Genomic DNA, 72,089 nt, shown 5'->3' on the forward strand with positions numbered 1-72,089 from the left:
TAATGGTGGATACGTAGTGAGGGCCGCTTTTAGGAACTGAAATAAAAGATCAAAAGCCTAATTTTTGTGGTGCTAGTTTGTAATATATGCTCATTCCAACTTGCTCAGTCGGGAATGTCGGGCACATATCCCACTTGCCCGAATGCATGTTTCACTTGCCCAGGGCGATCGGGCAATCCTTAATGTTGAGCCCTGTAGACTGTCTTTTTGTTGTGCATTTCAGTACAATAAAATCATCTGACACCTGGATGAAAATTTTCTACCTTCAGTGTGTAACATATTGCAGAATTCGATATATCCACCATTTTTAATTAATAAGTTACAAAAAACACAAAATAAATTATGTGGGATTGAGCTGAAGAGTTTATGGTGATATAAAATTCGGTCCTACCTAATAGCGGAGCTTCCATTCAAATGAAAACAAACATGCAACAGATGATGTACTTTGATGTGTTTCAATTTCAATTTTATCATGAGAAGATAAATTTCTCCAAACTCACATGTATATTATTCTTTGTATTACTATAAACTACAGTGTGCGTTAGGGATTTATAGCAAAATGTTTTGAAAACAAAAGATACACGATTCATGAAAACACTGAGTGGATTCAGGTCAACTTGTCAGATCCCGAAGGATTTCACAGTGATTTCAAAATCAACATCACTATTTAGAATTAAATTCCTACAACTCATCATTTCTATTCACGGGCGCAGATAGAGGGGGGGACGGGGGAGATTCGTCCCACCCAGATTTAAATTCACCTCGTTCGGTCCCCCCCACTTATAGGGAGGAAAAAACGTCTATGCTGTCTTTCTTTGCATAACGCAAACCTCACGGAAAAATCAAAAGACTAATTACCATTCGGTTTATTGAGGTGCACAGCAGTATATACATAGTTGCAACTGCGCAGACTGCACAGGTTGCGAGCTCGAGCTTGGTTGCTATGGTTACCCACAAGTTTGACAGGCATATCGGGGACAGCTCCTCCTAGTTCAGGACCCCAACACGGCATGATGAAGGGTGCCAAAAGGCAGAAAACGATTGCATCGTTAAAAAAAAAAAAAAACGACTGTAAGTAAACTGTGCCTTACTTTATCATATCACCTTGCAATTTTTTGATAGTCTGTTCAAAGTAATGTCGTAGTGAAAGTAAAATCGTACGGAGTAGAGATGCCTTTCTGGTAGCCTCCTTCTTTCGGTGGCAGCCTGTAGATACAGTGCTCAGAAGGCAGTTTTAATGTTTAATCTGGCGTTCCCTGCCATAATTTCAGCGAGCATATTGTTTCATAAGGAAACTTTGCGAAGAGTTGTTGACTGACTGCCGCTCACGCAACACACAGGCATAGTTAGAAAGCCAGGATGCGCTGGTTTACATTTTACACACACACACGCAGCCCAGCCTCTCGCTATGTTTAACAGTTGGAACTTAGCGGTTTTAAAACTAGTTTTGCAGTTTTGCAATTTCTGTGCGTGATGATAATGTGTAAACTTTGGATTTCCATAGGCTATGTTAAAATGTTATCATTGTCCTGGCCTGCAGGTAGTTCCTGGTGATGGCAGTGAGGGAGGTGAAATAACATGTACACTACCGTTCAAAAGTTTGGGGTCACCCAGACAATTTTGTGTTTTCCATGAAAAGTCACACTTTTATTTACCACCATAAGTTGTAAAATGAATAGAAAATATAGTCAAGACATTTTTCTGGCCATTTTGAGCATTTAATCGACCCCACAAATGTGATGCTCCAGAAACTCAATCTGCTCAAAGGAAGGTCAGTTTTATAGCTTCTCTAAAGAGCTCAACTGTTTTCAGCTGTGCTAACATGATTGTACAAGGGTTTTCTAATCCTCCATTAGCCTTCTGAGGCAATGAGCAAACACATTGTACCATTAGAACACTGGAGTGAGAGTTGCTGGAAATGGGCCTCTATACACCTATGGAGATATTGCACCAAAAACCAGACATTTGCAGCTAGAATAGTCATTTACCACATTAGCAATGTATAGAGTGGATTTCTGATTAGTTTAAAGTTATCTTCATTGAAAAGAACAGTGCTTTTCTTTCAAAAATAAGGACATTTCAAAGTGACCCCAAACTTTTCAACGGTTGTGTGTGTGTGTGTGTGTGTGTGTGTGTGTGTGTGTGTGTATATATATATATATATATATATATATATATATATATATATATATATATATATATATACACACAAAATGGAATCATTTGCTGACAGCTCAGTCCCCCCCAGTTCAAAAATCCTATCTGCGCCCCTGTTTCTATTAATTCATTTTTTACGTTTTCTTTCTCTTTCAGCTTGTCGCTTTTCTTGTGAAAGATTTCTTCACCTTTCTCAAGCTCTTTCACTTCTTCTTTCCTTTTCTTCCTCTGTCAAAACTCTCTTTCTCTTCCCGGGTTTGACTTCATCTTTCTCTCCTTGGTTAACTTGTTCTGACATCTTTTTAAAGTTTGTATTAAAGTTTGTAAAAATGATTATTATTTTGTTGCACTGTTTGAGTTGTTCTCAGTGGAAAAACCCGATAAATATGAAATTATCTGTAGACAAAAATAAGTTATGTAGGCGTGCTCGCTCTTCTAGTTCCAGCCAAAATCAAACAGCCAATCAGAATTGCGAGGGGTGGGGACAGACGGACGTACATGGCTGGGATCCCTGTGTGTCCATGAAAAATCAACTCGATGGGTTTCGATATTTTCTTAAGTATGGAGCTCCGCTCGCGTGGGCCGAAGCTCCGCTATAAATTTATATTTAATAGTAGGTCCTAGCTAAGGTTTTTTTTTTTCACTCGTGACATGAATGCAGTGAAAAGCAAGCTGGGTGAGTCCTGTTGGATTTTAACAAGGTCCTTATGACTACCAACTGTACTGAACAAGTGTATGATTGTGTTATTGTATTCTTAATAATTTTTTCATGATATAGACAATCTGTAAGGGTAGTGGGGTTTTATGGTATTTAATTGTTTTCCAGTGTTCTGGCCATGAGGCTGATGAAGATCTGTTGAAGACTGACTGATGAAGAGATAGTTTTATGACCTCTGAAGTAACTGATTGTAAATATTGCATAGATTTATTCTAGTTGATGGTAAATGATGTTTTGGGAAAGGTGCCCTTTGGTGCCCACTCTGTATATATCCCCCTTTTTTTTTTTTTTGTATGACACACCACACCCCCCTCCCTTTCCAGGTATTTATACCACACCCTCTACACCTGTTCTTTGTTGCACTTGATGAAGGACTAAGCGTCCGAAACGTCGTGCTATTAAAAATAAAAATGGGAGCATATAACAGTGTTGCGAACCTTTATTTTCTTTTAGTTATCTTCTGTTTGGTCCAGCACCTGTGCTACTGATGTGCGCGCATTCTCTGCTTTTTTGGATTTTAACAAGGTGCCAGAACTTTATGCATCTACAGTGGTGCTTGAAAGTTTGTGAACCCTTTAGAATTTTCGATATTTCTGCATAAATATGAGCTAAAACATCATCAGATTTTCACACAAGTCCTAAAAGTAGATAAAGAGAACCCAGTTAAACAAATGAGACAAAAATATTATACTTGGTCATTTATTTATTGAGGAAAATGATCCAATATTACATATCTGTGAGTGGCAAAAGTATGTGAACCTCTCGGATTAGCAGTTAATTTGAAGGTGAAATTAGAGTCAGGTGTTTTCAATCAATTGGTATGACAATCAGGTGTGAGTGGGCACCCTGTTTTATTTAAAGAACAGGGATCAATCAAAGTCTGATCTTCACAATACATGTTTGTGGAAGTGCATCATGGCACGAACAAAGGAGGTTTCTGAGGACCTCAGAAAAAGTGTTGTTGATGCTCATCAGGCTGGAAAAGGTTACAAAACCATCTCTAAAGAGTTTGGACTCCACCAATCCACAGTCAGACAGATTGTGTACAAATGGAAGAAATTCAAGACCATTGTTACCCTCCCCAGGAGTGGTCGACCAACAAAGATCACTCCAAGAGCAAGGCGTGTAATAGTCAGCAAGGTGACAAAGGACCCCAGGGTAACTTCTAAGCAACTGAAGGCCTCTCTCACATTGGCTAATGTTAATATTTATGAGTCCACCATCAGGAGAACACTGAACAACAATGGTGTGCATGGCAGGGTTGCAAGGAGAAAGCCACTGCTCTCCAAAAAGAACATTGCTGCTCGTCTGCAGTTTGCTAAAGATCACATGGACAAGCCAGTCCATGGCTTGGCCATTCCAAAACATGGACTTTATTCTTCTTTAGCCATTCTTGGAAGGCTATTGGAAAAATGTTTTGTGGATGGATGAGACCAAAATAGAACTTTTTGGTTTAAATGAGAAGTGTTATGTTTGGAGAAAGGAAAACACTGTATTCCAGAATAAGAACCTTTTGGAAAAATGTTTTGTGGATGGATGAGACCAAAATAGAACTTTTTGGTTTAAATGAGAAGTGTTATGTTAAGGCTATTGGAAAAATGTTTTGTGGATGGATGAGACCAAAATAGAACTTTTTGGTTTAAATGAGAAGTGTTATGTTAAGGCTATTGGAAAAATGTTTTGTGGATGGATGAGACCAAAATAGAACTTTTTGGTTTAAATGAGAAGTGTTATGTTTGGAGAAAGGAAAACACTGTATTCCAGAATAAGAACCTTATCCCATCTGTGAAACATGGTGGTGGTAGTATCATGGTTTGAGCCTGTTTGGCTGCATCTGGGCCAGGACGGCTTGCCATCATTGATGGAACAATGGATTCTGAATTATACCAGAGAATTCTAAAGGAAAATGTCAGGACATCTGTCCATGAACTGAATCTCAAGAGACACTGGGTCATGCAGCAAGACAACGACCCTAAACACACAAGTCGTTCTACCAAAGAATGGCTAAAGAAGAATAAAGTTCATGTTTTGGAATGGCCAAGTCAAAGTCCTGACCTTAATCCAATCAAAATGTTGTGAAAGGACCTGAAGTGAGCAGTTCATGTGAAGAAACCCACCAACATCCCAGAGTTGAAGCTGTTCTGTACGGAGGAACGGGCTAAAATTCCTCCAAGCCGGTGTGCAGGACTGATCAACAGTTACCGGAAACGTTTAGTTGCAGTTATTGCTTCACAAGGGGGTCACACCAGATACTGAAAGCAAAGGTTCACATACTTTTGCCACTCACAGATATGTAATATTGGATCATTTTCCTCAATAAATAAATGACCAAGTATAATATTTTTGTCTCATTTGTTTAACTGGGTTCTCTTTATCTACTTTTAGGACTTGTGTGAAAATCTGATGATGTTTTAGCTCATATTTATGCAGAAATATCGAAAATTCTAAAGGGTTCACAAACTTTCAAGCACCACTGTACATAATAACAGACTGTATTCCCGGACTGCACTATAGACTACATGTACAGGGTGTGTGCCATCCTTTTATGTTTATGGTATTGTTAACACATATGTTCACAAGCCAAAATGATAAGATTCTGCAGTAGGCTGTCCGGCTACTGCTCGTATTCATTAGTAGGGTATCCCTGTACTCACTATACCCTGTGTATGTACATGTGCTGTTTGGGGTGAGCCTCACTTTGATTTTTATGACAGTGGCTGGATAGGCCTGTGAGAGATGTTTTTGTTGATTTTTGGAATGGCTCTAAAGAAAATCTGTTTGAAATTCTGAGTCTTGGGAACTAAGACTTCTTATCAGACTTGTTCACATGAACTCACACAATCATTGTACAGTTATTTCAGTCTGTTAGACTCAGGAGCTCAGACTGCAGTGGCTGACTTTGTATTATAGACATGCAACTCTTGCAGTCTTTGTTTATAGTTATCTCGGTATTAAGCTCTGTCTTAAGTGGCCATTGACATTCCCCCAGTTTACCTGGGTATATTCACTGTCTTATATGTACATTGAATGTCCTGAAATAGCTGTTCCAAGAAACCTGTATGTTCTGCTTTCTCATGGAAATAAAATTGAGAACTGTATAAATACAAAATGCAGAATGTTTGTTCTTTCTCTTTCTGGTGCCACTTTTTTCAAGATAAAAAATGAGAAAATCATGTTCCACTATAACAGAGAGAGTAGGGATGTAAAAGTTGAGCAGGTTTGATATTTGGACAGGATTTAGTAATTCACATGAGGTGCCGTTGATGGTCCACAATATTGCACTGGTGCCCCAGACTCTAAGGGGATATTAATCTGTTCCTCTGTATCTGAACTGCAGGTGAACATTAGACTGTGGGCAGCAAATTATAAACATAACTGCTGGAAAAACTCACAGGCAGCACAACACTGACTAATTTATTTGTTTATGTGCAGATCACAAAACTACATTTTTTAAAAGAAGAAAATATTATTCAGAAAAACATAAGTTGAAATATATGTTTAATTCTAATCATTTAGTAAGACCACAAATATAGATTATTGAAAGAAAATTAAGAAAGAATTGACATTTTTCTTACATTTAAATTTACCCCATGCAGTATGTGTGCATGCTTACACCATTAGAAGGACAGAATTGTTTCACATATTTCATATCCATAGTTGTATTTTTCCAGCTGACTGGGTTGCTATGATTACAAATAATGAAGCTGTTACTGACATACAGTGAGAGGGAATGGAACCCATCTACAGCCTTTTCATTTTCCTTCATATCACATCTGTCACTGTAGCAGTGAGCGGTGACTGAGAGTTTCTGAGCTTCACAGCTGAGAGTCACATTACAGATGCCATTGCTTTGCTGGGGAGAGACATTAAGGACCGGTTTCTCCACTGGATCTGGAACGAACACACACACACACACACACACACACACACACACACACACACACACACACACACACACACACAGAATACTGTACTGCTAGGCAATGCACACAATTGCTGGTTTCTCCATGCAGCAGTGCATTTATCTTAGTAAAGACAAAACTAACTGACCTCAAACATGACAACAAAGATATTGCTTCATTAAATCATCAGATTTTACAGAACAAAATGCAGAATTGAACAAAAGAAGGGCTTCTTATCTCAGACTGACAAGATTACTTTATCAGTACTGCAATTTTAATAAGACTTACCCAACACAGTTAATCGGTACTCGGCCACAATTCGTTCTTGTTCACCAGATGCCTCTGCTTCATAGAGTCCACTATCAGTCTTCTGCAAGTTCTTCAGTGTCAGACTTTGGGTTTTCTCATTCACCTCCACTCTGTTTTTATACTCTTGGTATACTTTACTTGGATAATTTTTATAGTATCTCACAATGTTTTTTCTTTTGTTAAATACCCATGTGAAGTCATCAAACTCATAATCTTTTGTCTGTGCATCCAGTTGAACAGAACTGTTAACCAGTTTAAAAATCCCATCAGACACTGTAGGGAAAAAGCAAAAATAAACAATTTAGTTATGTTTTAATTACTTGCATTATGTTGTGTATTTTATGTCACAATTTGTTTATAAACAAACAAAATAAATACAGAATCCAAGGCAGAACAAACTGTGCATTGGCAACTCCATTTAGTTGTACATTATTTTAACATGACATGTCTCAGCATTGACAACATAAAGATGCTTCTGGTGAAATTATAGACAAACTTAATTTTCTTTGGCTGCATTCAGTAGAACTACAGGGCCGTATCCCTAACTGTATACTGTACACTAAGTAGTTTGACCAAAATGTAAAAGACACCAACTCTTTGTAAGAGTGTGTGAAAGCAGGGGTGCAGGAAATGGATTATTATTATTATTATTATTATTATTATTATTATTATTATTATTATTATTTATTTTTATTTATTTATTTTTTTTTGTCCTTTCAATCCAAGATTTAACGTTAAACCTTAATGCATTAGCAACCATGGTCATCAGTATGATCGGGGAAAAAAAGGAAAAGATTAAAACAAATAAAATCTATAATGTCTTCACCATTAATCAGGGAGGTTACAGTGCATCTTTAGTACATCTTAAGCGTGGAAATTAATGGCTGCATGTCTTTTCTATCAAAATGCTACCACATTTACAGACTACAGCAGCTGCTATACAACAGGCTTCCTTCCCTTCCAATTTTTTTTATGAAACCAGCCTTTAATTTAGTGATTGTTTTATGTGCACTTCTCCACATCTGTAATAGACATCCAAAGATTTATTGTCACTTCTCATGTCATAATTTATATCACAGACTAATGAATGTGTGACTTTTTTCCTGGTGTACAAGTTTTTGAGTGGCGCTACAACTGACACACACAATGTGACAATTCAACCAATTTACTGCTATAGTATAGTAATAACAGGGGTGGCACAGTGGGGCAGTGGTTAGCACTGTCACCTCACAGCAAGAAGGTTCTGCGTTCCAGCCTAGTGACTGTTGGGGGCCTTTCTGTGTGGAGTTTGCATGTTCTCCCTGTGCGGGTTTCCTCCGGGTGCTCTGGTTTCCCCCAAAGTCCAAAGACATGCAGTTAGGTTAACTGGCTACTCTAAATTATCCATCGATCAAGCTTGGAAAGGGATGGGCTCCACCAAGTATAAATGCCCAAGACACACCATTAATGGACCGTTAAATTGTCATCAGTGGTGCCGCTACAGCCCTTACTGGCTATGGGATGAAGAAGAAGATAATAATAACACTAGACTGCTTCGGTTTCAAGGCAAATGGACTATCGTGGTATTTTTCTTGTGTAATTTGCACTTAAATTACATGAATTTCTCAAAATTAAAAAAAAAAGATCCACAAATACACAAAGTCTGATCCACAAATAAATAAAAGGAGATGCATGGATATTTTTGCAATTAATTAAAAAAATAGCTCAGAAATAATTTGAAATGCACAACCATGCACACATTGTCATTTATTTGTGGATTTACCTCCAATCGTGGAATTACCATTCACCTCCACTCTGTTTTTTTAAACAGTGAATGCTATACTTGGAGAATTTTTCATGTATTTCACAATGTTTTTACTTTTGTTAAATGACCATGTGAAGTCAAAGAACTGATAATCTTTTGTCTGTACATCCAGTTGAACAAAACTGTTAACCATCTTAAAAATCCCATCAGATACTGTAGGGAAAGAGCAAAGATCAGCTACTTAGTTATGTTGTGAGGACTTGTTTTATACCACAGGAATTGAAAGTGACCAAAATAAATATCCATCCAACAGGCCGAATGCATCATACATTGGCAAGTCAATGTAGCACTGTGTTATTGTTAACATGGCGTGTCTCAGCATTAACATCAATGACACTGTTGATGAAATTATAGATGAGTGAATATTTCTTTTGCTAAATCCAGGGTTGGACACTAAATTGTATGTCAAAAGAGTAACGACACCAAGAATGTTCGTTCAGTGCATATATTACTGTGAAAAAGCATGGGCATGACCCGCATTACACATATAGCATCTGTTATAATGGTGTAACATCCTGCTTCAGAAGTGTATCAGACTATTAAGAGTAATGAAGCTGGTAGCACTGAGACAGAAAGAATGAAAGATTAAAGGCGATTACTGGAGATATGAAATATATTATGCTTTTTTTTTCAAAACTACAGTGACCATTGTTATTATGGCTACTATGATTTAATCATAGTTTTACCATGGTTACAATGATAAGAAAAAGATAAAGATCAGGATAACATGTTCATAACCTCTGCATCATCACTCAATTAAGCTACACTAAATCTTTATGGGTATGGAGTGCACTCATAGCTACAGGGATAGAAGACACATTAATGAATGTATGATGGATTAACATTGATGGTTTTCCAAAAGGACAAAATTGCACTTTTTGAGTGGTGTTATAGTTTTCCCATGCTGGCGTAAAAGGACTCAGGGTGCAGTGAAAAATTAAATATTGACTTACTAACTCCCTATTGTAAGATACTGTGTGAAATTATATCCCTATTTCAGCAACCATAAAACCTAAATACTGTATAAACAACTATAAACTGCTGAGAATTTTTCAAAGACTTATTCATGACAGTCATCTGACAGTCTATAGATCCTGTAGTTTGTTGACTATTGAGTTTTTCAAGTGAATGATACAAATAAAGTGTCACTGAAACTATTATAAGGTTTCCACTCAGAAATTTTATGACAAATTTACCAACATTACCAGTCTATCTGAAAGAATTTGCTGAGGAATATCAGAACACAGGAATATTTTTTTTCAATAATTATTTAATATTGATTGCATCATCAGTGGACTGAAGTAACCTCTAATCCTTCCGTAATCAGAAGGACACTGTATCGTATATCACTATAACCTCTTCAGTCAGAACGTTTTAATTCAGAGGATTACTTACCTGTAATGGAGACAAAGAGGGAGAGAAAGGAGACGAGCTGCATCACCACCGCCATCCTGTATGGTCTGCCTCCTCTTTAGATTCAGGAAGTTATGCTTGTTTTCACACTGAACTGAAAAAGAAAACTGTCATATTTTTTAAAGTGCATTTAGTATCACAAGTTCAGCATTTTGGGGCGGCACGGTGGTGTTGTGGTTAGCACTGTTGCCTCACAGCAAGTGGATCCTGGGTTTGAGCCCAGTGGCCGGCGAGGGCCTTTCTGTGTGGAGTTTGCATGTTCTCCCCGTGTCTGCGTGGGTTTCCTACGGGTGCTCCGGTTTCCCCCACAGTCCAAAGACAAGCAGGTTATGCTAATTGGTGGCTCTAAATTGACCTTAGATGTGAATGTGAATGGTTGTCTGTGTCTATGTGTCAGCCCTGCGATGGCCTGGTGACTTGTCCAGGGTGTACCCTGCCTCTTGCCCATAGTCAGCAGGGATAGGCTCCAGCTTGTCTGCGACCCTGTAGAACAGGAAGAATGGCTACAGATAATGGATGGATGGATGGATGGATGGAAGGTCAGCATTTCAAAGAAATACAGTAACAAAACAAAACTACATGTGGTAGAAATGGCACACAGCTGATTAAAATATAATACAACACACACATATTACTGTTGTACATTTGGTTTATTGTTACACTTTCTGCAATTTCAGTAGATCGGTCTCTGTAGTGGACCACCTGAGAAAAAACAACTGTCAATAAGCTGTAGAAGTGCATATCCAATTGGTTTCCATATTTTCATGTTTTTCTAATTGTTCTAGAAATATAAAATCAGGCCTATGTGCTCAGACATTTTGTTTGGGTCCTTCTGAAATAATCTGGAGTGAAGCCAAAATGTCTCTGAGGCCATCTAGTGGCTGGATGCAGTATAATTTTTAATAACCACACCCATTCCATGTTAGTTTAGGGAAACATCGCAAACTTCCATTTGAAGTAACAGTACATCTCCACAAGATTATTTTCAGAAATGCCATTTTTACAAGTTCAGTTGACCTTAATGTCACCCCAATATTTTTCCTTATGATAAATGTTTTTAATAGAAGTTATTTGGTGCTAAATAAAAATGGCCTGGTTGATAGGGCCTGGGTGCTCCGGTTTTCTCCAACAGTCCAAAGACATGCGGATTCGGTCAACTGGCAACACTAAATTGTCCATAGGTGTGAATGTGAGTGTGAATGGTTGTTCGTTTCTGTGTTTGCCCTGCAATAGATTGACGACCTGCTCAGGGTGTACACTGCCTCTCGCCCAAAGTCAGCTGGGATTGGCTCCTGCTTCCCTGTGACCCTGACGGATAATATATAGTGGATGTTTGGATGGATGGATGGATGGATGGATTGACTGTTTGACCTTAGGAAACACCTGTTGTGATTTGATAACAATAACCAGTCAGTCATTCTTTTGAAATGAACTCTCCCTAAAGAATAAACAGAGGATAAGAAAGCACTTCTCCATTCAGATGGATCAATTACTGCAGGTATCAGAGCTAGATGAAAATCAAGGAGCACTGCAATTTTCTTTCAAAAATTAGGCTGTTTAATAAATATTAATGCTGACTGCTGTTTACCATTATGTTTTCATTAGGTACCTTAAATTAATTACTGATACTTTCATGACTTTGATTAAAATAATGGATAATCTCAGCTAGCTAATAAATGGTAACTCAGTCAGTCATGACTCAAAGCGCAAATCTTTACCTGGCAACAGTAAAATCATATCTGTGCAAATTGTACAACTCCACTTCAATATATTATATTAATTAATAACTCTGTACTTTCTACTCTGAATTAGTCAATGGACCATCTTAAGTTGCACCTCATGTGATGTCTAACAGCATGCGTGTTCCTGTACAGTGTCCATCACTGATATGGGCAGGTGAGAGGTGAACCCATCTACTGTGTGTGCTCTCGCTTGAAGGTCTCTACTGCACAGACTCTGGCTCCAGTTTTCACAGGCTGGTGACTCCTATTTTTATGAAAAGAAAGAAAGAAGCTTCAAAATTGTACAGTAAGAATAAATGGCACCATGTTATCCACTCATATACAGTAGAGAGTCATTGGTTGTTTATTCGTGTATTTGTTTTTAATGTAAACACACAGCAACACTATTTGCATTGAGAAATCTATTGCAAACTATTTTAGAGAAGTTACATTTCTGGGAGCTACAACAAGGGAGGCTTTAGCAGAATGTCTGTTTGTCTTCACCAGATCTCAACCCAGCTGAACACCAATGACAGTTTTTGGACAGATGTGTTAAACAGAGCTCTCGCAAACAAACCCTAAGATTCTACACACCCTAGAGATGTGTAGAATCTATACCGTGGTCCGACATAGGCCAGCACATTACAAAGACAATTTATGTTTTTCTTTTATTATTTTTCATTCATTTGTCACCCAGCTGTATACAGTGTATCTAGTGAGATACCACAGTCTCATGCAGCAGACCCTTATTCTAATAGAAACAAGCATTTGTAGAGTGGCACAGTGGTGTGGTGGTTAGCGCGGTTGCCTCACAGCAAGAAGGTCCGGGTTCGAGCCCTGTGGCCGGCGAGGGCCTTTCTGTGCGGAGTTTGCATGTTCTCCCCGTGTCCGCATGGGTTTCCTCCAGGTGCTCCGATTTCCCCCACAGTCCAAAGACATGCAGGTTAGGTTAACTGGTGACTCTAAATTGATGGTGAGTGTGAATGGTTGTCTGTGTCTATGGGGCAGCCCTGTGATGACCTGACGACTTGTCCAGGGTGTACCCCGCTGTACTCCAGCTTGCCTGCGACCCTGTAGAACAGGATAAAGTGGTGAGAGACAAGCATTTGTGATATTTGACTCCTTATCTATGACGATACAAGGATACACTTGATTTTCTGTTTTACAGCAAAATCAACAGCTAGATCAAACAAATATAAATCACCTGTCAGGGAAAAAAATCACAGAAGGGAAAAGGTCACAAATTCCATCACATGGATCAACGTATATGCAAGCTTTATTTATCATCACCTTCAGGCAGAATAAGGTCATAAGACAGATAGTATAAAGCAAAACAGAATCATAAACCAGGAAATGAACATGGTCAAACAAAAGCCAGAAAAAACCCCTGAAAAACTCTCAGAAATGAATTTGCAAAGAAAACAAATCATAGCAAAGAGTAAGTGAAAAGGCGCATCTTCAATAGCTACTCTGTATCATGACTGAAATCAGGAAACAGGTGGGTTCGTGTTGAGGTGAATTAGTTCATTATAAAGTCTGTGCTGGATGCAGAGCGGATTGGAGAGCAGTAGCTTCTGGATCAGTGGTGGAGCTGGATGTGAATTTTATTTGTGTATACATATAAACAAGGAAAATATGAGTAAAAACAAACAAACAAACAAACAAAAAACTATGTAATGTTACTCCTCCATTCTTTCCTGAAACGCAGATAAAGTAAGCTAGTAACACACAACAGCCAGTTGTTTAGAAATACAAATAGTTTTTTTTGTTTTGTTTTGTCTGTCCCCACCCCTGATTTTCTTCCTTAAGTCATGGCCATTCTTCCCCCACTAGACAGCTCTCCCCCATCACATGACAGCTACCATGAAGCTAGTGGGCCACATCTTTTCGAAACGCTTTCTCATGCAGGGGCGGCGTAACACACTCGGTGGAAAGTGCTATCCGTGGGGGTGGGGGGAGTGAGGGGGGAGGTTTACTTAACATTCCCTTACATGCGTAATATATCATTTAAGGTTTTTTTTTTAATGTTTCAGAAAAGCCTAAAAAATTTAATGAAACTGTTCAAAGACATGTTTGATCTCGTCTGTGTCTAGCTGTGCAGTTTTTACAATAAATCCAGCTTTACATTTGGTTTGTAAGTCTAACAGTTTTATTTTGTGCAGGACAGAATGAAAAACTGTGCTGTTGTATGTGTGGCAAGCAACACCATGCAGCACTGAGGTCTGAAAGGAAAGATGCGGTTGAGTTGGGACATGTGGTTTCTGTGACTTTTCCACTTGCATGTAGCTTGTTTTTTGTCTTTGACAGCTGAGAGAGAAAAAAAAAACCCACGTATATACTGAACCTTCTAAAACAACACAAGTTACATTAAATTGTCCTGTGCAAATGGCAAATTTGCTCAGTCAGATACAAGCTGTTAAAAAATCTAAGAAGTAAAACACAGTTTTAAAAAAACAGCTACAAAACACGGCACTGTGTTCAGTGGACAGACAGCAGCACTGTACCTCAAACACATTACAGTTGTTATTTATAATCTCTACACATTTTAATCTATTACTTTGAAGATAAAAACAAGAAACAGAAATAGGCCAATTTCATCAGTTTCATTTGGTAGCTTTCAAGATCTCATAGTAACGAGTGCAACTGTGATCCTCAGTCACTGCTGCTCCCTTGGTTTCAGGTTCCATATAAAGGGGCAGTTGAGTGGGTCGTCTTATTATTATGAGACTATGTTTTAAAAGTCTGATGTGGAATGTAGCCCATGAATAAGAGTTCTTCAAATTATGACATGAAATCACCTTTCTGACATTTCCTTTTCTTGGCATAACATGGAACCAACCAACCAACCAACCAACCAACCAAACAAACAAACAAACTCTAAGCTGAGAATAGATTTGTAGGTGGAATTGGGATTAATTAAATTATAAATTATGTAATAATTGATAATTGAATTACTCAATTTACAATTAAAGATCAGTCTCATAAAATCTTTTTTTTTTTTCCCAAATATTTTTATTAAGTTTTAACATTGGTATACTTACATTTGAACAAAGACAATATATAAGACAATACAAAAAAAACCTTTAAAGTTTAACATAAACCAAATTCAAATGACAGAAAGAACTAAACCGAAAACAAATAATAACTAATTAAAAACCTCGTTAATACATACATTATTAAAAATAAATACAAAAATATATAATAATAATAAAATAAATTAAAATTAAAATTAAAAATTAAAAAAAAAATTAAAAAAGCTTCTCAATTGGTGTCTGTATTATTCACATCTGGTGTTCCATTGCCTCCATCTTCTTCCAGAAAGGCTAAAAATGGGTACCATATCTCCTCAAATTTACTGCCTTTACCTTTCACTATATATGTTATTTTCTCCATGACCATATTATTTGCCATTTCTTTCAACCAATCATTCACATTTGGTGCTTGAATTCTTTTCCAGAATAAAGCAATTAAACGTTTTGCTTGTAACAAACACATGTCAAGAAAAATATATTCCCTTCTTCCCAATGTCACTTCGAGAGGATATAAGTGCATGACAAACACTTTTGCTGATAATGTTAAATTTATACCTGTTATCTTATTTATCATATCTCTCAGCCCCTCCCAGAATGACATTATGTGTTCACATTCCCATATACAATGATAGAAATCACCTTTAAATTTGTTGCATTTTGTACAAGTATCAGGTATATTGTCATTGTACTTGTGTAGGATAGATGGAGTTATGTAAGTCCGCATCAACCACTTATATTGTAGTAGTTTCAATCTTACACTTATTGTTTGAGTTTGAGCTTCCTTACATGCCTCTGTCCAGTCTGCTGTGCACAAATCTTCTTTTAGGTCCTTTTTCCAGGCTTCTAATTTAGTAATTGACGATTCTTGTGACCCTGCTATCATAATTCTGTATAAATGTGAAATTAAGCCTCTCGCATAACAATCACTTAACATTTCTTTCTCTAGGTTGTTTATTGTTGGCATGTCTAAAGTATTATTTTGAGCTACAAATATAAAATTTCTTATTTGTAAGTATTTAAAGAAGTGATTTTTAGGTATATTAAATTTATTAACAATTTCTTCAAAGGACATGAGTTTGTTTGAAGAGTACAAATTATGTATGGCCCTTATCCCTTTATCAGCCCAGCTTTTAAAGCCTGCGTCCAATCTTCCTGGTTTGAAATCTGTATTGCCCCAAATGGGGCTAAAGCAAGAGAGATCATTAGAAATACCAAGATATTTCTTCACCATGTACCATACATTAATCATATTAAGCAAAATAGGGTTAGAGCAGTGTTTCCTATGATATTTGAGATTGGCTGAATATATGTACATATTTAGAGGTAGACCATGTGTGACTTCAGCTGATTCCATATTGACCCATGACGGGGTGCCTTCTGAAGAAAAGTAAAACATCATAGTTCTAAGCTGGGCAGCCCAATAATACCATAGCACATTGGGGCACATGAGCCCCCCTCTATCAAAAGGCAAGTATAAGAGTGAAAGGCGGAGTCTTGGACGCCTGCTGTTCCAGATGAAGTTAGTGAACAGCTTATTTAGTCTCATAAAAAGGTGTTTTGGGGGTGGTAGTGGAATATTTTGAAATATGTATAGTAGTTTGGGCAAGATGTTCATTTTTAGAACATTTATGCGACCAATTAAGGTTATGGGTAGTAACGTCCATCTATCAATGGAATTAGAAATATTTTCAAACAGTGGTTCATAATTTACAGTGATTATATCCTCTAGTTTTGGTACAATTCGTATTCCCAGATATGTAAAGCTATCAGTTAACTGAAAAGTCATTGGATTATTCTGAAATTGCATTCTATCTTCATCATCCAGTACCATTAACATACTTTTTGAATGATTTACTTTGTATCCTGAGATCTTCCCAAAAGTTCCTATAAGTTCTACAAGAGCTGGTATAGAATGGCTAAGATTTGTAAGAAAAAGGAGGACATCATCGGCAAACAGGGCAATTTTATGTTCCATCTGATCAACGTTAATTCCAGAAATGCCTGCATGCTTTCTGACTGCAATTGCAAAGGGCTCTATTGAAATGACAAAAAGGAGCGGAGAGAGAGGTGATCCCTGCTGACAACCCCTCAATATATTGAACGGATTTGATACTACATTGTTCGTCAGTACCTCAGCTACAAGATCATTACAAAGAATTTTAACCCATTTACAAAAATTTTCTCCAAAACCAAATTTAACCAATGTTTCAAATAAATAGGGCCACAGTACGCAGTCAAAGGCCTTTTCTGCATCCAGTGACAAGACAGCTGTGTCTTGCGCATTCCGCTGGTTATGGAGAATGTTAAGAAGCCTTCTTACATTATGAAACCCTTGTCTGCGTTGAATAAAGCCATTTTGATCCTCTCCTATTAGATTAGGTAATATTGTCTCCAGCCTTCTTGCTAACACTTTGCATATTATCTTAGTGTCTGAATTAAGAAGGCTTATTGGGCGCATGTTTTCACATTTTGTATTACTTTTACCTGGTTTTGGTAATAGCGTGATTAATGCCCTTCTCATTGATGCAGGAAGAATGCCCAATTCAAAGGCCTCTACTACCATATCTAGAAAAGGATTTATCAATTTTTCTTTAAATATTTTATAAATGTCTATGGGAAGGCCATCTGGGCCTGGCGTTTTTCCTGTAGTCATTGCATCAATAGCTAATGATATCTCTTCTATTGTAATCTGTTCTTCAAGATTCATCTGGTCTTCCTCTAATATCTGAGGCAATTCAAGATCTTCTAAAAATTGCGTTTGTAAGTCATTATTTGGAGAAATATCTGGACTGTACAAGTTTTTATAATAGTCTCTAAAAGCTTCATTTATCTTTAATGGATCTGTGATATTTTCTGAAGGAGTTTCAATTTTAATGATAGCCCTTTGCTCTTGCATTTTTTTTATTTGCCAAGCAAGTAATTTTCCTGCTTTATCTCCTTGTTCGTAGTAATTCTGTTTTAATTTCATGATTTTTGCTGCCGCTTTTGCTGCTGACTTTTCATTATATTGTGCTCTTAAAAGGAGTAATTTATTGTGTTCATCTTTATTTGCTACCCTGTTTTGATATATTGTTTTTTCTAATTCACTGATACGCTTCTCCAACTGTTTAATGTCTTGTCTAGATTGTTTGGATTTATGGCTACAAAATCCAATAATTTGACCCCTAATAAAAGCTTTGAATGCTTCCCATCTCACACAAGCAGATGTTTCAGAAGTATTGGTCTCAAAATAAAAGTCTATTTGTTTACCCAAGAATTCCTTAAATGAAGGGTCTTGTAGCCACCCTGCTTGCAATCTCCATTTAGGAGGAGTGTTGGTCATCTTTTTATTTGTATAGGTTAGAGATACAGCAGCATGGTCAGAGATTACCACCGTATGGTACTTGCAATCTGTAATATTGGGGAGCAGTGATGCTGATATCAGAAAGTAATCAATGCGTGAATATGTTTTGTGTGTCCCAGAATAACATGAGTAAACTAAAAGGCTAGGGTTGAAATATCGCCACACATCCAACATGTTCAAATCTTTCATAAACTGAGTTATAAGTTTCCTAGACTTAACATGTGTTGTATCCAAGCCAGTTGAGCGATCTTTCCCTGGATCTAGTGTGCAGTTTATGTCTCCTGCCATAATATGCTGTCCTCTTAAAGCCGCTATTGAGAGGAATAAGTTGCTGAAAAAAGAAGGACTATCATCATTTGGGCCATACACGTTAATAAGATTGATTTTATCTCCAAATAAATATCCCTCAACTATAATAAACCTACCTGCTGAATCTTTTGTTATTTTTTCAACTTGAAAAGGGACGGTCTTATGAACCAGTATCATTACCCCTCTAGCATTGGAGGCGTAACAACATGAAAACACCTGACCCTGCCATCTCCTCTGTATTTTAATTATTTCCCCAGTTGTCATATGCGTTTCTTGCAAATATATTACAGTTGCCTGCAGAAGTTTGATTCTGTCCATTACTTGTTTTATTTTTTTAAGGCTACCCATTCCCCTACAATTCCAAGTTATGAATTTGACCTTTTCCTTTTCATACATTACTTTTTATCTGTCATCATCACTCACCCTAAACACTCCTTTAGTATGAGATAGATATACCAATGAGAAGCCAAACATAAAAACAAAAAACATGCACAATAATAAAATAAAAGTAACAATCACACAAACTAACATTCTGAACCTGAACCTTACAAATAACCTCTCCCAAATCCTTCCACAATATATCCCCCCTCCCCCCTTCATGTTCGCTTCCTGTATGGGTTTATTAGATCCACACATCCGTGAGGAGCTAATTACTGATTGGCTCTCTCTACTTAGATCTACTACTTATAACACAACCCTTGAAATTATTAGTTTTCCACTCATATTTCAGATAGAAATGAACTTTTCAGATTTCCCAGCTTATTTAGATTTTTTGATAGTTTGGCTCAAGCTGAGAATACCCCCATAGCTTTGTTCAGAACAAAGTCCTTTCTGTAAAGAAAAAAGTCAGCTTTTCAGCCCCCCTTAAAAACACCAGAAAAAGGGGCCAAATAGGTTGGCTCAAGCTGAGAATACCCCATATCCCTGTTCAGAACAAAGTCCACTTTGTAAAAAGAAAAAAAAAGTCCGCTTTTCAGCCCCCTTTAAACACAACAGAAAAATTAAGGGGCTATCCTTCAGGTGCAGTTAGGAAAAAAAGAAAAGAAAAGGAAGGCAGGTTAAAATAAGGAATCTACTTACTGCCTAACAACTGTTATGGATCAAAGTATAGTCTCTCTATTAAATTATATTACAGGCTATCTGTAGCCGACCTGCCTTAAACTCCATCTGCTGATTTAAAAGAGAAGAAAATGGTATTAAATTGCAAAGGACCACTTATCATCAGATACCCACGCTTTCCATGTAGCGCTCCACCTCTGCCGGAGTATTATACAGTTCAGTTTTTCCTTCGTGGGTGAGAAGCAGTCTCGCTGGGAAGACGACACGGTGCGTCTTGATTCCTTTCTGTCGTAATCTCTGTCTCACTCCATCGTAAGCCCTCTGTTTCTTGTGTGTTTCCGCGGTGACGTCAGGGTAGAATCTGATTGTGTGCTCTTTATATTTTAGTGTCCCTTTATCCCTCGCTGCTCTCAACACCTCTTCTTTCTGTCGATAGCTGAGGAACTTCATGATCAGAGTTCTCGGTCGAGGTGGAGTGGCTGTAGGCGGAGTAGCGTTGGTGTCATTCTCCGCCTGAGGTTGTGGGCCAATTCGGTGTGCTCGTTCCAGTGTTAGCGTGGTATCCTTCATCTCTAAGATTGAAGGGATCCAGCTTTCTAAAAATTTAAGCGCATCCCTTCCTTCTTCCTTTTCTGGAAAGCCTACAAGTCTCAGGTTGTTTCTACGACTGTAGTTGTTCATCCCATCAATTTTCTCAAGCAGTAATGCCACCTGCGATTCCAATGTGTTAATGCGAGTTTTGAGTTTGCTCACCTCGTCTTCCGTACCCGAAATACGTTCCTCAGCTTCTTCAACTCTTTCGGTTATTTCTTTCACTCTTTCCAACACTCCATCTATCTTATCTGCAATTCGCTTTTCCATCCCTTTAATTGCATTCATGACATCCGACGTGCTGGGGTTTGTTGCGGAGTTATCACTGGGTTCAGACTCACACTCTTCATCCCCCATCTCCTCGTGTTCAGATTCTGAAAGTCTTTCGGTATCTTTTTCATGTTTCTGCTGCTTTTGAGCAGTTTTTTTCCTCCTCGTCTGTGACATGGCCCAAAATCTGTCAAAATCACCGCTGAAAGTTCGGTTTAGAGTAAAAAATATAATTTTTCAAGGATTTTCTATCAGGAGGGTTGGTGTTACGCAGCCTCTCAGCACCCCGCCATTACCGGAAGTCAGTCTCATAAAATCTTAAATTATTAATCTTAATATTCACCGTGAATGGTTACATTCAAGATTAATGGTAGCTCTGCATTAGATGGGAAACCCAGTTGTATACAAAAGCTAAATTTGAAGGAAAAAGGAGTTCTAAACAGTTGACCTTGTGAATAAAGAACAGGAACAAGTAGAATGTAATTCAATTTGATTAGCTTTTATTTGTCTACTACTCACTAATAATAATCTCACAAAATACATTCAATGTCGGGCAAAGGTAATAACAAGACAAAACAATGGAACAATTACACCTGGACCATAGATTTGGGGCCGGAGAGAGGAAGAGAGAGAGAGAAAGAGAGAGATAGGGAAAGAGAGTCCCTTGTGTGTGACTAGGGAAAGTCGATGCGTGCGTGTGTGTGTGTGTGTGTGTGTATCTGTGGGCAGATGCTAACGACTAGCCACTCTAGCAATGCTTAAACAAAATGGCAGTCAATGCCTAGATGTCGTAAACCAGGTGACGTATCACAAGTAACTCAGGGACGGAGGTACCAAAATGGCGTCGGGGAATATGGCGCCTGCAGGCCTAGTCGAGAACACAAGCCTACCAGCTAGAGTATCACTCTGAGGTAGCTAGCAATGAGTTGCTAATGAGAATCTGGCCACGTTACAGCTGGATCCAAACACTGTACTTAACAACAATTTCCAACAGACTATCTAGGCAAAGAACTCAATGTGAGAGAGAGAGAGAGAGACAGAGAGAGAGAGAGTGTGTAATAGGTGTTGGATGGAGAGGACTAGGCCTTGTAGCGGTCCAGCCTCGGAGCTTAAAATAACAAACTTGTCACTGCGCTGCTAATCAGATAGGGAAGCTAGCAATGGAGTTAAGGAAAGACATCATGCAAGATACCCTGTCTAACAAGTTCAAAGAAAAACAAAACAGAACCAAAACAAACAATAAAAAAAAACAGAAACACCTTCCGTGTCTGAGCGGGTATGCTAAACAGCTCAAAGCTTAAACATGACCCTAACAACCATCTGAATAAGCTACAAATTATTAAAATTTGCCCAAGTGCCTACTTAATGCAATGGAAGTTCGTTCTCCGATGTCCGCGCTGAGGGTCGCGGTCCGAGGAGAGGAGGTTAGCGGCGAGTTGCGTCCAACCGCGGCTAAACGAAGCAGGGAGATGGAGGCCTAGCTGGCCCACGGTGCTTTGGGAGAAACCTCCGGTGATGCGTCGACAAGAAAAAGGCTGAGAGGAGCAAAGCTGTCCGCAAATGCCTCTTAGTGTGGAAAACTACTTAACTGTAGTTAAACTTTGCAAAGGTTTAGAATCAAAACCACTATATCACTGAAACTTAGCGGATCGTTCAAAAGTTCAGCCGAAACTAATTTGAACAGGCTGTTCTCAGACAATAGCGGTTAGTCTCAACACTGTAGGTGAGCGTGCCAACAGTCTGTCCGACCACTCCAGTAGCCAGAACATGAGAGGACGAATCGAGGCACTCTCGATACAGTTAAAGCAGTTCCACTTTACGTCACATCCGGGTGGAGCGCGCAAGGAATTGTGGGATCGTTATAGGGGGCGCTGGCAAGTTACCAACAGATTGCTATCATGTCTTATTTGCTGTGTATCATTACACCCCATCACTATTCAATTCAATTGAAGCTACTACTTTAACAATTTCATTTTATTCGATTCTCAGAAAATTTGAACACAATTTCAATGAAGAAAAATCTTCATTGAAAAGATGAGGATAATCAGTTTATCTTTGTTCCCAAATGCATAAATGGTGAAAGTTTGGTGAAATTCCTTTCATCTGTCTTGGAGATATTGTGTTCTCAAGGTTTTCGGACAGACATTTGACCTCACAATGACCTTGACCTTAGACCTTTTGATCTCAAAATTTAATCAGTTCATGTTTGTCCCAAATCGCACAAATGGTGAAAGTTTGGTGAAATTCCTTTCATTAGCCTTTGAGATATCGCGTTCACAAGGTTTCGGGATGGACGCACGCATGGATGGACGGACGGACAACCCGAAAACATAATGCCTCCTGCACCTTATGGTGGCGGAGGCATAAAAATTTCTGTTTAATAAACAATGCAAAACTATGTGCATTTTTGTTTGTATGAAACTAAAGATTTTCAAATTTGCTACAAAGAAGTTTAATATTGTACACAAAATGTCCAACAGGTTAACCATATCTTAAAAATAAATAAATAAATTGATAAGTTCTCCCTAAATTTTTGACTGAATAAAGAAAGTATCTGACCTGGGAACTTTAAAAATAATCACTTGAAACATAACAAGCTTGGGAGCAGAAACAGAGCTCCAAAGGCAGCTAAAATGCGTCTTTCTGAGGAACCGTAGCTCACAGATATGGATGGTGGTGTTTGAAAGCTACTGAAGTCCTCTTTTTAACTACTTTAATGGGGTTGTGTAACTGTGTAACATATAATGTGTGCTGGTCATTGCAAACCAGAGTTTTGAGGCTGGGGGCGGCACGGTGGTGTAGTGGTTAGCGCTGTCGCCTCACAGCAAGAAGGTCCGGGTTCGAGCCCCGGGGCCGGCGAGGGCCCTTCTGTGTGGAGTTTGCATGTTCTCCCCATGTCCGTGTGGGTTTCCTCCGGGTGCTCCGGTTTCCCCCACAGTCCAAAGACATGCAGGTTAGGTTAACTGGTGACTCTAAATTGACCGTAGGTGTGAATGTGAGTGTGAATGGTTGTCTGTGTCTATGTGTCAGCCCTGTGATGACCTGGTGACTTGTCCAGGGTGTACCCCGCCTTTTGCCCGTAGTCAGCTGGGATAGGCTCCAGCTTGCCTGCGACCCTGTAGAACAGGATAAAGCGGCTAGAGATGATGAGATGAGATATTGTGTTTTCATGAAACATTTTAAGGAGTAATGTAACTCAGGCTGACTCCTTAGTATGCAGAGATTTTTTTTTTTACTTGGTGTATTGTAATTTAACAGATTGAGTCTGTTTATCTTGATTATTATTTTTAAACCATGTCATATCGTACTGTTGCCGTAATAATGACCATATATTTGTGGCAATGTATTTGTGGCACCCTGGTGGTTTTCTGTTGTGATTTTTGCTTAATCTGTTCATTCTGAATTTTTACAGTTTTAAACTGTCAAGATTAGAAAGCACTACATTTGTACTTATTGCTTATTTTTTGTATTTATTACTTTTGTACTCATTCATAAAAAACACAGTTTCATTTCTTTTGCCTTTGATATCTGAAAGTATGTATTACATACATTACTGCATGTCTATTTAACCATTTCCTTTGTTTGAAGTTGTCAGGTATTCAGGCGAGAGACAGAAGTAAAAGCAGAAAGGAGTTCAATAAGACAAACTGGCAGACAAATCCAAATCATTCGGCAAAATGTAGAGTCAAAAACAGGCAACGGTTAGGCGAGGAACAAACAGGAAATCAAAGGCAGAGGCAAAAGAGCAAAATCCAACAATACAAACAAAGTCAAAACCAGAAGAACAGTGCTGGAGCTCAAAGGCTTGATAAAGTCAGACCAACCATAACCTGGCATGGGGCGCACCCGTCCAGAAAAAAATAAAAAGTTTTCATACATGGCTACTTGGAATTGTGACTTGACTGTATTTGTGGCACCCTGGACATTTTAGCGGCTAAGATTATATACAGAACTCATATTGTATTAATTTGTGTCATCACCTTGGTCCCCCCAACCATTATTTTTCTGGTGATTATTATTTAAAATGTTTGTGTCACTTTTAAGCAGAAGAAAACTCACCTGATTTCTCTATTAGCATTTGTTGAGTGATATTCCCCTTCGGCAGAAGAAGGTGGTAGCGGCTGTGTTGTGTTAGTGACTGGCGCTGTAATCCTATTGTTGAGGGAAGTCAGCCCAGTCGGAGTGAAGACAGTCAGAGCAGTGGCAACGGGAGATAATACTAATGCTAGACTGTCTTTTTGCTGTGTGTTTCAGGTGAGATAAGTGCACAAGCGCCACATATATCTTCAGGTTAAGTTTACTCACAGTTGTGTCGTTACATTGTATGTTCGAGGGAAGTGACGAACGGTTTAAGGAAAAGGCAGCTAACTAAAATTTGCTTTAGCCATTCCTGTTCGCATGTTGAGGCCGCTAGTTGTGTGTTCTTATGGTAATGTTTCTGACTTGACCTTATAATGGTATTGTTCTTATGTAAGCTGATGTATAAAACAAAATGCCGGTTTCAGTCCATATTAGCATCCATCCATTATCTGTAGCTGCTTTATCATGTTCTACAGGGTCGCAGGCAAGCTGGAGCCTATCCCAGCTTAGCAGCAAGCAGTGTTTAAGTTAGTGAACTGGCTGCACACTGAATTCTGTCTGATGATTCATTCCTTTCGTTTGTATTCACATGGACAGGTGTATTGACATTGTTATCTTTGTTTATTGTTGAGGGAAGTCAAAGTCAGCCCAGTCGTCGTGAAGACAGTCAGAGTAGCAGCAATGGGAGATAATACTAATGCTATACCAGGGCTCGACATTAATTTTTACCCCCACTTGCCCTCCAGTATTATCACTTGCCCACTATTTTGCGAGTACTACTTTTTTTTTTAGGAAAACCATAGAATAGTTGTGAATTGCAACATAAAATGAAGCTCACACATTGAGTTGACGTTTGGTTATTGATTAAGTTTATTATTAAGTTTGGTTATTGGTTACTTTTTACTTGCAACGGACAATAACAATTTTATCCAAAATAGTTTTTCCTGCCGGCGGCACGGTGGTGTAGTGGTTAGCGCTGTCGCCTCACAGCAAGAAGGCCTGGGTTCGAGCCCCGTGGCCGGCGAGGGCCTTTCTGTGCGGAGTTTGCATGTTCTCCCCGTGTCCGCGTGGGTTTCCTCCGGGTGCTCCGGTTTCCCCCACAGTCCAAAGACATGCAGGTTAGGTTAACTGGTGACTCTAAATTGACCGTAGGTGTGAATGTGAGTGTGAATGGTTGTCTGTGTCTATGTGTCAGCCCTGTGATGACCTGGCGACTTGTCCAGGGTGTACCCCGCCTTTCGCCCGTAGTCAGCTGGGATAGGCTCCAGCTTGCCTGCGACCCTGTAGAAGGATAAAGCGGCTAGAGATAATGAGATGAGATGAGTTTTTCCTGCCTTCGTTGATTTATTTCCATTTCACATGCATGCAGCTGTTGTAAAGTTCAGTGTGTTTGTGTCAAACTTTCTCAGACTGTTGTTTCATTACTCGATAATGTAGAAATCATAAAATAGAAATCTATAACAACGTTTGTCTGAAGAAAACAATAGGGTGCCAAGACTTTTGAACAGTACTGTGTTTGAGAATATTTATATATTGTAGTTTTTTTTGTTATATTATCCACTTCTAGTTTAAAAAAAAAAAAACAACAACAACAAAAACCAAACCCACACCACGTCATGACAGACAGGATAATGTTTGAGTTAAAAATTGTTTAGTGTGTAAGTTGTGGGTGTTTTATACAGACCTGGCAACCTGTAACTGAATCAGTGCAGCCGGCCTGTCATGACGCAGCATGTTTTTTTTTTAATAAACCTAGAGATGGATGATTAAAAAAAAGAATGATAGATATATATTTTGCACAGGACTGTGTTCCTCTGATAAGAGAAACAAAGCTCCAGCTCTCTCTGCTCTTAATCTGTTCTGTTCTTTCAGGATTTATCCTCCTTGTTGAGTTTTTTATGCCCGAGTTGTCTGAAACCAATCTGGATTTTCTGTGTTGAAGAAGGAAGCGACTTCACCTGTAAGAAAATCAAACATTAACTCGAATGCAAGCAGAAAAAAATAAAATGAGATTCTAAAGCAAACTCTTCCAGACTCACTTCCGACTTTCTGTTTTTGTAAAATACATTTTAAATACAACCGTGAATTTCTCTGGAGTTTTCAGGCTGAGCTCCTCTCCTCATATTCTTTAACCACTCATTTCCCCGTTGTTCTTGAAGCATTTGCTTCTATTTTTTAACATTTTTCTTGATAGCGGGGAGACGGTAATGCCTTTTACCTATTTCTCTGTTTGAACAAGCAAAAACAGCGCAAAAATGAACCATATTGAAGACGGATTAAGATTTGCTTGCATGACAGACGGTGTCTGTCTGACCGCAGCTGTAATTATCACGTGATGCGTGACGTCATGCACAAGGGGTCTATAAACAGTATGCGTACAGTGGGGGAATATAAAATAACTTGCAAAGCAGTACATGAAACCTAGACTAAGAAAACAGCCAAGACATAATGGTGGATACGTAGTGAGGGCCGCTTTTAGGAACTGAAATAAAAGATCAAAAAGCATAATTTTTGTGGTGCTAGTTCGTAATATATGCTCATTCCAATTTGCTCAGTCAGGCATGTTGGGCACATATCCCACTTGCCCGAATGCGTGTTTCACTTGCCCAGGGCAATCGGGCAATCCTTAATGTCGAGCTCTGTAGACTGTCTTTTTGCTGTGTGTTTCAGTACAATAAAATCATCTGACACCTGGATGAAAATTTTCTACATTCAGTGTGTAACATATTGCAGAATTCGATATATGCCCACCATTTTTAATTAAGTTAAAAAAACACAAAATACATTATGTGGGATTGAGCTGAAGAGTTTATGGTAATATAAAATTAGGTCCTACCTAATAGTGGAGCTTCCATTCAAATGAAAACAAACATGCAACAGATGATGTACTTTGATGTGTTTCAATTTCAATTTTATCACGAGAAGATAAATTTCTCCAAACTCACATGTATATTATTATTTTTATTACTATAAACTACCGTACAGAGTGTTTTAGGGAATTATAGCAAAATGTTTTGAAAACAAAAGATACAAGATTCATGAAAACACTAACTGGATTCAGGTCAACTTGTCAGATCCCGAAGGATTTTGCAGTGATTTCAAAATCAACATCACTATTTAGAATTAAATTCCTACAACTCATCATTTCTATGAATTCATTTTTTACGTTTTCTTTCTCTTTCAGCTTGTCGCTTTTCTTGTGAAAGATTTCTTCACCTTTCTCTCTCTCTTTCACTTCTTCTTTCCTTTTCTTCCTCTGTCAAAACTCTCTTTCTCTTCCCAGTTTTGACTTCATCTTTCTCTCCTTGGTTAACTTGTTCTGACATCTTTTTAAAGTTTGTATTAAAGTTCGTAAAAATGATTATTATTTTGTTGCGCTGTTTGAGTTGTTCTCAGTGGAAAAACCCGATAAATATGAAATTATCTGTAGACAAAAATAAGTTATGTAGGCGTGCTCGCTCTTCTAGTTCCGCCCAAAATCAAACAGCCAATCAGAATCGCGAGGGGCACGGACGGACGGACGGACATGGCTGGGATCCCTGTGTGTCCATGAAAAATCAACTCGATGGGTTTCCATATTTTCTTAAGTATGGAGCTCCGCTCGCGTGGGCCGAAGCTCCACTATAAATTTATATTTAATAGTAGGTCCTAGCTTAGGTTTTTTTTTTCACTCGTGACATGAATGCAGTGAAAAGCAAGCTGGGCGAGTCCTGTTGGATTTTAACAAGGTGCCAGAACTTTACGCATCTACATAATAACATACTGTATTCCCGGACTGCACTATAGACTACATGTACAGGGTGTGTGCCGTTCTTTTATGTTTATGGTAATGCATTATATGCCAATGCAACTTTCATAAATATTACCATATATCAGTTGTAATTATGTTCTACGCATATACCTGCAATTCTGACAGTATCATTTTCAGTGATGAATAAAATGGTTTTGAAAGTTCCTACATTTAAAACATATTTTTGATATGGTAATTTTATTTAAGAGATTGCATTTACAACATCTCCAGGCATGTAAAAACTGCAGAGCTTCCAGGAGCCTCTGGTGGCCCCCAGACCCCCAGCCTTACTGGGTTGATGCCCCCTTCCTATTTTCCTGGATCTGTCCTTGGTAACTGAACATTTACTTCACAATGAATGTGGGACCTGAGAGTCCTTAAATAGTCGAATTCTGATTGTGGCTGTGATCAGGGACAGGTGTGTGTGTGATTAGAACTCAGGGGACTGTGAACGGTGTGGTGCATGATGGGTGTTGGAGTCTGTGGTGGCCATATTTAAAGGCCACTGTGAATTCTGGGAAGTGGACTCTTGAGTGTAACCAGACACAGACATGACGGAAGCAGCTGACCATGTCACTGGAAGGATGTGCTGTGAAATAGCTGTTACAAGAAACCTGTATGTTCTGCTTTCTCATGGAAATAAAATGGAGAACTGTATAAATGCAAAATGTTTGTTTTTCTTTATCTTTCTGGTGCCACTTTTTTCAAGATAAAAAATGAGAAAATGATATTCCACTATAACAGAGAGAGTAGGGATGTTAAAGTTGAGCAGGTTTGATATTTGGACAGGATTTAGTAATTCACATGAGGTGCCGCTGATGGTCCACAATATTGCACTGGTGCCCCAGACTCTAAGGGGATATTAATCTGTTCCTCTGTATCTGAACTGCAGGTGAACATTAGACTGTGGGCAGCAAATTATAAACATAACTGCAGGAAAAACTCACAGGCAGCACAACACTGACTCGAATTTATTTGTTTATGTGCAGATCACAAAACTACATTTTTTTAAAAGAAAAAAATATTATGAAGAAAAACACAAGTTGAAAAATATGTTCAATTCTAATCATTTAGTAAGACCACAAATATTGATTATTGAAAGCAAATTAATAAAGAATGGACATTTGTCTTACATTTAAATTTACCCCATGCAGTATGTGTGCATGCTTACACCATTAGAAGGGCAACGTTTTTTCAATTCTTCCATCTTTATGGTTGTATTTTTCCAGCTGACTGGGCTGCTATGATTACAAATAATGAAGCTGTTACTGACATACAGTGAGATGGAATGGAACCCATCTACAGCCGTTTCATTTTCCTTCATATCACATCTGTCACTGTAGCAGTGAGCGGTGACTGAGAGTTTCTGAGCTTCACAGCTGAGAGTCACATTACAGATGCCATTGCTTTGCTGGGGAGAGACATTCAGGACTGGTTTCTCCACTGGATCTGGAAAACACACACACACACACACACACACACACACACAGAGAGTACTGTACTGCTAGGTAATGCACACAATTGCTGGTTTCTACATGCAGCAGTGCATTTATCTTAGTAAAGACAAAACTAACTGACCTCAAACATGACAACAGATATATCGCACTTCCTGTTTCCTGAGTTGTTCGCGCCAAGTCCTTTTGCCCGCGAGTGCCGGCGTTAATTACTAATCCTTTTTTAACTTTTTTTCTATAAATAAATTTCCAGTATCCTCTTCATTTTTATTATACTGTCGCTTTCATTTTTGTACTTTTCACTTTCGCTTTCCTTTTTCCGGTTTTTTTCCCGGTTTTTTTCTCTTTCTTTTTTCGGAAGAACGCCGAGACCGGAAGCTTTCTTTTTCTCTCCTCCTGTGTAAAGTCCACAAGCGGAGGCCATCTGATCTGCTTTAATATCAACAGATCTTCATTTAAGGTACGTGAATCTTTTCATCATGGCACACCTTCAGCCTGTTCAGTGTGCTGAGTGCAGGATGTTTAGTCATTCTTCCTCCGTCACTAGCGATAGCTCTATTAGCTTTACTTGTGATAAGTGCAGATTAGTTAGCTCTCTGACGGAGAAGATTTCAGTGCTAGAAGCGCGTGTCCAGGCTTTAGAGCAGGTTAGTGAGCGTGAGAACAGTGTAGTTTCCGTTAGGGAAAGTCTGGACGCCCTAGGTGGAGTTAGCAATCCCCCAACTCCGGCATTAGAGCCCTTACAGCGGGGCGAATGGGTGACGGCTCGGCGGCATAAGCGTAGAGCCAAAGCTACCGCTGAGGCTCGCCCACGGGAGCACCACTCCTCTCCGCGTCACGTGTCGAACAGGTTTGCTCTCCTTAGTGATGCACCCACTGAGAAACCTGAAAGAGCTCTGGTTATAGGGGACTCTATCATACGGCACGTGAAATTAGCTCAGCCTTTAGGGGCACCAGCAGCTTTAGTCAGGTGTATACCGGGAGCCAGGGCGCCGGACATAGCAGGTAATCTTAGGGTCCTAGGCAAGCACAGGTTCTCAAAGATAGTTATCCATGCAGGAGCTAATGATATACGCCTTCGTCAGTCTGAGGTTACTAAGAGTAACTTTGTAGAGGTGTTTAAATTAGCGAAGGCGATGTCCGATGCTGTAGTATGCTCTGGCCCCATCCCAATGCGGCGTGGCGATGTAGCTTACAGCAGGTTATGGTCGCTGAACTGCTGGCTGTCCAGGTGGTGCTCTGAAAACAGTGTGGGCTTTATAGATAATTGGGCTAATTTTGAGGGCACTGCTGGCCTGTTAGGGCAGGACGGTATCCATCCCACTCGGGAAGGTGCTGCTCTCATTTCCTGCAGCATAGGTCATAGTCTCAGAACAGGCCTAGTTAATTTCTGACAATCCAGAGCCAAGGCCAGGGAGCAGACGAACAGGCTAAACCGACTGTCTGCTAGCTGCATAGAGTCGTCACTCAGGGCCCACTACATCGAGACTGTGTCTGTTCCCCGAGCTCAACAAAAAGGTAGAAATTTTCAGAGAGTTTGTTCCAGTAACCTAATCAATATAAAATTAGATCAGACTGACTGTACAGCTGCTGCCAGCACCTTTGATCTAAAGGTGGGGCTATTAAATATTAGATCTCTTACATCTAAAGCGCTAATGGTTAATGAACTCATTACTGATCAGGAGTTTAATGTACTGTGTTTAACAGAAACATGGATTAAGCCAAATGAATATATAGCATTAAATGAAGCGAGTCCTCCTGGATACAGTTATATACACCAGCCTCGTCTAACTGGCAGAGGAGGAGGCGTCGCGGTTATTTATAACGATTATCTAGGTGTAACACACAAACCTGGTTATAAATTTAATACATTTGAAGTTCTTCATACTCATATAATGTATGTAGCCTCGAAAAAAAAGTCTACCCAGTTAATTCCATTGCTTATTATTTACAGGCCCCCGGGGCCATATTCTGAGTTTCTTTCTGAATTTGCAGATTTTATCTCAGATTTGGTTATTTCCTTAGACAAAGCTTTAGTTGTCGGAGATTTTAATATTCACTTCGATAACCCAGAAGACCCTTTAAAAACAGCGTTTGTGTCCATCTTAGATTCAGTCGGGATTAAGCAGAATGTCATAGGACCGACCCATAATGGTGGTCACACCCTTGATCTAATACTAACATTCAGATTAAACGTAGACAATATAGTCATACTTCCACAGTCTGAAGTTATCTCAGATCATTCTCTCATCTCATTCAAAACATGTCTGAGTAATAATATATGCACCTCACCACGCTACTGTATTAAACGTACTTTCACGTCAACTACTGCACAGAGCTTTATAAATGATCTCCCAGAGCTGTCAACTTTGATTGGGTCACTGTCAGCCCCTGCAGAACTTGATCAGGCAACTGAATGCTTAGAGTCAACATTCCGCCATACTTTAGATAATGTAGCTCCTCTAAAAAGGAAAATGGTCAGAGACAAAAAATTAGCACCCTGGTATAATGATGACACTCGCACATTAAAACAGACCACTCGAAAATTGGAACGTAAATGGCGTCAAACAAAATTGGTAGTGTTCAAATTAGCTTGGAAGGAGAGCTTCCTAAAGTATAGAAAAGCTCTTAGTGCTGCGAGATCAACATATTTCTCCTCCCTAATAGAAGATAACAAAAATAATCCTAGATTCCTATTTAATACTGTAGCAAAATTAACCAGGAATAAGTCCACTATCAACACATGCACACCTGCAGTATGTAGTAGCAACGACTTCATGAATTTTTTTAATGACAAAATTGAGAATATCCGACAAAAAATTCAAACTACTAATTTAAGGTTAGACAATGAAAGTGACCTTGTAGTTAACAATATAACTGTATCAGATCATCAGTTAGAATGTTTTACTCCCCTAAAAGAAACTGAATTACTTTCATTAATCTCGACATCAAAAGCCTCAACTTGCGTACTAGATCCCTTACCGACACATCTATTCAAACAGATAATGCCTGGAGTAATTGAACCGCTTCTAAAAATAATAAATTCTTCTCTTATGATTGGCTATGTACCCAAATCCTTTAAACTAGCAGTTATCAAACCCCTGATTAAAAAACCTGACCTTGATCCCTGTCAGCTGTCCAATTATCGGCCAATATCAAACCTCCCCTTTATCTCCAAGATCCTTGAAAAAGCTGTGGCACAGCAGTTATGCTCATATTTACATAGGAATAACATCCATGAAATGTATCAGTCAGGATTTAGACCTCATCATAGCACAGAGACAGCACTGGTTAAAGTAGTAAACGACCTACTGTTGGCGTCTGATCAGGGCTGTGTCTCGCTACTTGTGTTGCTTGACCTTAGTGCAGCATTTGATACCATTGATCATTCCATTCTTCTGGATAGACTAGAAAATGTTGTGGGAGTTAAGGGAATGGCCCTCTCCTGGCTCAGGTCTTATCTAACTGATCGTTATCAGTATGTCGATATAAATGGTGATATTTCTAGACGTACCGAGGTAAAGTTTGGTGTTCCACAAGGTTCTGTCTTGGGTCCACTGCTTTTTTCTCTATATATGTTACCTCTGGGCGATATTATTCGTAAACATTGTATTAGTTTCCACTGTTATGCTGATGACACACAGTTGTATGTCTCTGCAAAACCTGATGAGAGACACCAGCTTAATAAAACTGAGGAATGTGTTATGGACATTAGACACTGGATGCTTATAAATTTCCTTCTGCTTAACTCTGACAAGACTGAAGTACTTGTGCTAGGACCACATACAGCTAGAAGTAAGTTTTCTGATTACACAGTAACTCTGGATGGCCTTTCTGTTTCTTCACGTGCAGCAGTAAAAGACCTCGGAGTGATTATTGACCCCAGTCTTTCATTCGAAACTCACATTGATAACATCACCCGGATAGCTTTCTTTCATCTCAGAAATATTGCAAAGATAAGAAATGTAATGTCATTGCATGATGCAGAAAAACTAGTCCATGCTTTCGTTACCTCCAGGTTGGATTATTGTAATGCCTTACTGTCTGGATGTTCCAATAAGTGCATAAACAAGCTCCAGTTAGTTCAAAATGCCGCAGCAAGAGTCCTTACTAGAACTGGAAAATATGACCACATCACGCCTGTCTTATCCACACTGCATTGGCTCCCAATCAAATTTCGTATTGATTATAAAATACTACTATTGACCTTTAAAGCACTAAATGGTCTCGCACCACAGTACCTGAGTGAACTTCTGCTCCTCTATGACCCGCCACGCCTACTTAGATCAAAAGGTGCAGGCTATCTGCTGGTACCTAGTATAGTGAAGGCTACATCAGGGGGCAGAGCCTTTTCTTACAAAGCCCCACTGTTATGGAACAGCCTTCCAAGTAATGTTCGGGAATCAGACACAGTCTCAGCATTTAAGTCTAGGCTGAAAACATATCTGTTTAGTCAAGCCTTTTGTTAATGGTGTTTATGAGGTAAAGGAGTAGATCTGGAGGGTCCTCAGACATAGAGTGTTTTGGTAAACTGGGATGTATGGATGCTGTCAGGCCCCACTCGCTTGCTCACTCGAGTTTGTTGACGGTGTAGTGGCTGGCTGCTTTATGTCCCAGGGCTCCCTCATGCCTGTGTTACCTTCTGGCTCTCTCCTTTTAGTTATGCTGTCATAGTTAGTTGCCGGAGTCCCTGCTTGTACTCGGTGCAATATGTATACTGTTCCTACTTATTCAGGTGACATTGGGCATACCTAACCACCTGTGTTTTCTTTCTCTCCCCCCCACCCCAAATCTGTCCCTCTGAGTTACATGGAGTCAAGAGGAAATCTTTTGGTGGAGACGGTGGGGACCTCGACTGGCTATCGTAGCCTGCAGGGAATCGGCCGTCAGACATTCTGTCGCATGTCCCAGACCCGGTGAAATGTAACTGAATTGTCTTGGCCAGGCCTAAGGGTCCCATCTGCATCTCATCATTGCTGAGGAGTGTGCTCCCATCACCCAATCAAGCATCCAGCAAGAGCAGGTCATGATATATTTTTTACCATATTAACATGCCATTGTGTGTTATGCCTGATGTAAAGACTCTCGTCTCTGCGAGCCTACCACACAGATTTAATACTTGTCATTTTTAGGGCATACCTAACAACGTGTTTTCTTTCTCTCTCCCCCCCCCCCCCCATCTGTCCCTCTGAGTTACATGTTGATCCTGGGATTGAGATGCTGGCCTCTTCTGCCCCTCGGACCTGCTTGATCCATCCTGGTGCCCTGTGTCTGGTCGGAGTTTTATCGCCCCACTCCTGTGAAGGACGGCCCCATGAGGACAGTTGAGGGTTATATCTGTTAAAACTGTTAATATTATAGTCAGGCTGTCTGTTGTTGCCCAAATGAGGATGGGTTCCCTTTTGAGTCTGGTTCCTCTCGAGGTTTCTTCCTCATGTCGTCTGAGGGAGTTTTTCCTTGCCACCGTCGCCACAGACTTGCTCATTGGGGATAGATTAGGGATAAAATTAGCTCATGTTTTAAGTCGTTCAAATTTTGTAAAGCTGCTTTGCGACAATGTTTATTGTTAAAAGCGCTGTACAAATAAACTTGATTTGATATTGCTCCATTAAATCATCAGATTTTACAGAACAAGATGCAGAATTGAAGAAAAGAAGGGCTTCTTATCTCAGACTGACAAGATTACTGTATCAGTGCTGCAATTTTAATAAGACTTACCCAACACAGTTAATTGGTACTCGGCCACAATTCGTTCTTGTTCACCAGATGCCTTTGCTTCATAGAGTCCACTATCAGTCTTCTGTAAGTTCTTCACTGTCAGACTTTGGGTTCCCTCATTCACCTCCACTCTGTTTTTATAATCTTGGTATACGTTACTTGGATAACTTTTATAGTATTTCACAATGTTTTTACTTTTGTTAAATGACCACGTGAAGTCATCAAACTCATAATCTTTTGTCTGTGCATCCAGTTGAACAGAACTGTTAACCAGTTTAAAAATCCCATCAGACACTGTAGGGAAAAAGCAAAAATAAACAATTTAGTTATGTTTTAATTACTTGCATTATGTTGTGTATTTTATGTCACAATTTGTTTATAAACAAACAAAATAAATACAGAATCCAAGGTAGAACAAACTGTGCATTGGCAACTCCATTTAGTTGTACATTATTTTAACATGACATGTCTCAGCATTGACAACATAAAGATACTTCTGGTGAAATTATAGACAAACATAATTTCCTTTGGCTGCATTCAGTAGAACTACAGGGCCGTATCCCTAACTGTATACTGTACACTAAGTAGTTTGACCAAAATGTAAAGACACCAACTCTGTGTAAGAGTGTGTGAAAACAGGGGTGCAGGAAATGGATTATTATTATTATTATTATTATTATTATTATTTTGTCGTTTCAATCCAAGATTTAACGTTAAACCTTAATGCTTTAGCAATCATGGTCATCATGGCTAGTATGATCGGGGAAAAAAAGGAAAAGATTAAAACAAATAAAACCCATAATGTCTTCACCATTAATCAGGGAGGTTACAGTGCATCTTTAGTACATCTTAAGTGTGGAAATTAATGGCTGCATGTCTTTTCTATCAAAATGCTACCACATTTACAGACTACAGCAGCTGCTATACAACAGGCTTTCTTCCCTTCCAATTTTTTTATGAAACCAGCCTTTAATTTCGTGATTGTTTTATGTGCACTTCTCCACATGTGTAATAGACATCCAAAGATTTATTGTCACTTCTCATGTCATAATTTATATCACAGACTAATGAATGTGTGACTTTTTTCCTGGTGTTCAAGTTTTTGAGTGGCGCTACAACTGACACACACAGTGTGACAATTCAACCAATTTACTGCTATAGTATAGTAATAACAGGGGTGGCACAGTGGTGCAGTGGTTAGCACTGTCACCTCACAGCAAGAAGGTTCTGGGTTCCAGCCCAGTGACTGACGGGGGCCTTTTTGTGTGGAGTTTGCATGTTCTCCCTTTGCGGGTTTCCTCCGGGTGCTCTGGTTTCCCCCACAGTCCAAAGACATGCAGTTAGGTTAACTGGCTACTCTAAATTATCCATCGATCAAGCTTGGAAAGGGATGGGCTCCGCCAAGTATAGACCCTTTTCAGTCACGTGACCTTCGTAAACGCGACCACCATTTTGGACATGTAGCAGACTTCGGCTCGAATTGGTTTGAATGCGAGGAAGGCGACAAACGGAGAACATATAAGAAAAAGGAGCGAGATGCAGAAAACACCTTCGCTATCCAGCGACGTAGGGCATTTACAGGGCGAGCAGAGGGAGAAATAACAACAGTAACGACACATTAGCAACGCCGTACAGAAATAACGGTTTATGGCACAGACCCTTTCGGTTCTCGCTCATCTAGCTGCTACAATGACTGCTTAGACTGCAACAATAATACCTAACACACATTTAAGTATCCGTCGTAAAGATGTGAAACTCGTCGAGTGACGAGTGTGTTCATTGATAAGCTAACACAATCTAAAAGTAGACATACCATCACACTGCCCTGGTGCTGTGTACAGTTTACCTTCTACGGTTTGTGCACTCACTATTTGCCATTACTTTCTCCAACCGTTGTTAGAGATTACAGGGAACGGCCTGGATTTAAGAGACAAATACATGTTCCTCTTGTTTTGAACACTTAGCCCATGTTTACATTAGACCGTATCAGCGGATCATCAGATTAACGTTTTTAAAAGCGATTAGTGTGCACACAGCAACACCAATACACGATTCGTCTGCACACAGCAACACCAATACACGGATACGCTCGGCTCCGCAGGCATCCTGCGCTCCAAATCACTCCGCCCTGAACAGCGAGTGCCCTCTGGAGGGTGCGCACTCCGGCCCTGCGCAGCTCACACAGCGCGCGAGTGAAGTGCACGAGCCACGATTTGGGACTGAGCCGCTGTGTGTGTGATCCCAGCGCAGATCACTTACCACTCGCAAGTGGAAGGATGGCAAGCCTAAAGACAATCGTTTTTTTTTGTTGTTACATAGTCAAGAGAGGTGTCGGATCACTGGATCCAGTGTAAATAGCTGCCGGAGCCAACGCCCGAGGTTCCGGAGCGCGCTCCGGCTTGCTCCCCCTCAAATTAAGCGCTGTTTGTAGAACACTGCCTCTGATCTGTCCTACAGTCTACCAACAGCAAAGGAACACAACGCTAGCTAATGTCGTTAGCTAATAGCTACTACAGAAGAACAAAGAGGTTACAATGGGTTATTTTAGCCTATTTGGTTACACACTCGCCGCCACAGAATGTTAACAGCAATGTAATGCCTTTTCTGGCTAATTTTATTCGTCTTACCTTCAACAAAGTGGTCACTACACAAGCGCTGGTATGCCGAGGGCTGTCAATCTGTTAATGGCCGCTATCCATCTTCTCCGTCGGGATCCGATAAAATGATAAACCTTGCCTTGTTTGTTGATGGTTACTACATCCAGGTGCACAACAATATAGTGGCATGATGGAAGTCTTGCTGAAAATAAACACTTTCTTTGCTGCCGTTCCTCAATGCTGGCTGTGGTAAACTACTGGTAGTACATGTCCAAAATGGCGGCCGGGTTTGTCGTGACGTCACGTGAAAAGGGTCCATAACTGCCCAAGACACACCATTAATGGACCGTTAAAATGTCATCAGTGGTGCCCCTACAGCCCTTACTGGCTATGGCATGAAGAAGAAGATAATAATAACAACACTAGACTGCTTCGGTTTCAAGGCAAATGGACTATCGTGGTATTTTTCTTGTGTAATTTGCACTTAAATAACATGAATTTCTCAAAAATAAAAAAAAGATCCACAAATACACAAAGTCTGATCCACAAATAAATAAAAGGAGATGCATGGATATTTTTGCAATTAATTAAAAAATAGCTCAGAAATAATTTGAAATGCACAACCATGCACACATTGTCATTTATTTGTGGAATTACCTCCAATCGTGGAATTACTATTCACCTCCGCTCTGTTTTTTTAAACAGGGAATGCTATACTTGGAGAATTTTTCATGTATTTCACAATGTTTTTACTTTTGTTAAATGACCATGTGAAGTCGATGAACTCATAATCTTTTGTCTGTACATCCAGTTGAACAGAACTGCTAACTAGTTTAAATATCTCATCAGATACTGTAGGGAAAGAGCAAAGATCAGCTACTTCGTTATGTTGTGATGACTTATTTTATGATTTTGTTTTATACCACAGGAATTGAAAGTGACCAAAATAAATATCCATCCAACAGGCAGAACGAGTCATGCATTGGCAAGTCAATGTAGCACTGTGTTATTGTTAACATGGCGTGTCTCAGCATTAACATCAATGACACTGTTGATGAAATTATAGATGAGTGAATATTTCTTTTGCTAAATCCAGGGTTGGACACTAAATTGGATGTCAAAAGAGTAATGACACCAAGAATGTTCGTTCAGTGCATGCATTACTGTGAAAAAGCATGGGTGCGGCCTGCAGTGCAAATATAGCATCTGTTATAATGGTGTAACATCCTGCTTCAGAAGTGTATCAGACTATTAAGAGTAATGAAGCTGGTAGCACTGAGACAGAAAGAATGAAAGATTAAATGCGATTACTGGAGATATGAAATATATTGTGCTTTTTTTTCAAAACTACAGTGACCATTGTTATTGTGGCTACTTTGATTTAGTAATAGTTTTACCATGGTTACAATGATAAGAAAAAGATAAAGTTCAGGAGAACATGTTCATAACCTCTGCATCATCAATCAATTAAGCTACACTACTGTAAATCTTTATGAGTATGGAGTGCACTCATAGCTACAGGGATAGAGGTCACATTAATGAATGTATGATGGATTAACATTGATGTTTTTCCGAATGTACAAAATCACACTTTTTGAGTGGTGTTACAGTTTTCCCATGCTGGTGTAAAAGGACCCAGGTTGCAGTGAAAAATTATACATTGACTTAATAACTCCCTATTGTAAGATACTGTGTGAAATTATATCCCAATTTCAGCAACCATAAAACCTAAATACTGTATAAACAACTACAAACTGCTGAGAATTTTTAATAGACTTATTCATGACAGTCATCTGACAGTCTATAGATCCTGTAGTTTGTTGACTATTGAGTTTTTCAAGGGGACTATACAAATAAAGTGTCACTGAAACTTATAAAGTTTCCACTCAGAAATTTTATTAAAAATTTACACTGTAAAAAATGATTTGTTGTTTTAACTTAAAAAAGTTAGTAACCGGGCTTGCCTTAAAATTTCGAGTTCATTGAAATTAATAAAGTAAGTTAACACAACGAGGTGAACAATTTAACTTACTATATGAATTTCAATGAACTCAAAATTTTAAGGCAAGCCCGGGTACAAACTTTTTTAAGTTAAAACAACAAATCATTTTTTACAGTGTACCAACATTACCAGTCTATCTGAAAGAATTTGCTGAGGAATATCAGAACACAGGAATATTTTTCAATAATTATTTAATATTGATTGCATCATCGATGGACTGAAGTAACCTCTAATCCTTCCGTAATCAGAAGGACACTGTATAGTATATCACTATAACCTCTTCAGTCAGAATGTTTTAATTGAGAGGATTACTTACCTGTAATGGAGACAAAGAGGGAGACAAAGGAGATGAGCTGCATCATCACCGCCATCATGTATGGTCTGCCTCCTCTTTAGATTCAGGAAGTTATGCTTGTTTCCTCACTGAACTGAAAAAAAAAAACTGTCGCATTTTTTAAAGTGCATTTAGGATCACAAGTTCAGCATTTCAAAGAAATACAGTAAAAAACTACATGTGGTAGACATGGCACGCAGCTGATTAAAATATAATACAACACACACATATTACTGTTGTACATTAGGTTTGTTACACTTTCTGCAATTTCAGTAGATCGGTCTCTGTGGTGGAGCACCTGAGAAAAAACTGCCAATAAGCTGTCGAAGCCCAATTGTGTTTTCACCGTTTCATGTTTTTCACATGTGCGAAGCCATTTTGTTTGTTTCTTACTTAAATAATCAGATGTTTACAATGACTGAAGGGAAGCCAAAATGTCTCTGAGGCCATGTAGTGGCAGTAAATTTTTTAACCCCAACCATTCTGTGTTAGTGAATGGGAAACGTAGTAAACTTCCATTTAATGTTACAGTACATCTACACAAAATTATTTTCAGAAATGTCATTTTTACAAGTTCAGTTGACCTGGATGACACCCACAATATTTTTCCTTATGATGAATGTTTTTAATAGAAGTTATTTTGTGAAAAATAAAAAGGGTCTGGTTGATGAGGTGATTGATAGTTTTGCTCAAGGGGATTGTATAAATCATGGCAGCTAACATGAGCTATCTTTTAAAATAATTTATGATTGTGTTAGTACCATCACGTCACAGCAAGAAGATTCTGGATTTGAACCTCGCGGCTGACTGGGGCCATTCTGTGAGGATTTTGCATGTTTTCTTGTGCCTGCATGGGTTTCTTTGGGGTGCTCCAGTTTCATCTGACAGTCCAAGGACATGCGGATTCTGTCAACTGGCAACACTAAATTGTCCATAGGCAGTGTTTCCCACAGAAATTTTGGAGACTATGGGGGGGGGGGGGGGGGGGCGTGGTGCGCGTGTCCGTTTGAATTGCAGGGGTGCGCGGGGGTTGTTTAGCCTACTAATACTACTAAACTAAGACTAACAAAGAACAAATTCATTGGTATTGGTCATGCACCTTGTATTTTATTTTAGCATGTTGCTACAGAGGGCAGTCCTACAAGAAGGACATATTACAGGTAGCAACCAAACCAAACCAAAAATCCTACAATACTTCACACCCTGAACTCCTACAAAAAGTCCTACAAAACAAGGACTTCTAGCTCTGCTGTATGTCAAAAGTGACCCTGACAAATGCCTGGCCTATTTACAAAGACCACACCCTGCACTTGTGCATTTGATTTTTCTTGGCTTTGAGAAAAAAAAAGAGTTTGAGTGCCCTTTCATAATTTATATCTTCTGGTTGTGGCCCGTTAATGGAAATCCTCAAGCAGGCGGCCAGGTGCTCTCCTTGCAGTCTGTTACGAAGGTCTGTTTTGACCTAAAATGGCAAACAACTTGTTCCTACAATGAGTCATGTGATTGTAGAGCTCACTCTGAAATATTTAATGAAGTAAAAGTGAGATTGAACTTTGCTGGAATTTGAGCATAAAAACAATGGGTAAATGTAAATTGAAATTCACATCACTGGTGAATCAAAAACGATCACCAATTGAGATTCACATCACATCAGTCAAAAACGATCAAATTCGAGTCAAGAAGTTAATTTAATTAAGTAGGTAACTAACATTACATTCCCTTAATTATGTGGCCTAATAGCTTCAACTTTAGAAGGTAGCCTATTAGAAAAGGCTAAAAAATAATTTAACGTCTTCCGTCTCACCAGTAACAAATCGCATTCAGGCTACTAGCACTAATTCTCAAAAGTGGCATCGAAGTTCGCTCTCTGTTAGAATAGACTACTTGTCCCTTTTAACATGTACATGCAGACCTAGATTAGTTTATCACTGCTGTCACTTCACGTCTCCATCACTTGGATAGACTGTGCACATACAATGTCAAGCGGGAAGCACTTTGCCGGTGAATTTGGAAACGACCTGATCCTGGTAGGATGATAAAGTTAATTTGACGAATTAGATAATTACGTAGGGCTAACTAATATTGCCTCAAAATAGCTTACTGTTGCCTTACAGAAAAGGTAGGTTTGTCAGTACGAAATGGACAAAGTAATTTTACTGAAACAATACACTTAACATCATCCATCAATGCGCTCTCCATACGCCTATAAAGCACAATAGCGTAGCCTAAATGTCACCTTCTCAATCGTGTCAAAGGCTACATAAAGTTGTATAAACTTATCTTTACATGTAGATGCAGACAGGATGTAGCTTATCAGAGTTGTCTCCTCACGCTGTCTCAGATAGGCAATGTACGCAATGTCAGGCCGGGTGCGTCAGTGTCACTGTGCATGTGTGCGTGCGGGCGCGGACTGAGACTATGGCGGCCCAAATTAGACTATGGCGGGGCACCATAGTCTCGTCAATGTGTGGGAAACACTGCTAGGTGTGAATGTGAGAGTGAATGGTTGTTCGTTTCTGTGTTTGCCCTGCAATAGATTGACGACCTGCCCAGGGTGTACCCCGCCTCTCACCCAAAGTCAGCTGGGATTGGCTGCTGCTTCCCTGTGACCCTGACAGATAATATATAGTGAATGGATAGATTGACTGTATGACCTTAGAAAACACCCGTGAAGACTTCATAATGTTAACCAGTCAGTCAGTCAGTCAGTCAGTCAGTCAGTCTTTTTAAATGAACTCCACCTAAAGAATGAACAGATCATAAGAAAGCACTTCTCCATTCAGATGGATCAATTACTGCAAGATGAAAATCAAGGAGCATCGCAATTTTGTTTCAAAAATTAGGCTGTGTTCAATATTAATGCTGACTGCTGTTTACCAGTATGTTTTCATTAGGTACCTTAAATTAATTACTGATACTTTCATGACTTTGATTAAAATAATGGATAATCTCGGCTAGCTAATAAATGGTAACTCAGTCAGTCATGACTCAAAGCGCAAATCTTTACCTGGCAACAGTAAAATCATATCTGTGCAAATTGTACAACTCCACATCAATATATTATATTAATTAATAACTCTGTATTTTCTACTCTGAATTAGTCAATGGACCATCTTAAGTTGCACCTCATGTGATGTCTCACAGCATGTGTGTTCCTGTACAGTGTCCATCACTGATATGGGCAGGTGAGAGGTGAACCCATCTACTGTGTGTGCTCTCGCTTGAAGGTCTCTACTGCATAGACTCTGGCTCCAATTTTCACAAGCTGGTGACTCCTATTTTTATGAAAAGAAAGAAAGAAAAAAGCTTCAAAACTGTACAGTAAGAATAAATGGCACTGTGTCATCCACTCATATAGAGATTCATTTGTTGTTTATTACTGTATTTATATCTAATGTAAACACACAGCAACACTATTTGCATTGAGAAATCTATTGCAAACTATTTTAGTGAAGTTACATTTCTGGGAGGCTGTCGCCTCACAACAAGAAGGTCCAGGTTCGAGCCCCGTGGCCGGCGAGGGCCTTTCTGTGTGGAGTTTGCATGTTCTCCCCGTGTCCGCGTGGGTTTCCTCCGGGTGCTCCGGTTTCCCCCACAGTCCAAAGACATGCAGGTTAGGTTAACTGGTGACTCTAAATTGACCGTAGGTGTGAATGTGAGTGTGAATGGTTGTCTGTGTCTATGTGTCGGCCCTGTGATAACCTGGCGACTTGTCCAGGGTGTACCCCGCCTTTCGCCTGTAGTCAGCTGGGATAGGCTCCAGCTTGCCTGCGACCCTGTAGAACAGGATAAAGCGGCTAGAGATAATGAGATGAGACATTTCTGGGAGCTACAACAAAGGAGGCTTTAGCAGAATGTCCGAATGCCTTCACCAGATCTCAACCCAGCTGAACACCTATGACAGTTTTTGGACAGATGTGGTAAACAGAGCTCTCTCAAACAAACCCTAAGTACAGTTCTAGAGATGTGTAGAATCTATGCCATGGTCTGTCATAGCCCAACAAATTACAAAGACAATTTATGTTTTTCTTTTATTATTTTTCATTCATTTGTCACCCATCTGTATACAGTGTATATAGTGAGATACCACAGTATCGTGCAGCAGACCCTAATAATAATAGAAACAGGCCAAAGGAAAAAAAGTTAAATTTTTACATGATAGCATCAAAGGTGCTCACATTTACAGTTTAGCCAAAGCGTTTGTGATATTTGACTCCTTAACTGTGACAATACAAGGAGACACTTCATTTTCTGTTTTTACAGCGAAATCAACAGCCAGATCAAACACAAATATAAATCGCCTGTCAGGAAAAAAAAAATCATAGAAGGAAAAGGACAATGTGACTAATTCCATCACATGGATAGATTTACATTCAAATTTAATCATTGGTCATCACCTTCAGGCAGGCAAAGGTCATAAGACTGGTAGTATAAAGCAAAACAGAATCATTAACCAGGAAATGAACATGGTCAAATAAAAGCCAGAAAAATAAACCTGAAAAACACTGAGAAATGAATTTGCTAAGAAAACAAATCGTAGCAAAGAGTAAGTGAAAAGGCGCATCTTCAATAGCTACTCTGTATCATGACTGAAATCAGGAAACAGGTGGGTTTGTGTTGAAGTGAATTCGTTCATTATAAAATCTGTGCTGGATGCAGAGCGGATTGGAGAGCAGTAGCTTCTGGATCAGTGGTGGAGCTGGATGTGACAGACACATTTATTTCTGCTCTACAAGGAACCCGTGAGGAAAAACGAACAAACAAACTAGTTAATGTTTCTCCTCCAATCTTTCCAGAAACACAGATGAAGTAAGTTTATACACAACTGGTTGATTTTGTTTTGTCTGTCCCCACCTCTGATTTTATTCTTTTAGTCATGGCCAATTCTCACCCATTAGACAGTTTTCCTCCATCACACGACAGCTACCATGAAGTCAGTCAGCTGCATCTTTTTGAACCGCTTTCTCATGCAGCCTGAGGGGCGGCAGAAAGTGGAAAGTGAGGGAGAGGTTCACTTAACATTCACTTTCATGCATAAAACATAATTGTAGTTTTTTTTTCCCTTCATGTAATGTTTCACAAACGTCTCTGAATGAATGAAAAGCCTCAGTTGAATGAAACTGTTTAAAGACATTTTTGATCTCGTTTGTGTCTGTGCAGTTATTACAAAAAAATCCAGTTTGACATGAGGTTTGTAAGTCTAACAGTCTTATTTTGTGCAGGACATAATGAAAAACTGCAACTGTATGTGTGACAAACAACACCATGCAGCACTGAGTTGTGAAAGAAAGATGTGCTTGCGCTTGGGACATGTGGCTTCTGTGAATTTTCCACTTGCATGTAGCTAGTTTCTCGTCTTTGACAGTTGAGAGAAAAAAGAAAATATACACATACTGTACCTTCTAGAACAACATAAGTTAAATTAAATTGTACAGTGCAAATTGCAAATTTGCTCAGAGTCCAACGTGATACTAGAGAGTAACTCTGGGCATGTGGATGCCATCATAAGCATCATAACCAATAAATATAGCAAATCTGACATGAATCTGAATTAGTTTCTCGAAGCAATATCACCAAGATGAGTGAAAAAGTTACTCTTTCTGTTGCCAGATGGTGGCACTATGTCAGAGTGTCAATTTGGGCATATGCATATGATCAGAACTATTATTTCCAATAACTTGTAAAGTTTGAACCATATAAAGCAATGCATGGAAAATCTATCAGGCGTTTCTTTTTCCTGTCATATAAATTTTTCATGTTGCCATTTCAACACCTTACAAGATATCAAAAATCCATTTGCAATTTAACATCAGCATCATCTTGCCAGGGCGGCACGGTGGTTTAGTGGTTAGCGCTGTCGCCTCACAGCAAGAGGGTCCGGGTTCCAGCCCCGTGGCCTGCGAGGGCCTTTCTGTGCGGAGTTTGCATGTTCTCCTCATGTCCGCGTGGGTTTCCTCCGGGTGCTCCGGTTTCCCCCACAGTCCAAAGACATGCAGGTTAGGTTAACTGGTGACTCTAAATTGACCATAGGTGTGATTGTGAGTGTGAATGGTTGTCTGTGTCTATGTGTCAGCCCTGTGATGACCTGGCGACTTGTCCAGGGTGTACCCCGCCTTTCAGAAATATGAGTAGAAATATTAGAGATATTGGCTTCTTCACAGACTTCTGATTGGATTGAATGGATTCAGCAAACACATTTTTTGTGAATGTTGTTTAGTGAAAAAGTGATTTTTATTCTTGCATATGAAAATCCTCAAGTTAGTGAACACTGTACAGTTCTGTATATGAGTCAATTTCACAGAAAACGTATTTTTTTTTGTCCGGACGTGTTTTGTTTACATTTTGAGATTTCTAAAACCTTTTTATCGTCTCATATGATAAAACATTATCAGTTCTACCTTGCATTTCAAAATTTGACTACTTTGGTTCATTGACTACTTTGTCCCCCCACCAGGGCGCTGCCCTGGACCAGCTGGGGGCCTGCGGCCCCCAGACCCCCGGCTAAAATTTTCAGATAATTTCACCAGCCCCAAATCACATCCCTGTAAACACACTGATAACACTGATAAAGTGCACTATTGGTTGTGAAGACAACAACACTAAGTAAACATCACTCTGATAAAGTGAACATCTTCACTCTGATAAAGTAAACATCACTCTGATAAAGGGAACATCACTCTGATAAAGTAAACATCACTCTGATAAAGTGAACATCCTCACTCTGATAAAGTAAACATCACTCTGATAAAGGGAATATCCTCACTCTGATAAAGTAAATATCACTCTGATAAAGTGAACATCCTCACTCTGATAAAGTAAATATCACTCTGATAAAGGGAACATCCTCACTCTGATAAAGTAAACATCACTCTGATAAAGTAAATATCACTCTGATAAAGGGAACATCCTCACTCTGATAAAGTAAATATCACTCTGATAAAGTAAACATCACTCTGATAAAGTGAACATCCTCACTCTGATAAAGTAAATATCACTCTGATAAAGTGAACATCCTCACTCTGATAAAGTAAACATCCTCACTCTGATAAAGTAAACATCACTCTGATAAAGGGAACATCCTCACTCTGATGAAGTAAATATCACTCTGATAAAGGGAACATCCTCACTCTGATAAAGTAAATATCACTCTGATAAAGGGAACATCCTCACTCTGATAAAGTGAACATCCTCACTCTGATAAAGTAAATATCACTCTGATAAAGGGAACATCCTCACTCTGATAAAGTAAACATCCTCACTCTGATAAAGTAAACATCACTCTGATAAAGGGAACATCCTCACTCTGATAAAGTAAATATCACTCTGATAAAGTGAACATCACTCTGATAAAGGGAACATCCTCACTTTGATAAAGGGAACATCCTCACTCTGATAAAGTAAACATCACTCTGATAAAGGGAACATCCTCACTCTGATAAAGTAAATATCACTCTGATAAAGTGAACATCCTCACTCTGATAAAGTAAATATCACTCTGATAAAGGGAACATCCTCACTCTGATAAAGTAAACATCACTCTGATAAAGTGAACATCCTCACTCTGATAAAGTAAACATCACTCTGATAAAGGGAACATCCTCACTCTGATAAAGTAAACATCACTCTGATAAAGTGAACATCCTCACTCTGATAAAGTAAACATCACTCTGATAAAGGGAACATCCTCACTCTGATAAAGTAAATATCACTCTGATAAAGGGAACATCCTCACTCTGATAAAGTAAATATCACTCTGATGAAGGGAACATCCTCACTCTGATAAAGTAAACATCACTCTGATAAAGTGAACATCCTCACTCTGATAAAGTAAACATCACTCTGATAAAGGGAACATCCTCACTCTGATAAAGTAAATATCACTCTGATAAAGTGAACATCCTCACTCTGATACAGTAAATATCACTCTGATAAAGGGAACATGCTCACTCTGATAAAGTAAACATCACTCTGATAAAGGGAACATCCTCACTCTGATAAAGTGAACATCCTCACTCTGATAAAGTAAATATCACTCTGATAAAGTAAACATCTTCACTCTGATAAAGTAAACATCACTCTGATAAAGTGAACATCCTCACTCTGATAAAGTAAATATCACTCTGATAAAGTAAATATCACTCTGATAAAGGGAACATCCTCACTCTGATAAAGTAAATATTACTCTGATAAAGTGAACATCCTCACTCTGATAAAGTAAATATCACTCTGATAAAGGGAACATCCTCACTCTGATAAAGTAAACATCACTCTGATAAAGTGAACATCCTCACTCTGATAAAGTAAACATCACTCTGATAAAGGGAACATCCTCACTCTGATAAAGTAAATATCACTCTGATAAAGTGAACATCCTCACTCTGATACAGTAAATATCACTCTGATAAAGTGAACATGCTCACTCTGATAAAGTAAACATCACTCTGATAAAGGGAACATCCTCACTCTGATAAAGTGAACATCCTCACTCTGATAAAGTAAATATCACTCTGATAAAGTAAACATCTTCACTCTGATAAAGTAAACATCACTCTGATAAAGGGAACATCCTCACTCTGATAAAGTAAATATCACTCTGATAAAGTAAACATCACTCTGATAAAGGGAACATCCTCACTCTGATAAAGTAAATATCACTCTGATAAAGGGAACATCCTCACTCTGATAAAGTAAATATCACTCTGATAAAGTAAACATCACTCTGATAAAGTGAACATCCTCACTCTGATAAAGTAAATATCACTCTGATAAAGTGAACATCCTCACTCTGATAAAGTAAACATCCTCACTCTGATAAAGTAAACATCACTCTGATAAAGGGAACATCCTCACTCTGATAAAGTAAATATCACTCTGATAAAGGGAACATCCTCACTCTGATAAAGTAAACATCACTCTGATAAAGGGAACATCCTCACTCTGATAAAGTAAACATCACTCTGATAAAGGGAACATCCTCACTCTGATAAAGTGAACATCCTCACTCTGATAAAGTAAATATCACTCTGATAAAGGGAACATCCTCACTCTGATAAAGTAAACATCCTCACTCTGATAAAGTAAACATCACTCTGATAAAGGGAACATCCTCACTCTCATCTCATCTCATCATCTCTAGCCGCTTTATCCTTCTACAGGGTCGCAGGCAAGCTGGAGCCTATCCCAGCTGACTACGGGCGAAAGGCGGGGTACACCCTGGACAAGTCGCCAGGTCATCACAGGGCTGACACATAGACACAGACAACCATTCACACTCACATTCACACCTACGGTCAATTTAGAGTCACCAGTTAACCTAACCTGCATGTCTTTGGACTGTGGGGGAAACCGGAGCACCCGGAGGAAACCCACGCGGACACGGGGAGAACATGCAAACTCCACACAGAGAGGCCCTCGCCGGCCCCGGGGCTCGAACCCAGGACCTTCTTGCTGTGAGGCGACAGCGCTAACCACTACACCACCGTGCCGCCCCATCCTCACTCTGATAAAGTAAATATCACTCTGATAAAGGGAACATCCTCACTCTGATAAAGTAAACATCACTCTGATAAAGGGAACATCCTCACTCTGATAAAGTAAACATCACTCTGATAAAGTGAACATCCTCACTCTGATAAAGTAAACATCACTCTGATAAAGGGAACATCCTCACTCTGATAAAGTAAACATCACTCTGATAAAGTGAACATCCTCACTCTGATAAAGTAAACATCACTCTGATAAAGGGAACATCCTCACTCTGATAAAGTAAACATCACTCTGATAAAGTGAACATCCTCACTCTGATAAAGTAAACATCACTCTGATAAAGGGAACATCCTCACTCTGATAAAGTAAATATCACTCTGATAAAGTGAACATCCTCACTCTGATAAAGTAAATATCACTCTGATAAAGGGAACATCCTCACTCTGATAAAGTAAACATCACTCTGATAAAGGGAACATCCTCACTCTGATAAAGTAAACATCACTCTGATAAAGGGAACATCCTCACTCTGATAAAGTAAATATCACTCTGATAAAGTGAACATCCTCACTCTGATAAAGTAAATATCACTCTGATAAAGGGAACATCCTCACTCTGATAAAGTAAACATCACTCTGATAAAGGGAACATCCTCACTCTGATAAAGTAAATATCACTCTGATAAAGGGAACATCCTCACTCTGATAAAGTAAATATCACTCTGATAAAGTGAACATCCTCACTCTGATAAAGTAAATATCACTCTGATAAAGTGAACATCCTCACTCTGATAAAGTAAACATCCTCACTCTGATAAAGTAAACATCACTCTGATAAAGGGAACATCCTCACTCTGATAAAGTAAATATCACTCTGATAAAGGGAACATCCTCACTCTGATAAAGTAAATATCACTCTGATAAAGTGAACATCCTCACTCTGATAAAGTAAACATCACTCTGATAAAGGGAACATCCTCACTCTGATAAAGTAAACATCACTCTGATAAAGTGCATTCTTAGAATATAAAAAAAGAAAGTAAAATAAGAAATGTTGAATAACACACAGTCTTCGGTTATTTTGAAATGATTTAAGTATCAAAACACCAAATAGCTTTTTGAAAATGGTCCAGACTGGTGGTGGGGAGGCTTCTGCATAGCTTTATTGTGGCTGTTTGAATGTTGCTAGCACCAGCTTCTTGTGCTCGAAATGTAGTTTATATTTAAAGAAGCTTCCCCAAACTTGACAGCCAGAGACCTCTGCACTCTGCCCAAAGAACCAGCGCGGGCACGGCGCGCCAGCCCCGCGCCTCGGGACGTAATTCGCCACGAGGCGCGCCACGGAGCTCCGCTTAGGTTTCGTTTCTATCCCGTGCTCCAGCCCAACTTTACAGCGCCTCGGGACGAAGAGCCACGGTGCTCGGCTTTAGTTTCGTTTTCCCATCGGCGGCTCCAGCCCCACTTTGGACGCCCGTATCTCGGGCAGGGGAGGTCCCAGCCTCCCCAAGCTTAGAATGTGTAGATTCCATTTCTGACAATAAATTCCGTTTCATAATTCCGCGATTTCCGTCCGTTTTCCGCGATCGCGGATTTTCAGTCCCTCTACAGGTTAAGGACGTCTTACGTCTGCCGCGTCGGCGGGAACCAGTATAGAACGTCAAGTTATTGTACCCAAAGGGAAAAAAAGTTATTGCGCTCATTGGCCAAGGCGATCTATACGATTTCTCCACTTTGGCAGATCGTCTGCGATCTTCGACTCGTTCTTATTCTTAACGATTTTATATCGTCAGATCGCAAACCCCTACCTTGAATACTGAATGATGGAATTAATTTATTGCAAAGATATAGAAGATAAAAACTCAGCCGGGTCACTTTTGACCCATGTTTTGCATCAAAGGGTTAAATAGGCTATGCATTGTAACAGGAACAAGCGCATGAGCCTAATCGTTGTCACCTCCGAACCTTTACCCAAAATGCCTCTGTTTAATCTTAACCAGTGTAGGCTATTAACTATTTTGAAAACATGAACCCTGAGTTGACAACAGCATCAAACAAGTCAAGACAATTTGTGATACAGATTAAAGACAGATGAAACAGATGAAAGACAACAAAAAATGTTTCAGAAACACAGCCACCCAACCCACCCACCCTAAAGAAGATGCCATTTTATTGCATATATTTACATGATGAGTGAATTTGCTCCAGTAGCGCTTTATTGCCCGAGAGCCTGCTGTGAAACTGCGAGCAAGTATCGTCGAAATTGGCCTGGGTAATAAGCAAGGCTTTGAGAGTAGGCACGGTCATGCAATTCCTCTTGTCAGTCCAGGTGTTGCTCATGAGTGAAAATATTCGCTCAACTGGAGCATTGGTGCCAGGTAGGCACATGGCAAACTGGCAAAGCTGGCTGACATCGCTGTAAGGAATCTCCCTACTCTTGAAGTGCGCGAATATCTCCGCCCAGCGCTCATCCGTTCAGCGTTATCATGTAGTAGTTGACAGCCGCTAGCGAAAAAACCCCGTTATCACACGGCCTCTATATTGCAACATTGTAATGTTGACTGCGCACACACGCACATTCAAGTTTATCAAATCAAATCAAGTTTATTTGTACAGCGCTTTTAACAATAAACATTGTCGCAAAGCAGCTTTACAGAATTTGAACGACTTAAAACATGAGCTAATTTTATCCCTAATCTATCCCCAATGAGCAAGCCTGTGGCGACGGTGGCAAGGAAAAACTCCCTCAGACGACATGAGGAAGAAACCTCGAGAGGAACCAGACTCAAAAGGGAACCCATCCTCATTTGGGCAACAACAGACAGCCTGACTATAATATTAACAGTTTTAACAGGTATAACCCTCAACTGTCCTCATGGGGCCGTCCTTCACAGGAGTGGGGCGATAAAACTCCGACCAGACACAGGGCACCAGGATGGATCAAGCAGGTCCGAGGGGCAGAAGAGGCCAGCATCTCAATCCCAGGATCAACATGTAACTCAGAGGGACAGATGGGGGGGAAGAGAGAGAGAGAAAGAAAACGCGTTGTTAGGTATGCCCTAAAAATGACAATTATTAAATCTGTGTGGTAGGCTCGCAGAGACGAGAGTCTTTACATCAGGCATAACACACAATGGCATGTTAATATGGTAAAAAATATATCATGACCTGCTCTGGCTGGATGCTTGATTGGGTGATGGGAGCACACTCCTCAGCAATGATGAGATGCAGATGGGACCCTTAGGCCTGGCCAAGACAATTCAGTTACATTTCACCGGGTCTGGGACATGTGACAGAATGTCTGACGGCCGATTCCCTGCAGGCTACGATAGCCAGTCGAGGTCCCCACTGTCTCCACCAAAAGATTTCCTGTTGACTCCATGTAACTCAGAGGGACAGATTTGGGGTGGGGGGGAGAGAAAGAAAACACAGGTGGTTAGGTATGCCCAATGTCACCTGAATAAGTAGGAACAGTATACATATTGCACCGAGTACAAGCAGGGACTCTGGCAACTAACTATGACAGCATAACTAAAAGGAGAGAGCCAGAAGGTAACACAGGCATGAGGGAGCCCCGGGACATAAAGCAGCCAGCCACTACACCGTCAACAAACTCGAGTGAGCAAGCGAGTGGGGACTGACAGCATCCATACCCGTACATCCCAGTTTACCAAAACACTCTATGTCTGAGGACCCTCCAGATCTACTCCTTTACCTCATAAACACCATTAACAAAAGGCTTGACTAAACAGATATGTTTTCAGCCTAGAATTAAATGCTGAGACTGTGTCTGATTCCCGAACATTACTTGGAAGGCTGTTCCATAACAGTGGGGCTTTGTAAGAAAAGGCTCTGCCCCCTGATGTAGCCTTCACTATACGAGGTACCAGCAGATAGCCTGCACCTTTTGATCTAAGTAGGCGTGGCGGGTCATAGAGGAGCAGAAGTTCACTCAGGTACTGTGGTGCGAGACCATTTAGTGCTTTAAAGGTCAATAGTAGTATTTCATAATCAATACGAAATTTGATTGGGAGCCAATGCAGTGTGGATAAGACAGGCGTGATGTGGTCATATTTTCTAGTTCTAGTAAGGACTCTTGCTGCGGCATTTTGAACTAACTGGAGCTTATTTATGCACTTATTGGAACATCCAGACAGTAAGGCATTACAATAATCCAACCTGGAGGTAACGAAAGCATGGACTAGTTTTTCTGCATCATGCAATGACATTAAATTTCTTATCTTTGCAATATTTCTGAGATGAAAGAAAGCTATCCGGGTGATGTTATCAATGTGAGTTTCGAATGAAAGACTGGGGTCAATAATCACTCCGAGGTCTTTTACTGCTGCACGTGAAGAAACAGAAAGGCCATCCAGAGTTACTGTGTAATCAGAAAACTTCTAGCTGTATGTGGTCCTAGCACAAGTACTTCAGTCTTGTCAGAGTTAAGCAGAAGGAAATTTATAAGCATCCAGTGTCTAATGTCCTTAACACATTCCTCAATTTTATTAAGCTGGTGTCTCTCATCAGGTTTTGCAGAGACATACAACTGTGTGTCATCAGCATAACAGTGGAAACTAATACAATGTTTACGAATAATATCGCCCAGAGGTAACATATATAGAGAAAAAAGCAGTGGACCCAAGACAGAACCTTGTGGAATACCAAACTTTACCTCGGTACGTCTAGAAATATCACCATTTATATCAACATACTGATAACGATCAGTTAGATAAGACCTGAGCCAGGAGAGGGCCATTCCCTTAACTCCCACAACATTTTCTAGTCTATCCAGAAGAATGGAATGATCAATGGTATCAAATGCTGCACTAAGGTCAGGCAACACAAGTAGCGAGACACAGCCCTGATCAGACGCCAACAGTAGGTCGTTTACTACTTTAACCAGTGCTGTCTCTGTGCTATGATGAGGTCTAAATCCTGACTGATACATTTCATGGATGTTATTCCTATGTAAATATGAGCATAACTGCTGTGCCACAGCTTTTTCAAGGATCTTGGAGATAAAGGGGAGGTTTGATATTGGCCGATAATTGGACAGCTGACAGGGATCAAGGTCAGGTTTTTTAATCAGGGGTTTGATAACTGCTAGTTTAAAGGATTTGGGTACATAGCCAATCGTAAGAGAAGAATTTATTATTTTTAGAAGCGGTTCAATTACTCCAGGCATTATCTGTTTGAATAGATGTGTCAGTGAGGGATCTAGTACGCAAGTTGAGGCTTTTGATGTCGAGATTAATGAAAGTAATTCAGTTTCTTTTAGGGGAGTAAAACATTCTAACTGATGATCTGATACAGTTATATTGTTAACTACAAGGTCACTTTCATTGTCTAACCTTAAATTAGTAGTTTGAATTTTTTGTCGGATATTCTCAATTTTGTCATTAAAAAAATTCATGAAGTCGTTGCTACTACATACTGCAGGTGTGCATGTGTTGATAGTGGACTTATTCCTGGTTAATTTTGCTACAGTATTAAAGAGGAATCTAGGATTATTTTTGTTATCTTCTATTAGGGAGGAGAAATATGTTGATCTCGCAGCACTAAGAGCTTTTCTATACTTCAGGAAGCTCTCCTTCCAAGCTAATTTGAACACTACCAATTTTGTTTGACGCCATTTACGTTCCAATTTTCGAGTGGTCTGTTTTAATGTGCGAGTGTCATCATTATACCAGGGTGCTAATTTTTTGTCTCTGACCATTTTCCTTTTTAGAGGAGCTACATTATCTAAAGTATGGCGGAATGTTGACTCTAAGCATTCAGTTGCCTGATCAAGTTCTGCAGGGGCTGACAGTGACCCAATCAAAGTTGACAGCTCTGGGAGATCATTTATAAAGCTCTGTGCAGTAGTTGACGTGAAAGTACGTTTAATACAGTAGCGTGGTGAGGTGCATATATTATTACTCAGACATATTTTGAATGAGATGAGACAATGATCTGAGATAACTTCAGACTGTGGAAGTATGACCACACTGTCTACGTTTAATCTGAATGTTAATATTAGATCAAGGGTGTGACCACCATTATGGGTCGGTCCTATGACATTCTGCTTAATCCCGACTGAATCTAAGATGGACACAAACGCTGTTTTTAAAGGGTCTTCTGGGTTATCGAAGTGAATATTAAAATTTCCGACAACTAAAGCTTTGTCTAAGGAAATAACCAAATCTGAGATAAAATCTGCAAATTCAGAAAGAAACTCAGAATATGGCCCCGGGGGCCTGTAAATAATAAGCAATGGAATTAACTGGGTAGGCTTATTTTTCGAGGCTACATACATTATATGAGTATGAAGAACTTCAAATGTATTAAATTTATAACCAGGTTTGTGTGTTACACCTAGATAATCGTTATAAATAACCGCGACGCCTCCTCCTCTGCCAGTTAGACGAGGCTGGTGTATATAACTGTATCCAGGAGGACTCGCTTCATTTAATGCTATATATTCATTTGGCTTAATCCATGTTTCTGTTAAACACAGTACATTAAACTCCTGATCAGTAATGAGTTCATTAACCATTAGCGCTTTAGATGTAAGAGATCTAATATTTAATAGCCCCACCTTTAGATCAAAGGTGCTGGCAGCAGCTGTACAGTCAGTCTGATCTAATTTTATATTGATTAGGTTACTGGAACAAACTCTCTGAAAATTTCTACCTTTTTGTTGAGCTCGGGGAACAGACACAGTCTCGATGTAGTGGGCCCTGAGTGACGACTCTGTGCAGCTAGCAGACAGTCGGTTTAGCCTGTTCGTCTGCTCCCTGGCCTTGGCTCTGGATTGTCAGAAATTAACTAGGCCTGTTCTGAGACTATGACCTATGCTGCAGGAAATGAGAGCAGCACCTTCCCGAGTGGGATGGATACCGTCCCGCCCTAACAGGCCAGCAGTGCCCTCAAAATTAGTCCAATTATCTATAAAGCCCACACTGTTTTCAGAGCACCACCTGGACAGCCAGCAGTTCAGCGACCATAACCTGCTGTAAGCTACATCGCCACGCCGCATTGGGATGTACATTGATGCTGCACATTGATGCTGAATTGCTAGAAGCTTTACTGACATCTCGTTGGCTATATATGATCGCTGTAACCGGGACAGTTTGTTAGTGTTTGGTGTAAACTGGGACATTTCAGCGTCCCGACGGACCTTTGTCGGGACTGGGAACACGCAACTCAAAATCGGGACTGTCCCGGTCAAACCGGTACGTCTGGTCACGTTAACCAAGAGTCTTGCTGAATTGAAAACTTCTTTCCTTACTCACGATCTGAGCACCTCCACCACAGCCCGTCTTTGGTGAATGATTTGTCTGTACGTAGATAAATACTACCTTTTCTGCACACCTGACAAACACCACTTAGATTTCCAAGTAATTCTTTCTCCTGCAGCCACTCTCTTAACTGAATTTGATCCTTACACAATTTAAACATCATCATAATTCATTGTTTGCATTGAACAGCTGATTTTACTATCATTTTACTATCAATCTCATTCTCCTTACCTGATAACCAATGAAAATGCCGGACAAATGCTTCAACCAATAGAAATATGCATAACAAAATACATCAGCCCCTGCATAGTAACGTGACGACAATGGAATTTCATTCATTAAAATTGTCAACAAAGGGTTAATTTTCTTTGTTCTGCCTCTAATTTAATGCACTCTATCCAAATTTGGCATTATTTTTCAATTTTGACCTCATTTTCACCATTTTTGCCTGTTCGCGCATGCTCTTTATATAATACACAGATTTCACATGAAATTCAATTTTCTGAGTTCACAGTAGCATCACTTGTGTCAGTGTGTCTGGTGTAAAGGATGTTTGGAGTGAGGATTTCCTGCTAAACCAAAGAAACTCTCTGTTATAAAAGGAAAAGTTTCTGATTCATTTGACAAGATGTGCAGATGTGTCTCACTGTCTCTTCATCTCTTTGGACACAGGAAGGACGTATTCTGTCAGTCAGCTCGACCACAGCACAGAGGAGAGAGATGACAAGAATGAAGACCACAGGCCTGAACGGAATGTGCAAGAAGATGGTGATGAGTGTGAGGCAATTCTGAGGACCCCCTCCCCTTCAGGTAACCAGACCCCGTCCCCTTTATGGACCCCTACAAGGACCCCATCCCCATTACGGAACCTGTCCCCTTTTGGGTTCCTGTCCCCCTTATTTGACCAGTCCCCTTTTGGGAACCATACCCAATCCCCGGTGAGGACCCCCTCCTCTTCAGGTAACCAGACCCCATCCCCTTTATGGACCCCTACCATGACCCCATCCCCGTTACGGAACATGTCCCCTTTTGGGTCCCTGTCCCCCTTATTGGACCAGTCCCCTTTTGGGAACGGGACCCAAGCCCCAGTGAGGACCCCATCCCCTTTATGGACCCCTACCAGGACCCCATCCCCGTTACGGGACCTGTCCCCTTTTGGGTCCCTGTCCCCCTTATTGGACCAGTCCCCTTTTGGGAACCGTACCCAATCCCCAGTGAGGACCCCATCCCCTTTATGGACCCCTACCATGACCCCATCCCCGTTACGGAACATGTCCCCTTTTGGGTCCCTGTCCCCCTTATTGGAGCAGTCCCCTTTTGGGAACGGGACCCAAGCCCCAGTGAGGACCCCCTCCCCTTCAGGTAACCAGACCCCATCCCCTTTATGGACCCCTACCAGGACCCCGTCCCCCTTACGGAACCTGTCTCCTTTTGGGTCCCTGTCCCCCTTATTGGACCAGTCCCCTTTTGGGAACCGTACCCAATCCCCAGTGAGGACCCCCTCCCTCTTCAGGGAACCAGACCCCATCCTCTTTATGGACCCCAACAAGGACCCCATCACCCTTAAAGAACCGGCCCCCTTTTTGGACCCTGTCCCCACGATTGAACCAGTTCCCTTTTGGGAACTGGACCCTGTCCCTGTTGTGACCCCCTCCCTTTCAGGAAACCAGACACTGTCCCCTTTATTGAACCTGTCCCCTTTTGGTAACCCAACCCCATCGCAGTTGAAGCAACCGACCCCCATTTGGGCCCCGACCCCCATTTGGATTCCAACCCTTTTGAGAACCCCGAACCCCATTAGGATTCCAACTCAATTTAAGAACTCTTCCCCTCTGAGGATTCGGACCCCACTGAGGACCCCGACCCCCAAATGGAATCCTGTCCCTTTGAGTACCCCGACCCCTCTGACCACCCCATCCCCCTTCGGGAACCCATCCTCTCTGAGGATCCCGTCCCCCTTAGAGATCCCATTCATCTTACGGCACCCGTCCTCTCTGAGCACCCCATCCCCCTTCAGGAATCCGTTCCCTCAGATGACCCCCTCCTCCTTTGGGACTCCATTCCCCTTCAGGAACCCGTCCTCTCTGAGCACCCCATCACCTTTTGGGAACCCGTTCCCTTTGAGGACCCCGTTCCACATGTGGATCCCACCCCCTTTGAGTGTGCCAGTACCTTCATTGGGCCTGTCCCCCTATGTGCTGGTTCCTATGAGCAGGATGAGGAATCCTGTCCAATGCCATGGGATAAGGAGGAGGAGGGATGAAGAAGATAACGATGAAGAAGCCCCTCCTCGTCGAAGGCAACATTTGACTCCTGATTAATAGCTTGAGGAGGCTTCATCAGGAGGCCCATCCCAATCCTAGACTAGAACGATCTTATTATTTATGAGTGAGCTACCGGTATAACCCTCACGCCTCACATTCATCACCACATATTCATCATTAAATGTGTGGTAAGTATATGTGGTAAGTATTTTTTCCCGAGACTCGTACATAATCATTAATTTAATAATAATAATAATTTTAGAATAAAGCAGTTATACCAATTATTTAAAAAAATCAGTCTGTATGTTTAATTGTCTGATTATTGTTAAAAGTATCAGTGTTTAACAGTAGGATAGCGTGCATTTATATAACTTTTTTTAGTATAATGACTATTATAAATTAATAGTAATTCAAATTTATACATGGTAGTGATAAAGTAGGGCACAATGTATTGATGTCAATATGTATGTATGTAAATATGTATATCGTATATTTCTAATATTAATAAGTTTTTAACTCCCACACCTCAATGGCAAAGAAACAGAAATAAAAATGGTAGTTTTGATTTCTTTAAAAAAACATCTTATATGTGCACACATACACAAAGAAACCTATACGTGCGTCATATGAATATTTTAATACAATTCAGCTTATGTTCTTGGTGTCAGAAGAGCAGCAAGCATGTAAAAACATGTAAGTTGCATATGAGATTTATTTAAAGGAGGAAAGGTAAACTGGTGTTACTCAGAGCTGGAACACAGTCAAATCTCCGAGACTACTTTCTCCTTTACTGCCCTCTTGAACATTGAAGGTAAGATCTATTATACATGGAAAAATATCATTCGAATGGAGTTGCTGAATGAATTGTTTTCTTTCAATATACTTATAAAAATTAATTTCAGTCAGATTTTATAGTTTATACGTCGCTACTGTGTAACAGCCAAACCTTTTTCCATGAGCATTTTTGCAATTAACCAAAAGTGATTTTTAATAAATTAATTTTTTTTGAATCCCACTTTATGCTCCAGAAAAATGAAGATTCTGGTCCTGACTCTGGTTCTTGCCTTGATGTTGATGAGTGGTGAGTTCACATGGCTTCAGTTTGTTTTAAAACAAAATCTTCATATTTCTATGATAATGCCCTCAGTAACTATCATGTACAGGTACTGTAGAAGATGAGTCAGGAAGCAAGTGCCAGAACAGCTTGGCAAAAAATCAATAAGGATCATCCTGGATAAACAGAAAACATAAACATGGGGGAAAAAGGCTAGGTTCAAATTAGGACATACAAAGACATAAACTTGAGAATATTACTTGGACCTATAAAGACAAGTGCACAATAAGACTTTGCAAACAAAGGAACAGACGGGCATAAGTAGTGCACATTAGATAACAAATCTGTTGAAATGTAAACAAAAAGCACAGGGAGAGAACTCAAAAACGTGTGCACAAAAAAAGGGGAATTCATAAAAGTAATAACCTCAAAACGACTAAAACATGGTGGTGCAGTGGCTAGTACTGTCATCTCACAGCAAGAAGGTTACAGGTTTGAACCTCCCAGCCGACGGGGGCCTTTCTGTTTGGAGTTTGCATGTTCTCCCAGTGTCTGTGTTGGGTTCCTCTGAGTGCTCCGGTTTCCCCCACAGTCCTAAGACATGCAGATTAGGTAAACTACCCACCCACTGGAGCTGTACAAGCCAGAGCATCCTTAGTGCCAGTCCCAAGCCCAGATAGATTGTGGAGGGTTGTGTCAGGAAGGGTATGAGGGGTAAAACCTATGCCAAATCAAATATGTGGAACAGATCCTCTGTCGCAACCCCTAACAGGGCTCGACATTAACTTTTACTCCCACTTGTCCCCAATATTATCACTTATTATCACATATTATGGTTTTTTTAGGAAAACCATAGAATAGTTGTGAATTGCAACATAAAATGAAGCTCACACATTGAGTTGAAGTTTGGTTATTGATTAAGTTTATTATCAAGTTTGGTGATTGGTTACTTTTTACTTGTAACGGACAATAACAGTTTTATACAAAATAGTTTTTCCTGCCTTAATCGATTTATTTCCATTTCACATGCATGCAGCTGTTGTAAAGTTCAGTGTGTTTGTGTAGAACACTCTCAGACTGTTGGTTCATTATTCGAGAATGAAGAAATCATCAAATAGAAATCTATAACAAAGTTTGGATGAAGAAAACAATAGGGTGCCAAGACTTTTGAACAATACTGTGTTTGAGAATATTTATATCTTTTTTGTTTTTTATATGCCTGATTTGTTTGAAACCAATCTGGGTTTTCTGTGTCGAATAAGGAAGGTGCTTCACCTGTAAGAAAATCAAACACTTTCATAAAGGAGCTAACTCAAATGCAAACAGAAAAAAAAAATAAAACCAGATTCTTCAGCAAACTCTTCCATACTCACTTCCGACCTTCTGTTTTTGTAAAATACATTTTAAATACAATTGTGAATTTCTCTGGAGTTTTCAGGCTGAGCTCCTCTCCTTATATTCTTTAACCACTCATTTCCCCGTTGTTCTTGAAGCATTTGCTTATATTTTTTAACATTTTTCTTGTTAGCAGGGAGACGGTAATGCCTTTTATCTATTTCTCTGTTTGAACAAGCAAAAACAGTGGAAAAATGAACCATATTGAAGACGGATTAAGCTTTGCTTGCATGAAAGACGGTGTCTGTCTGACCCCAGCTGTAATTATTACGTGATGCGTGACATCACGCACAAGGGGTCTGTAAACAGTACGCATATCATACTACAACAGCAGGGGTATATAAAATAACTTGCAAAGCAGTAAATGAAACGGAGACTAAGAAAACAGCCAAGACATATTGGCGGATATAATGAGGGACGCTTGTAGGAATTGAAATAAAAGATCAAAAGGCCTATTTTTTGTGGTGCTAGTTCGTAATATATGCTCATTTCAACTTGCCTGCTGGGGCATGCCGGGGACATATCCCACTTGCCTGAATGCATGTTTCACTTGCCCCAGGCAATCGGGCTGTCAATATCCCCATGGAAAACGCAGTCACTAAACAAGCTACAAACATGGACTACCAGAACTACACATCCCAGAACACACAGCGCCCTCTGTCCCGACCAGTACGACCGAGCCTTTCCAGTGTCTGCCTGCTATCTCGTTATTCTGACCCCTGCTAGTATTTCACTCTCGTCTTTTGCCTCGCCTACTTTGTGTTGTTTGCATGATCGATCGACCCTCGCCTGGTTACCAACTACGTCTCTCGTCACACAATTTGACATTGTTTGCAGTTTGTTCTTCAATCTCTTTCTGCACATACATCCATAAGTGCCTGCAACTGCAGGATACATCGCCATAACATGGATGTAGCGGAAGGTACTAACCAGACTGCTCTGAACGATCAGGGGCGATTGTTAGGAGAACATCAGCATATGTTAGCCAACCTCAACACCAGGATGGCCCAACTAACGTCCAAACACGCCCTGAGTTGTCTGCTCACTCCCTGCTGCCACTTCTGCCACCTGAGAAATACACCGGGAATCCGTGTGCATGTAAGGGATTTCTGCTTCAGTGTTCCCTGTATTTTTCCTCCGTGCCTCATCTCTCTGACAAGCAGAAGGTCTCTCAGCTGTTGGCCATTCTTTCTGGCAAAGTGTTACGATGGGCCAGCGCAGTTTGGAGGAGAGGCGGTGAGTACACTACATCCTACGAGCGATTTCTCTCCACGTTCTCTTGAATTTTTGATCATGAGCCCCAAGGAGTAGAAGTCGGCGAGAGTTTGCTCTCCCTTTGCCAAGGGTCAAGAGGTGTAGTGGACTATGCCATGGAGATCAGAACAATGGCTGCGGCCAGTGGATGGAACGAACCAGCTCTCAAAGCAGTGTTTTGTCAGGGACTGCGGTCTGAGGTCCTGTGAGAACTGGCATGCCAAGATGAACAGGTTACACTCGATGCACTGATTGATATGGCCATCCGCATAGACCAGCTTCTGACTCATCGTCCCTCGTTAAAGGAGAACAGCCTTTTCAATCGCACAACCGGTGAACCCATGCCCACGGATATCACACGCACCAAGTTAAAGCACTCCGAGCGTGAACGTCGCCGTAAGGAGGGCTTATGTTTTTATTGTGTAGATTCAGACCATCTGATTTGTGACTGTCCCATCCGGCCATGCTGTGCTAGCCCAGCTGAAGTACCAGCTCGCACGGTGAGTCCGGTAAGAAAGTTTAATTCTAAATCTTTCGAAGTTCCAGTGCTACTAAAATTCGCTTCCTCCGCACACGTCTTGTCTGCCTTGATAGACTCGGGGGCAGAGGGCAACTTCATCAGGCTCTGGGCCACTCAGAAGCTCAACCTGCCCACTACACCGTTACAAAGTTCAGCATCTGTGCCATTGATGGAGGACCCATCGGAGACGGCATAGTCTCCACACACACTGCTCCAGTCCAACTTCAGGTGGGAGCCTTATGTTCTGAACTCATCTCACTGTATGTCACTCACACTGTCAACCATGACATCATTCTTGGGTACCCCTGGCTGCAACTCCATGATCCATTCATCTCATGGTGGAATGAGGAGATCCTTCAATGGTCAGACACCTGTTTTCAGCAATGTCTCTCTCTCTGCCACAGTTACAGATCTCATCCACTTCGGTGGAAAGCCCCCAGCCCGACTCCATGGAACATGTTACTGAGCACTACTCGGATCTCAAAGAGGTCTTCAGCAAGGGAAAGGCCTGTGATTTACCACCTCACAGACCCTACAACTGTGCCATAGACCTGCTGCCAGGGATGGCGCCTCCTAGAGGCAGAATCTACCCGTTGTCTCAGAAGGAGCATGTTTCCATGGAGGTATACATTCAAGAGGCCCTCAAACAAGGATACATCCGTCCCTCAAGATCTCCCGCTTCTGCTGGGTTATTTTTCATGAAGAAATGAGGAGGAGGGCTTCATCCGTGCATTGACTATAGAGGACTCAATCAGGTATCGGTTAAGTATCTGTATCCCCTGCCCCTGGTCTCTGCTGTTCTTGAACAACTTTGCTGTGCCAAGCTCTTTAGGAAGCTCGACCTACGAAGTGTCTGCAACCTGATCCGGATCAGGGAGGAAGATGAGTGAAAGACTGCATTCAGCACCACTACTGGTCACTTCGAGTACAGGGTCATGCCATGTGGCCTGGCTTCAGCGCTCAGTGTGTTCCAGTGCCTCATAAACGACATTCTTAGGGACATTCTGGGCAGATTCGTTATTGCTTACATCAACAATATCCTTATTTACTCTCCAGATGAGGAGATCTACATTCACCACATGTGCACGGTCCTGCAGTGTCTGCTCGACAACCACCTGTATGTCAAGGCAGAGAAATGTGAGTTCCATCAACAACACATCTCGTTCTTGGGCTACATCATCAGCACTGAGGGCATTAGCATGGACTCCAACAAGGTCTCTGTGGTCACTGAAAGGCCAGTTCCCACCTCCGTCAAGGACCTGCAACGTTTCCTTGGGTTTGTCTACCGTCGTTTCATCAGGAACTTCAGTTCCATTGCATCTCCAGTCACCACCTTGCTAAAGAAGGGCCCCAAGAAGTTCAGCTGGAACCCAGCAGCTGAGGAGGCCTTCAACAAGCTCAAGAAAGCCTTTGTCTCTGCTCCAATTCTACAGCATCCGGACCCCACCAAAACTTTCAGAGTAGAAGTAGTTGCATCCGACACCGGAGTAGGTGGTATCCTCTCCCAACATTTCGGTGAGAAGAACAAGCTCCACTCCGTAGCATACTTCTAAAAGAAGCTCACTTCCGCAGAAAGGAATTTTGATGTGGGAAACCGAAAACTGTTCGCCATCAAGTTGCCACTGGAGGAGTGGAGACACTGGCTGGAGGGTGCAACACATCTGTTCACGATTCTCACCGATCACAAGACTCTTGAGTACCTAAAGAAAGCTAAGAGTTTGAACCCCCACCAAGCAAGATGGGTACTATTTTTTACCAGATTTGATTTCACAAGAGCATTTCGTCCAGGTTCCAAGAACACCAAAGTTGATGCCCTGTCTTGCAACTTTAGCACTGTACAGCCTGATTCTTCAGACCACCGCATTATATGTGCCAAGTGTTTCGTCCAGTCTATCACCTAGGCTCTAGCTCAAGAGATCAGAGGAGCACAGCCCAGATTCACACCTGAGGAGCTTCCACCTGGCCTTCTTTATGTACCAAGGTCAGTCCGAGGGCGCCTTATCACCTGGGGTCACATGTCCCCAGCGACTGGACATCCACGTAGTCAAACAACCTACCGGATGCTGAAAAACAAGTACTGGTGGGAGAACATGCTGATGGAAACCACCCGGTTCATCACATCATGCTCAGAGTGTGCACAGGCCAAGGTTCCCAGGACACCGCCAGCAGGAAAGCTGTGCCCTCTTTCCACGCCACAACGACCCTGGTCGCATCTTGCTGTGGACTTCATCACAGATTTTCCACCATCTCAAGGTAACACCACCATCCTGGTAATCATCCACAGGTTCTCCAAGTCACTTAAGCTTATCCCTCTACCAGGCCTTCCCACAGCATCTCAAATGGCAGAACTCATGTTTCACAATATCTTCAGGTACTTTGGCATCCCAGAAGACATCGTCAGCGACCAGGTTCCACAGTTTACATCATGCTTCTGGTCGTGCTTCATGGAACGCCTGGGAGTATCAGTCAGCCTCACATCTGGTTATCACCCACAGTCTACTGGTCAAGTTGAAAGAGCCCATCAGGAAGTAGGCTGCTTCCTGAGAATCTTCTGTATGTGTAACCAGGGGAACTGAGCGCAGTTCCTCCCCTGGGTCGAGTATGCACAAAACTCCCTAAACATTCAACAACACAGTCAACACCTTTTCAATGCATACTCGGCTACGAACAGTCCCTGTTCCCCTGGGATGACACCCCAGCCCAGGTACAATCAGTAGAGGACTGGTTCAAGTGCAGCCAAGAAGTATGAGAGGAGGTACACCAAAGCTTAGAATCTGTTAATGCCAAGTACAAGGAGTACACGGACAAGCGCAGGGGCCCAAACCTGGATTTTTTCCCAGGCGACAGGGTCTGGGTCTCCACGAAACATCTGTGTGAACCCAACACACATAAGAAGCTTCAACCATGCTACATCGGACCGTTCAAAGTCATCAAACATATCAACAAAGTCTCATATAGACTGGAACTTCCCACACACAGCCGAATGTCCCCCACCTTTCATGTCTCATGCCTGAAACCTGCCATCCCAGGTCCTTTGTCGTCCAACCCACCGACACAGGAACACCCAGCTCTGGAACTGGAAGGAGAACCCATCTCCCAGGTAAACAAGATACTGGACTCGAGATGCAGAAGAGGGCGTATTGAGTACCTGGTAGACTGGGAGGGTTATGGTCCGGAGAAACAGAGCTGCGTAGAAGCCAAGGACATCCTGGACTCTCTGCTCAAACAAGAATTCCACACTCAGCATCCAGACAAGCCTGCACCTAGAGGGAGAGGTCAGCCCAGAAAGAATAGAGCTCCTGGAGGGAGCTCCTTGGGTTGGGTTGGGGTGGGGGAATTCTGTCAGTATCCCCATGGATAAAGCAGTCACTAACCAAATTACAATCATGGACTCCCAGAACGACACATCCTAGAACACACAGCGCTCTCGGTCACTAGCCTATTGAAGTCAACTGACAATCATCACTCACATCGGTATTCTTCCCATATAACCACGCCAGTTCCACACCTTCATTGTGACGTACCGTTCTGTGTTCGGACCAGTACTACCGAGCCTTTCCATTGTCTGCCTGCTCTCTCGTTATTCTGACCCCTGCTAGTATTTCTCTCTCGTCTTTTGCCTCGCCTACTTTGTGTTGTTTGCATGATCGATCGACCCTCGCCTGGTTACTGACTACGTCTCTCGTCACACAATTTGGCTTTGTTTGCAGTCTGCTCTCCAATCTCTTTCTGCACATACATCCGTAAGTGCCTGTAACCTGACACGGGCAGTGCTTCATGTCGAGCCCTGCCTAATGAACGGGAGCAGCCGAAAGAGGAAGAAGAAAAAGAAGTTGTGTGCATAATATAAAATATACAGAAAACCTCAAGCACAAAGACCCAGTTGTCTCCTTCCACTGTGGTATAAAAGTAAAAATATTAATCCAATCTAAAAGACGTATAAAGTTAGAATACATTTAGTCACAAATAAAAGTTTGAACACACCTGCTAATTTAATGGTTCTTTTATTTATTTTTAGGAATTAAAAGTTACTTCACGTCTTAAAGTAATGATGGATATCATTTCTCTTTACTTAGTTGAGCGGTTCTTGACATAATATGGATTATTACAGTTGTGGAATAGGGCTATTTACTGTATTTTTTTATTATTTACTATTTACTGTTTGATCTTAAATGCATTAAGAAGGCAAGAAACCGATCCACTATAACTTTTGACAAGGCACACCTGTTAATTGAAAAGTTTTCCAGGTGACTACCTGATGAAGCTGGTTAAGGTAATGCCAATAGTGTGGAAAGCATCATCAAGATAAATGGTGGCTACTTTGAAGAATCTAAAATATGAAACATATTTCGTTTTTTAACACTTTTTTGTTTGCTGCATAATTCCATATGTGTTCTATAGGTTATTTCATGGGTGGCACGGTGGTGTAGTGGTTAGCGCTGTCGCCTCACAGCAAGAAGGTCCTGGGTTCGAGCCCCGGGGCCGGCGAGGGCCTCTCTGTGTGGAGTTTGCATGTTCTCCCCGTGTCCGCGTGGGTTTCCTCCGGGTGCTCCGGTTTCCCCCACAGTCCAAAGACATGCAGGTTAGGTTAACTGGTGACTCTAAATTGACCGTAGGTGTGAATGTGAGTGTGAATGGTTGTCTGTGTCTATGTGTCAGCCCTGTGATGACCTGGCGACTTGTCCAGGGTGTACCCCGCCTCTCGCCCATAGTCAGCTGGGATAGGCTCCAGCTTGCCTGCGACCCTGTAGAAGGATAAAGCGGCTAGAGATAATGAGATGAGATGAGGTTATTTCATAGTTTTGATGTCTTCAGTATTGTTCTACAATGTCGAAAATACAAAATACAGAAAAACCTCTGAATGAGTAGAGTAGAGGTGTCCAAACTTTGGACTAGTACTGTATTTCAGCAGTCATACTGACCTTGAATATGAGCGAAGGAAAGATAGCAGTCAGGGCATCTACTTAATCATATTAGCATAGTCACAGTTGGCCGTCCTATTTCAAAAAGATGCAATGGCAGACTTGATGATGTTTGACTGATGTTGCTGTTATGGCGAAAGGAGAATACAACAGATATTAAAATGATCAAAAACAGTCCATGAGGCTGATTTAGAATTGAATGAATGAATTTCCACTTTGGTTACAGGTTCTGCTCTGAAATGCCGCCATTGTGTTCCACGTCGCGTTGGCAGTTATATTACCACCGTTGAAACCTACGGCGATAACGAAGACGCCTGTGTCGCTGCTCACTTCACCTTGGACACCTGTATGTCTCTTTTTGTGTTTCTTTATGATCATTGCACCCTTGAGATTGTTAATATAACATAACAGCACTGCAGATCTTAAATGTAAAACTCAATTTAACAATCTCTGTAGTACACTGTTAAGAAAACATTGCACATTCAGGATAAGCGCTTTGGCTTTTCTCTACTCATGCACCCCGAACCTCACACACACACACACACGACTCACATGGATCACGTTAATCATAACCCCCTAGCTCCCAAAACACCTCCCACTGCACATCCTCATTAAACCATGCCCACATCTACTACAACTGAAAGCATGCACTGTAAAAAAAAATATTTGTTGTTTTAACTTAAAAAAGTTAGTGCAAGGGCTGCCTTAAAATTTTGAGTTCACTGGAATTCACATAGTAAGTTAAATTGTTGTGAACTTACTATACTAATTTCAGTGAACTCAAAATTTTAAGGCAGCCCTTGCACTAACTTTTTTAAGTTAAAACAACAAATCATTTTTTACAGTGTGCCAATTACTGTATATCTATTGATGATGTTTGACTGGTGCTGCTGTTATGCCAAAAGGAGAATACAACAGATATTAAAATGATCAAAAACAGTCCATTAGGCTGATTTAAAAATGAATGAATGAATTTCCACTTTGGTTACAGGTTCTGCTCTGAAATGCCACCGTTGTGTTCCACGTCGCGTTGGCAGCTGTATTACGGTACCACCGTCGAAACCTACGGCTATAAGGAAGATGCCTGTGTCTCTGCTCACTTCACCTTGGACCCCGGTATGTCTCTTTTTGTGTTTCTTTATGATCATTGCACCCCTGAGATTGTTAATATAACATAACAGCACTGCGGATCTTAAATATAAAACACAATTTAACAATCTCTGTAGTACACTGTTTAGAAAACATTGCACATTCAGGATAAGAGCTTTGGCTTTTCTCTACACATGCACCCCCAACCTCACAAACACACACACACGACTCACATGTATCATGTTAATAATAACCCCCTAGCTCCCAAAGCACCTCCCACTGCACATCCTCACTAAACCACGCCCACACCTGCTACAACTGAAGCATGCTAATTATATCACGTTGTTCACAGGGACTTGTACTGACTGCTAAATGTTCTTTCTCTCCTTAGGTACCTAGTTCAGGAGATGCACTTATTTGGCAGATTGCTTGATTCTCCAGACCAGTCCTCACTTTAAAGCCCGATGCTGTCAGAGGGACTTCTTCAATTAGGACACTGCTGGCCCATGAACATGCTTAATCTAAAACTTGATCTGTTCACTATTCCTGTTGTTTTCTGTCCGTTTTACTTTTCAATTATATATTCAGCAACATCAGCAGGATCTTCGGTTCTTTATCTGGGTTTGTTTTCAATTAAACAAAGCCTAAAAAAACTGTACTTAAAAAATGCATTTTAAATAGTCTTTCCTGCAGCAAGTTTGCTATTTTAATTTACTTCTGTCAGGATTTACAAGGTGGTGGAGCAGGAAGACAAAAGCAACCTGACTATATTACATACAGTATTTCTAGAGTTACTATATTAACTGAATCAATTTTGATGTTCTTCTACATTGGACTGAGCACTCTTCATGGCATGAAATTAATTTCCATGTGCTCAGCCATCAGCTGCTTTACAAGCATGAAAATATTATGAAAGAATAAACACAACATGGGCATGCTATATTTGGAAAATAATCAATTATCGGTGGAGTAATGTGCGTCAACACTAACCTGAGTTTCTGCAGATGATTTCCCAATAACGTCACATCTCTCTCACTCATTACTCGGGTTTTATAGTTTCTGTTTCATAATCTAGACAGTGTTATAATATACTTTGAATATACTTTTATATAATATAAAATGACACTTGTATTGGGAAAATATTCATCATAACATTAATGCTAACACTTGTGTTAAACCATAGCCTCATTTATCCAAGTATGTTTGTATAACCGTTTAATTTGTTGACTAGTAGCATGTGTTTTTTGTAAAGATAATTGAAGTATATGACAAAAAAAAATGCCTTTGTTCTCCTCTCTGCTAAACTAGTTTATCCTTGCATACTAGATGAGGAGACGGCTCTGTGTGGTACCAACACACACACATTACCATATGGGGTCTCTCCCTAAATACCTTCGTGGGCTCTCCCGAAATACCTTCGGGCTGAGTAGAGCGCACCAGTCTTCTGCATGCATAGAGAATACTCACAATAAATTTCCTTTATTCTGATTCTCGTTCGGACTCAGGCCTCATTATTTTCCCACCACACACTGTAAATATGATGCCAGAGATGTGGATTTTTCTTTGGAAGTAATGTGTAGTACAACCCCGATTCCAAAAAAGTTGGGACAAAGTACAAATTGTAAATAAAAACAGAATGCAATAATTTACAAATCTCAAAAACTGATATTGTATTCACAATAGAACATAGACAACATATCAAATGTCGAAAGTGAGACATTTTGAAATTTCATGCCAAATATTGGCTCATTTGAAATTTCATGACAGCAACACATCTCAAAAAAGTTGGGACAGGGGCAATAAGAGGCTGGAAAAGTTAAAGGTACAAAAAAGGAACAGCTGGAGGACTTAATTGCAACTCATTAGGTCAATTGGCAATAGGTCATTAACATGACTGGGTATAAAAATAGCATCTTGGAGTGGCAGTGGCTCTCAGAAGAAAAGATGGGAAGAGGATCACCAATCCCCCTAATTCTGCGCCGACAAATAGTGGAGCAATATCAGAAAGGAGTTTGACAGTGTAAAATTGCAAAGAGTTTGAACATATCATCATCTACAGTGCATAATATCATTAAAAGATTCAGAGAATCTGGAAGAATCTCTGTGCGTCAGGGTCAAGGCCGGAAAACCATACTGGGTGCCCGTGATCTTCGGGCCCTTAGACGGCACTGCATCACATACAGGCATGCTTCTGTATTGGCAATCACAAAATGGGCTCAGGAA

At 40.5% G+C, this 72,089-nt stretch overlaps 2 protein-coding genes across 4 annotated transcripts; both read right to left on the reverse strand.

Annotated features, from left to right (window-relative positions):
- Positions 1-6,403: 6,403 nt before the first annotated feature.
- LOC132871209 (SLAM family member 9-like) lies at positions 6,404-20,124 on the reverse strand. 2 transcript variants are annotated; one of them, XM_060905317.1, is made up of 6 exons: positions 19,942-20,124; positions 12,838-13,095; positions 12,140-12,289; positions 10,286-10,397; positions 7,066-7,359; positions 6,404-6,766 (listed from the first exon to the last, which is right to left on the reverse strand). In XM_060905317.1, exons 4-6 carry the CDS (start codon positions 10,338-10,340, stop codon positions 6,459-6,461), a joined length of 657 nt encoding a protein of 218 aa, XP_060761300.1. In that variant the 5' UTR covers positions 10,341-10,397; positions 12,140-12,289; positions 12,838-13,095; positions 19,942-20,124; the 3' UTR covers positions 6,404-6,458. The 2 variants fall into 2 exon arrangements, with proteins under 2 accessions (XP_060761300.1, XP_060761301.1); XM_060905318.1 differs by lacking the exons at positions 12,140-12,289; positions 12,838-13,095; positions 19,942-20,124 and having other exon boundaries at positions 10,286-10,868.
- Positions 20,125-29,514: 9,390 nt separating this feature from the next.
- On the reverse strand, positions 29,515-40,686 carry LOC132871699 (SLAM family member 9-like). 2 transcript variants are annotated; one of them, XM_060906117.1, is made up of 4 exons: positions 40,586-40,686; positions 35,671-35,964; positions 32,267-32,414; positions 29,895-29,947 (listed from the first exon to the last, which is right to left on the reverse strand). In XM_060906117.1, exons 1-3 carry the CDS (start codon positions 40,641-40,643, stop codon positions 32,293-32,295), a joined length of 474 nt encoding a protein of 157 aa, XP_060762100.1. In that variant the 5' UTR covers positions 40,644-40,686; the 3' UTR covers positions 29,895-29,947; positions 32,267-32,292. The 2 variants fall into 2 exon arrangements, with proteins under 2 accessions (XP_060762099.1, XP_060762100.1); XM_060906116.1 differs by lacking the exon at positions 32,267-32,414 and having other exon boundaries at positions 29,515-29,947.
- Between the last annotated feature and the right edge of the window lie 31,403 nt (positions 40,687-72,089).

The sequence above is a fragment of the Neoarius graeffei genome, chromosome 23, assembly GCF_027579695.1.
Source record: "Neoarius graeffei isolate fNeoGra1 chromosome 23, fNeoGra1.pri, whole genome shotgun sequence".
Taxonomy (NCBI): domain Eukaryota; kingdom Metazoa; phylum Chordata; class Actinopteri; order Siluriformes; family Ariidae; genus Neoarius; species Neoarius graeffei.

Excerpts from the sequence above, each read along its gene's own strand:
- LOC132871209 (XM_060905317.1), bottom strand. The coding sequence starts at position 10,340 with ATGGCGGTGGTGATGCAGCTCGTCTCCTTTCTCTCCCTCTTTGTCTCC. Across the intron at positions 7,360-10,285 it reads CCTCTTTGTCTCCATTACAG|TGTCTGATGGGATTTTTAAA; the intron begins GTAAGTAATCCT and ends TTTTCCCTACAG. Across the intron at positions 6,767-7,065 it reads GTACCGATTAACTGTGTTGG|ATCCAGTGGAGAAACCGGTC; the intron begins GTAAGTCTTATT and ends TGTTCGTTCCAG.
- LOC132871699 (XM_060906116.1), bottom strand. The coding sequence starts at position 40,643 with ATGATGGCGGTGATGATGCAGCTCATCTCCTTTGTCTCCCTCTTTGTC. Across the intron at positions 35,965-40,585 it reads CCTCTTTGTCTCCATTACAG|TGTCTGATGGGATTTTTAAA; the intron begins GTAAGTAATCCT and ends TTTTCCCTACAG. Across the intron at positions 29,948-35,670 it reads GTACCAATTAACTGTGTTGG|ATCCAGTGGAGAAACCAGTC; the intron begins GTAAGTCTTATT and ends TGTGTTTTCCAG.